At 44.1% G+C, this 60,948-nt stretch overlaps 7 protein-coding genes across 7 annotated transcripts; 1 reads left to right on the forward strand and 6 right to left on the reverse strand.

Annotated features, from left to right (window-relative positions):
- Nucleotides 1–13,644: 13,644 nt before the first annotated feature.
- On the reverse strand, nucleotides 13,645–17,577 carry rrp36 (ribosomal RNA processing 36). The gene is made up of 8 exons (XM_079278872.1): nucleotides 17,501–17,577; nucleotides 16,126–16,520; nucleotides 15,177–15,309; nucleotides 15,013–15,079; nucleotides 14,811–14,915; nucleotides 14,606–14,677; nucleotides 14,340–14,457; nucleotides 13,645–14,224 (listed from the first exon to the last, which is right to left on the reverse strand). The coding sequence occupies exons 2-8, from the start codon at nucleotides 16,502–16,504 to the stop codon at nucleotides 14,073–14,075; spliced, it is 1,026 nt and encodes a 341-aa protein (XP_079134998.1). The 5' UTR covers nucleotides 16,505–16,520; nucleotides 17,501–17,577; the 3' UTR covers nucleotides 13,645–14,072.
- Nucleotides 17,578–19,286: 1,709 nt separating this feature from the next.
- Nucleotides 19,287–36,894, forward strand: LOC306784007 (apoptosis-stimulating of p53 protein 2-like). Its single transcript, XM_079277811.1, has 18 exons — nucleotides 19,287–19,413; nucleotides 26,032–26,179; nucleotides 26,300–26,413; nucleotides 28,458–28,534; nucleotides 28,873–28,974; nucleotides 29,681–29,876; nucleotides 29,956–30,161; nucleotides 30,488–30,652; nucleotides 31,118–31,340; nucleotides 31,482–31,604; nucleotides 31,860–31,966; nucleotides 32,197–32,566; nucleotides 32,729–33,444; nucleotides 33,569–33,706; nucleotides 34,181–34,314; nucleotides 34,552–34,718; nucleotides 35,094–35,293; nucleotides 35,497–36,894. Exons 1-18 carry the CDS (start codon nucleotides 19,405–19,407, stop codon nucleotides 35,536–35,538), a joined length of 3,237 nt encoding a protein of 1,078 aa, XP_079133937.1. The 5' UTR covers nucleotides 19,287–19,404; the 3' UTR covers nucleotides 35,539–36,894.
- Nucleotides 36,895–38,563: 1,669 nt separating this feature from the next.
- gtpbp2b (GTP binding protein 2b) lies at nucleotides 38,564–47,237 on the reverse strand. The gene is made up of 12 exons (XM_079277824.1): nucleotides 47,015–47,237; nucleotides 46,026–46,052; nucleotides 45,019–45,203; nucleotides 44,488–44,599; nucleotides 43,862–44,059; nucleotides 43,536–43,710; nucleotides 41,972–42,191; nucleotides 40,240–40,375; nucleotides 39,940–39,998; nucleotides 39,633–39,804; nucleotides 38,893–39,057; nucleotides 38,564–38,793 (listed from the first exon to the last, which is right to left on the reverse strand). The coding sequence occupies exons 1-12, from the start codon at nucleotides 47,207–47,209 to the stop codon at nucleotides 38,599–38,601; spliced, it is 1,839 nt and encodes a 612-aa protein (XP_079133950.1). The 5' UTR covers nucleotides 47,210–47,237; the 3' UTR covers nucleotides 38,564–38,598.
- A 1,871-nt stretch (nucleotides 47,238–49,108) lies between these two features.
- LOC306784837 (E3 ubiquitin-protein ligase TRIM21-like) lies at nucleotides 49,109–50,746 on the reverse strand (the record flags this gene model as incomplete). Its single annotated transcript, XM_079278980.1, has 1 exon — nucleotides 49,109–50,746. One exon carries the CDS (start codon nucleotides 50,744–50,746, stop codon nucleotides 49,109–49,111), a length of 1,638 nt encoding a protein of 545 aa, XP_079135106.1.
- A 552-nt stretch (nucleotides 50,747–51,298) lies between these two features.
- Nucleotides 51,299–53,756, reverse strand: LOC306784834 (E3 ubiquitin-protein ligase TRIM21-like; the record flags this gene model as incomplete). The annotated part of the gene is made up of 1 exon (XM_079278977.1): nucleotides 51,299–53,756. The coding sequence occupies one exon, from the start codon at nucleotides 53,754–53,756 to the stop codon at nucleotides 52,113–52,115; it is 1,644 nt and encodes a 547-aa protein (XP_079135103.1). The 3' UTR covers nucleotides 51,299–52,112.
- A 1,613-nt stretch (nucleotides 53,757–55,369) lies between these two features.
- Nucleotides 55,370–57,110, reverse strand: LOC306784835 (E3 ubiquitin-protein ligase TRIM21-like; the record flags this gene model as incomplete). The annotated part of the gene is made up of 1 exon (XM_079278978.1): nucleotides 55,370–57,110. The coding sequence occupies one exon, from the start codon at nucleotides 57,108–57,110 to the stop codon at nucleotides 55,467–55,469; it is 1,644 nt and encodes a 547-aa protein (XP_079135104.1). The 3' UTR covers nucleotides 55,370–55,466.
- A 1,366-nt stretch (nucleotides 57,111–58,476) lies between these two features.
- On the reverse strand, nucleotides 58,477–60,114 carry LOC306784842 (E3 ubiquitin-protein ligase TRIM21-like; the record flags this gene model as incomplete). The annotated part of the gene is made up of 1 exon (XM_079278985.1): nucleotides 58,477–60,114. The coding sequence occupies one exon, from the start codon at nucleotides 60,112–60,114 to the stop codon at nucleotides 58,477–58,479; it is 1,638 nt and encodes a 545-aa protein (XP_079135111.1).
- Between the last annotated feature and the right edge of the window lie 834 nt (nucleotides 60,115–60,948).

A 60,948-nucleotide genomic window follows, 5' to 3' on the forward strand; every position in this document is an offset into this window, starting at 1 on the left:
TGGGCAAAAGAAAACACTCGGATCACATTCAGGCCAACTGTATCTGTGTCAGCACGCAGCAGGAGGCAGAGCAACTCTTCCTCTTGCTTCTCACCTCTTTATTGATGAAACAGACACTTCAAGTGTGTCCATGTCAACTTAACATAACAACCTAGTCTTAATTGAACATTTTTGCCATTGTTTTTTAATCAATATGACAACAATTGGCTCACGAAGGTAAAGGCAAGTGTATCGTTCTCCCTCTCGCTGCTTCTTCAACTGTAACTGGCATTAAACCGACGGATTTCTATCTGACATCTGAAAACAAAACAGCACACAACGAACCAAAAGAACTGGCCAAACTGTACGTGATGCACTCATGACACCGCGGGCTATTCCTCTGCATTGTTCTGGTGTCCCTGAGCTTTGCTTTGGCAGCGACCAAGATTACCATTTTGCAATTTCACTGAAAAGACAAAGCCACAATCCCTTGAGGGGCTGTGGTTAAATGAATGTGCTGAACTGAATGTAACAGCTGGAAGAACACCAGACTGGCCGGCTCATCGCTGCCAAGCGCTGGAACCAGTTCTGGATCTGTCGGTCCAATGCGGATGAACACAGTTCAAACTTAATGTACAAACCTTGTTTCAGCAGGATCCATGTAGCCACTAAGGGAGGGGTGCAGGGACGGGGAACGGGTTATGTGTTGTCAGTTATGGTCCACACAAGAAAGTGACACAGGAGGAATATTCTCTCCTGTTCCTGTTTAAAAATGACTTCACCATTTCAGACCTTCTCCCCAAAGAAACTGGAAGGTTGTACCAAACATCTTGTTCTTTATGAATCCCTTAAGATGGCGTTTGGAATCCGCTGTCATACTGATGCTTTTCTTCTTCCTTCAATTGCCGTTTTTGCCTCTTTCTGGCCTTTCAGTTGGCGGCCCGGTTGAACCATTTTAAGGCGTTTTGTTCTAAATGTACAAAACAAATCCTTCATAAAAAGATAACCTCCGTTTGTAAAGAGGACTTACAACCTGAAAGCATGAAACACCATTGCATCACACAAACACAGACATGCTGGAGATTAACAACCGGTCATTTTTTCTACCTGAATGAGAACTAAAACTGTCTTTGAGGCAACGCACACACTCAAACACACACACACACACACACACACACACACACACACACACACACACACCTTCCTGACTCCTCTAGCATGTTGAAGATGAGTGGAGGGATACAAATGTTGACTTAATAAAATGGTAGAATCGACCTTCTGTCCTCCCTAAGGATGCGTATCCTTCCCAGAATGCACTGTGGCTGCAGACACAAACCCTCTCTGTGTCGGCGTTCCCACCGTCAGGACTCACATGATGGATGACTGCGTGGGACCTGAGAGCTGCAGACACACGAACACAGGAATAACCTGGAAACAACACAGACAGGCTCAGTGTGTTATGGTCTACAGCTGCTGCCGAGGTGCCCTTCGGCAAGGCACCTCTACGACAACCTTAAGAAAAACTTCTCTGTCATCAAATTCACATGTTTTTTTTTTGAGGTTAGGAAGAATATATGATTCCCAGTAATGCACCATCTTGTCTTATCTACTTCTATTGCACTTAGCGAGTTCCTACAGTTCCCAGAATGCCTTTCGAAAACCATCAGAGAAGACACACAAATTGGCTCTTACGGAGGTTTAAAAACACAAGGCTCCAGTTTGCATGTTTCCTGACAGAGTGGAGACAAAGCTAAACTATTTCACTGTGTGAGAGAGAGAGTGTGCAGGAATGTGCTGTAATTATGCAGCACAGTGCTTTAGTCATCTGTGGAGATCTGCGGTGGCTTTTTATTTGTTTTTCTGACTCATTGTTTCTTTCTTCTCTTATTTTCTCAGTTTTTTAAATGCAGAATCAGCTCCGTTTTAGTTGACATTGTCAGTGAATCAGTAAGACGTGGAACTAGCTTTTTGGGTCGTGGTGGTTTATTTTTTGGGTGGGTTGATTTTGCGCTCACTCGTTTGATTATTTGCCTTCATTTATTGCATCAGCTGGCAGTTACTTTGACTTTTCTTCCAGTCAGAGCTGTCCACTCAATATCCATTTTTATGCAGCCGATTGGCGCATCATTACTTCAGCGGCTAATCCCTGTCTGTCACAGTGAATTAAACTCTATCACTGATGACTCATGTCATATTTCTTACTGACAAGAAGAAATAACGTCATATTTATCTATAAATCTCTAGTGTTAAAGCGGTCAAACTACTTCAGATCTCTTCTCTTAATTAAACTTTGTAACCACACAATCCAATAACTATTTAACCCAACATGTTCCATGTGTACTGTTAATCTTTTATCTTTCCCCGTGGCAATTTCAAGCTTTAATATTTGCTGTTTTTCTTATGATTCTTGTCTTGTTCTTGTTTGCTGGTTGTCGGACTTCGTTTATTGTTCTCAGGTCTCTCTTGAAACAGTCAAGCCAACTCACATTTATTAAATGTTGACCAAAGAGAAATTGAGATTGAAAAGAGAGTGTCGGATCAAATAAAGTTGAAATAAAAAAGAGCCACCTTTGTGCCAAAGTCTATATGAGACTTGGGGAAGTTTTTATGAGTTGATTTCAATTTGACTTTTATTCTGAGTAATTATCTCAGTCAATGCCAGCCTTTTACAATTTACAACCCACTTAAAACCTCCGAGCGCATAACCATTTCAAACCACCAGATCCCTCCACGCTGCCTCACTCCTGATGCCGTTAGAAACATTACACCAAGAAAAAAACAACATTTCTGTTCCTGTTTTCCCACAGAGACTGAACAGGATCGTCTGCAGCGAGTTCAGCTAATTACCACCAGATGTTTAGCTTCTGCACAACTCACACACACACACTCACTAATGTCTGTCACAGACAATCACGTAACAGGCATCTGTGGAGACATCCAGAAGAAAAGAAAACTCAAGAGTGGAAGACATCCGGTTTGTAAATGTCAGAGTTAGAAGAGGAGAAGAGGAGAACGAGGTCTGCTCACTGACTGACGTTTTTATTTGGGTTTATGACTTGGATCCACCTTGTATGGGTTCAAAATCCACACCATTCATGCCGACTACGTCCGCTTCTTATATCTCATGAGTCCAGGGGCAAACGCTGACCCAGAGATGTGTTCAATTGTTTTAGTTCATGAGGTCATGACTTGTAAATGTAAATGTGCTGATCTTATTCAGTGTCTTTATAAAACGAGTTATGTTAGAACATGAAGAACGAGTTAAAATGAGTTCCGAGCTGTTTAGCCAACACCCTACAAACTCGAGGAACACACGCAGCTGTTTCCTGGCTGGCCTGGCTCAGTAACAGTTCTACAACATTACACATCACACTGTGTACATTTACACTTAAAGCTCAGACGGAGTTTTAGGGCCTTCGACTTCAGAGAGAAGAAAAAGCAGAGGAGACAAAAGACCGCTCGCCTCTTCGTCCTGAAAAACCCCCGACTCACAATGCGGCCACATTAGGAACCAAAAATCATCTTTGGGTATAATTTTCTCATTTTGGAAAGACTGCTCCAGAGAAAGGTTTTACGTGCGATGATTCAGAAGATTTACGAAAATATTCTTCTGCGGCAGATGTTTTACAAGGTCGATCGGTAAGGACTGGAACAATAAGGCACGCACAGCGGAAAGAAGAACGACGATCTGTGAATCGACAGCATAACCACAGCCTTCAAACGTTCCCGACCTCATGACGTCTTGCAGACTGTGTTTCATGGCTTAACAAAAAGCACCGCATAAAACATAAAACATATTTATCTCACCTGACAGACGTTATCGTCACCTTATGCTGATGAGTTTTCACTTCACATCTTGATCAAATTGTTCTTCTTCTGAACAGGAGAGGGGGATCCCCGGCTTGCCAATCGCTAAGTCTGATTGGAGGAGGTTTCTGGGGGACTAGCTGCAGCATTCCTGCATGATAGAAATGTATTACAGGGCTGGGACAGGGCCATGGAATAGAGCCAAAGATACTGGGTGGGGTTGGGGGGGGGGGGCTGGCAGTGATCCCCAAAACAACATTCTAGTTCGAACGTGTTCAATCTCCTCAAACAGAGCCCAGAGCGATGGCCTGACATCACTTTATACAGCTGCATTACATAGACAATTACCAAACACGCTGCCAGACACACATATCCAGTATGTTCACAGGATCCGCAAAGAATGAAGATGATACTAATTTTCTCATTGACTTTCATGCATTTTTGAAATCATCCTGCAGTAGTCCTTCTAAGGGCCCGATAAGTGTCGTGCAACTCAGTCAACACATCAATGATCATGTCAGCTTTTATTTTGCGGAGGGAAAAAGTGAAACCGCAAAATATTGCCGTTGGGTCGTTTTTCCACGACAACAGCAAACAGGGTAATGACAGCGGGTTTGGCCTGGCATCACAACACCGGTCCCCGGAGAGGAGAATAGAGACGTTATTGTCTGAAGAGACTTTAAATTATTCATCAGGCTGATCTATGAGGCTGCAAAGACCCCCCCCCCCCCCTCCCGCCCCATTCCTCAACATCTAGCAGTTTGTTCCTCTTCTTTTTGTGCTTTTTATTTGACTTTTTTGAATTGTTTGCTTTGGATGCTCTTCAGTCGGACATTTACAGTCCAGAACAAGATTCTACATGAAGACAAACTAGTGTCTCAATGTACGTCACTTTTCATGTGAATATTCATGGTTCCAAGAGGATGAATCTTGGAAGGAAAGGGGATTGGGAGATGACCAGGTGCTGGTGGGTGAATTTTGTTACCTATGGACTACATGTCCACAAATCTTTTAAAAGTGCAAACTCTACATTTCCGCAGCTCTCATTTGAGGGAATGGGTTGGCGTTATTTCTTCATGGCATTAATGTCAAGCAGTTCTATTCAAACCTTCACATTTAGAGTCTTTGCAGCAGCATAAAGTTGCATTCTGAAAAGGTCACAGATCCTCAGGGGACGTCTCGTCAACAGACAGGAAGATGACTCACTTTGACCCACTTAGATCACAGTTTACCCAGGAGAGCTCTGGGATTTTATCCTCAGTATTTTACAGTGGGAATTCTGGTTTTTAATCAGGCTCAGGCAGAAAATTGCTTCTCAGGTTCGGGCTTGGGTCGGGTTTGGACAGAAACAGAGTCCTGAGTTCACTTCCTGGATGAGTCCTTGATATGTGTTGTGGTTCAAATGCAACATGCAACTCTTAAAATAAATATTTGTTTCACAGTAATAACAGAGTCTAGAAAAGCTACAAAACCTGAGGACTTGAAAGATCTGGTCTAGAGGTTCGAGTCTAGCTTTAGCTGTGAGAGGTCACGGGTTCATATCCCGGGTGAACCTTTGAAAGCAGACCACGAACGAGACCCTCTGCTCAGGATAAATAGCATTTGTGAATCCACAGCAATTGTTCTTCATCTGAACCAAAATATAAATATCTGCTAACATGGTAATAGCTAAAACAACAAAACAAGAAAAACTCCAAAAGACCAAATGTTCCACATAATATTAAATAATCAATCTCAGGTAACAGTCTTCTTCTCACCTGTAACTCACACAGTCTGCTTCGCCTCCTCTCCCGGATCACTGTGTCATTTCTGAGCAAACAGCCATAAAGCTGTGCAGCTGAGGTTCACAGTCCTCCCGTGATGCCCCGGGGAGAACAATGAGGAGCAGAACGGACCTTGGGCTTCAAAGAGCTCCCAGCACAACCAGCGATGTAATTACAAAGCTCCGCCGCTTTTAAAAGCCGTTTGATCGCTGCAGATACCGCGCGGGTAACTGAACGGAAAGTTCTCCTCCTCCTCCACATGATGCCACAAGAAACTAACAGCCAACAGCTTTGAGCTAAATGCTAACGTCAACATAGCATTACAAATGAAATGTTTCAAACCTGCCCGATGCGAAGACACGTGTCTGGACCTGGGTGCGTGGAGAAGTCTGAAGAGGTCAAAGGTCCAGCAAGCGTAAAGAACAACTTTCTCGTGAAACCAAAGCATCCTGGCTTGTTGCCTTCATCAGAGTCATCTCGATGAAGACTCACAGCACATTTCCCGTAAATGTAGCCAGTAATTAATTGATGAAACTGTCTCTGGAGTTCAGGATCTGCTGCTATCAGGGCAAAGAAGAGATTCACTCGCTCTGTGTTTGAGTTTTTCTGTCCTCCCGTCAGAGGAAGCTCAACAAATCTGTGAGCCATCATGGGATTTAACCAAAGCTCGCTCACCTCGGGGCCTTCAGACTGAGAGCATCAGTGTTGGTGAACCAGGGAGGTCGAGGAAGGAGCACTGAGGTTTACCAGAGTGAAGTTTACACAGCTCAGACGGGTGAGTTCATGAGTGTGAACCTCGCTCCACAGAGAGGAGGACGAGGTCGAGGGTATCGATTATATTGCATGACACTGTGCATGTGCATGGGAGAGTATCCGATGTTGTATACATGGAAACCTCTTTAAAGAGCTGGAGAGGTGATGATGTCAGAGCTGGAAGCCAGATCCTTTTTCTTTTTTTGCTGAAGAGGAAATTAAAATTTTGGATTATTTTTAAGTTGTTCCTCTCGTCTGAGCTGTTGACAGGAAAGCCCCGACGGTGAGACACTTAGTCTGCTCGGTAACCACAGAGGCACAGGTTAGAGGTGTGTGTGTCTCTAAAAGAGAAAAAAAGAAGAAATATAACTAAATACATATCCAAACACTAAATAACCAAAGAAAAGTACAATCAAAGATATACAGAATTGCCCGGAGAAGGTGTGAAGCTCAATTGATTTATCAACAGCCACAGACACCACAGATAGTGAAGCAGGCAGCTGCCACCACTGGATCTTAATGAAGAGCCACGGAGCAGCGCTCCCACTGGGGACGAGCTGGTTATTGATTACTCAACGTTAAAGGACAGCTGTGATGTGATAGAAGTCCATCAGAGGACGCTGTCAATTATTAATAAGCTCTGGTCAGCCCACAGGCCGGTAACCTGATCGCTTCATTCGGTTTGTTTAATGAGTGGAAAGATGTTCCAACCAAGCCGATGATTCCTTCAATTCTCCAGCATTCTTTCACTCCATTCAGTGAATAACACTAATCATTAGACAAATCGAGGGTTACTACCGAATATAAAGTTGCAATAAATGGCTCAAATGTTATTGTGAGTGTAACAAATATATTCCTAAATCATATTCATGCATTGGATCCGTCTGACCTGAACCATTAAGACTGATCCTGTGATTTGTAGGTGAGTTTTAGATGAAATGTGGAGCGGAACAAACATTGAATGAACCTAACGCACTTAGGAACGAACAGGTAGACTTGTGATAGGACTCTGTGCAGGCTGCTGGTTGCAAACAGACTGTAACATGGTGTCCTGAGAGGAAACCTGCAGACTGTATCAAACAGTAACGGCTGCAGATAAGAAGAAGAGGGTTGAACACAGCAGCAGACGACTGCGTCGGGAGGATAAAAACCTTCTCCTGGACTCATGAAGGCCGTTAATGCGTCTGTAGACCACCGCTCTGTCTTATCAGGCCGCTCAGCTCGGCCTTCTACGTCGTGTTGGCCTGCTTGGTATTCTATAGGTCCTTTGTTTTTGCCTGGACTATCGCGGTTTGCATACTTTGGTGTTTCAGGTCCAGAAGTTTCTATAATAAGTGTTTCCTTTGGAGGATTTATGTGGTTCATGCTTTATATTGACCTGAACGTCAGAGAGGGCTGCAGGGATGACGTACTTTTCTAGGCCAACCCGGAAGTTAGCGTCACCCTGGTTCCCTCGACAGAAAGCCGATGAAATATTGGATCATTGCAGAAAATAAGCTTTGTGACAAACAAATGTTCATGATACTTTTTGTTCACCAAGAAAATCACCACTTTCATGATTTTTTTTAAGCGTAAATACAATCACCATAAGTAAAAAAACGATGGCTATAAACAAACTACACCACGGACACATGAACGTGTGTAAACACACCAAAGCTGTAGAGGCGGACGTGTTCGCTGTGATCACGTTTAATTTCCCCGACAACCTCTTTAGTCTTCTTAGCCATCGTGTTAACGTGTTTTTTAAAATGCCTAAAAGCTTCATAAATTACCAGAGGGATATTTAGTGACGTATTTGATGTCGTAGATGTAAACATTCCTGAAGCTTGTGTTAACCACATACCTTCCCAGAACTCCTTCCTGCAGCACGCGCACGTTTCCCCTGTCCATAGAGACATGCTTTGTCGCCTGTATGGGAGCGTCAGACACATACGTTACTCACACTGTACTGTACAGGTCCTTTGTTGCGGGTTGACCTTCTTCACATCACTTTAAAAACAAGCTGCCCGCTCGCTTACTGAGACTCTGTGAGTATTTGGTTCTTTTAACCGTTCCTTTGTGACCTTCAACAGACAGACTGGCTGCTGCATCACAGTTCATCAGTTACATCTGAGACTCTCGCTGTAAATGTCAACCCGGGAACCTGAGGCGGATTAGGAAAACACTTTTATTCTTCAGAGTAGTATTAGAGACTTTCCAAAGAATATCAAGAGGAATTTAAGAGACTTGATTCAGCTTGAGTCAGTCTGCCCTCAGGAGGACGTATTTTGCTGCTGACTCAACAGTTTTAACAGCCGCACTCCTCAGAGGGAGGAAGTCAGATTTGGTTGGATGATTTCGCTTGTCAAGGAGCATCATGTCTTTTTGAACAGAGGAGGGAAATGAGCCGCAGAACTCAACGTGCTGCTGGTTTGAATGCACTTTCAGTCCTGACCAGTCAGAGAGTGGCACAGCAAAGTGAATCTGCACAAACCTCTGAAATCCGTGATGTTTGGGCCAGTAGGTAGCGATTGATTGCTTTTTGTTTTGAGTCTTTCTGTGAAACAGAGAAGAGGTGTCTAGAGATCCTGGGTTCACACATAAACTACATCAGCAGAATAAATTGAAGCAGACATCACAGTCCCTGTGAGTTCTGAAAAAAACTGCTTCTCTGTCAGCGGCACGTGTTTTTTATTTCAAGACTTTTCTCAGTGAAGTCTTCAACAGATTCTCTCCCTGTTTTACACGTGGCGTTGCGAGCGAGACGCTCAAACAAGGTTTCCAGCGCTCGAATGAACCATCTGGAACACGTCTCTCTCGTTTATGGAGTCGTGAACAATTATGGCTACAAGAAGCAATCCATAAAAACAATTCTAGCGCTTTAATACGACGTGTTAGAGTGTTTTCCCAAGGCTCAGTGTGTGTGTGTCTCATTTGAGACATGAAGCTGTCCTTATCATCATGACACAAAACGCCAGCACATCGAGTATATCTATCTACAGAAGTACTTTTTGCATTATTATGTAAACGTATTGCTAAAATACATTCAGCCTGACAGAGATGGAACCAAACCTCCAGGGAGTGGCATTAAACCAGTACTGGTTATTCCCGGAAGTCCCCCGAGTACAATTTGAGACAATTTTGATGTAAATCCAAATATGCTCCCTCTTTTAGCTCTGGGGAAATATCCGTCTCTTTAGCTGCTAAATGCTCCACTATGTCCACCAGCTAGCCTGCTGTTTGCTGCTGAGCACGTAGTGTACAGTTGTGTACAGCGTGAACCAGAACGCTAAACAATGAATGAAATATTATCATGTGAATATGTTCTGCTGTGCATCAGTGCTGAGCCTCCGATTAGACCTGTTAGATTCGTGTCAGTCGTGGCTCACGCGGCACTAATGGGGATTAAACCAGCAGCTTTTCATCACCAGCGACGGGGTCGACACCGTCGGCATTTAGTCCTTTTTTCACAGTTCCTCTGCACACAGACCTCCTCCGGCCTGCATGTGCCCGACTGACTGCCTCTCTATTCAGCCCTCCTCCAATTCATTGTTGCATTGAAAAGGCAGCTCATGATCTGGTGAACAATGGCCGACAAATAGAGCAGGGAGCTCGTTCACGCTGCCAGCGGCCGCCTGCTGCGGCGGCACTCGGCTTTTCAACCATCAACTCTTCTTATGAAGTGTTGAAGGACTCACACTGCCGTCAGCCTGCATTGTTTCCCCTTCTCCCCAAAGAAAACAGTCACTAAAGTCTCATTTGTTGCCACTCCTCCATGGCGGGCGTGGCGTTCGATGGAGCCCTTGTGTGTCGCTAAAAGGATTATGAGGGCTTAATTGAGTGTGCTAATTGATTGGACAGTGAATGAGACTGAATGCGGCTGAGGGGCAGATGTGGTGGGAAACCCCTGGCTCTTTCTAAAGAATACAAATCAGTAGCAGAGGGGTCTATTCTCCGCTCTCTATAACACTCAATTGTCCCTTTCACACGGCGAGCAAGGGGGCCGAGCGAACAGATGGTTTCCACGCTGAGAGCTGTATGGAGGCCATCGCGGCTTCTCCGAGCACCTTTTCTTCCGGAGCGATGGGCTTTTTATTGGCTGTTCATGACGCGCAGGATCTCAGTGGGAACAATGGACGACTAGAGCGGCCACGGATTGGAAAGAGAGCGGAGGTTTGGGTCCGGTCCCGGCGAGGCATCCGTTACGCTTGAAACTGAAGAGAAAGGAGGATGAAAACCACGGAGGGCGTGTTCACCTGGTGGGGGAGGGGCAGAGTCAAGGACAATGATAACGGTCATCCCAAAACTCCGCCCAGTGATAACATCCATCCGACGTGGGCAGAAGAACAGCTTCACCTGAGAGACAGTTTGTGTCCAAAGATGTTTTCTTGTTTCAGGGAACTTGAGTCATGAGTCTGGGAAAACATTTTCACAGCAGTATTTTAAAAGGTTCATCATTGAACAACACTTCCCACAATTCCCTCCTGCAGCCTCATAATTACACCATGATATAAATCTTAGGCCATACTGCCCAGCCCTGGTTACATTTATGGAAGCCCAGAGTTTATAAAATTGAAATTAAATTGTGGAATCAAATTTGAAATCTCATTTTGAAGTTGTTTATGCCAATTTGAAAATACATCGTCAATATTCAATTTCATTGTCTTTTGTGTGATTCTTCATTTTACTTTTACATTATGCACATGCATATTTAAGATGAAATGTCCTATGTTCATACGCTGTAGAGTTTGTAAATAGAATTGATTTGACTTGAACTCATTACAAAGTTTGTACCTTTTAACTGTTTCTCCTTTCTGTTTATTTCAGTTGAAATGAAGAATTGCAGTCTTCACGTCATGATCAACAGTAATTGTATTTTTATAAATAAAACACTCGCGAGCTAACTAAATGGATCAAACGTTTTAAAGTGTGGGATAAGTTAAATAAGACATTTTGTGTTGTTTTATTGTTTTTAATTGTATTTTTGTCTGTATGTATGAAAATGTAATATTGTTCGCTTTAATGATGTTTGATTTTATAACTATTGTTGGGGGGGGGGGGTTGGAGTTGAATGGGTTGTATTAGCTCATGAATATAAGGCCCTGTATTATTGCCCCCCCCCCCCTCCACCTTGTCCCGTATTGTTAGGGGATTGCGAGGCGAGCCGATGGGATGAATGCCTCCTGTCAGAGAGCAGAGAAAAGGGGATTCAGTCAGCGTGGAGAAGTTTAAAGCTCTGTGTTCTCGTCACACACCGCTAATTGACTTTTAAAGACACCAGGGGCCTCAGGGTGAGAGAGAGAAAGAAATACTGCACACTCTCTATTTACAACTAACAACCACAGCAGAGCTGAAGGACCCTGTTGCAGGTCAAATCAGCCACCGTGCGTGGATTTGAACAGTTTGATGCGTTTGAAGTGTTGAACGGAGCTGAGGTGTCAGCCTCTTCTTACCAAATGACAATTTCTGAAATCAGTTTTCCTGTCGCCTGTGTGTACTTGCTTTGAGTTGGTGACGTAGAATAACGAGTGACGCTCGTAGCAATTGAGGAAGAGCAAGTGACATAATATATAGAAAGAGAGAGCGAGCGACTACTCGTGTGGATGGCTCAAACAGACACAGGACTTTCACCCAGCAGACCTGTGTTTGTGTCCTGTGTGTAACCAGAGGTCTTATGTTCTTAAACACGGTTCCCACTCATTTCATTCTGCAGGACAGTCCCAGGACATTTTCAGTGATGCTCTATCTGGTAAGACAGACAGCGACAGACTAACATGTTCCTCTTTGTGGAAGTCAGCTTTAAACGACATGTTGATGGCTTTAACTTACCGATAAATCCTCTCTCACGTGCTTAGAAATTATGACAAATTCATCATAGAATGATATGATAATAAAATCGGCTGCCTAAAAACTCCCAAATCATAGCACAACCGATCAGTAGTAGTTGAATGAAGGTTAAAGTGGGATAAAGTGAAGAATAAGAGGCTTTAGTACAGAGAGGTCACGCGAGGTCGTCATTTTCGAACCAGCTGTTGCAGCTCTTACATTGTACTTTTATACACTATATAACTATATATTTCACTTTTTTTATCACTCATATTATTCAATACATCTAAATACAGCCGTTAGGAATGATTTTGAGAGCAGGGTCCTCTCAGAGCCTGTCTCTGGCTGTCATCCATAGGATTTTCTCAGTTCCTGTGTGTGTATGGGGCTGTAGCTCAGCCTATCATCGGTCGATTTCAGTCAATGAGCCCGCCTTCGACGCGTCAGAGTCTCAGAAAGTTACATAATTACACAATTACGGTTTTGCTTGTATTTTCACAGTTGTGTGTTGGTACTTTAACTTCAAACTGAATACTTCTTCCACCACCGGTAGTTTATCTTGAAATTAAAATGATTTATTCACGAATAAAAGCGGGTTTGGAGTCACACTGTCACAGCAGGTTGAACAAAGCTGCAGCAGATAAAGTTAATTAATTGTTCAGCTAACAAGTCGCTCGTTAGCTCAATCACTTTAATTAGCTGCAGCTGTGAGTACATGCGAGGAAGACTCAGCTCAGAGGCCTTTACTGTGAGTCACGTGACACGTGACAGGAACCTGTTCCCATTCAAATCTGCACATGTTGGTTCTGGCTTGGGACGGGGCAAACCAGACGTACATATCTGAATGTGCACCAACAGCTAGTTTACTATCTATAAGCTGATGGGAGACGCGATATGAAGTTGGTGTTGAGCAGTGCTCCGTCCTGTAGCGCCCCCTGCTGTCCACCATGTGTCACTACAGAGCCTCAGAGACTCACTGACCACAGTTCAGATCGAACAAAGTTCCTCAGAACTCATTTGCTGTGCATTACTGGTGCGAGTGTCTCAAAGTGACGTTTACACACGTTACACTGAAAGCACGAGTGATTCCTCTGGACCTCTTCTATCCAAAGAGCCATTTTGCTCTATTTTCCACCAAATACAATTTGTCTGGAGCCGCAAAAGCTATTTGACGTCACAGCTTATAAAGTTGTATATATAGTTATGTTACATGTACAAAAACTATAGTTTGTTGTATTTGTGAAAATATAGTACAAGAATAAAGACAATTCTTGACATTGTATTGCAATTTTACCTGATATAACAATATCAAACTCCTATGAAGAGGAGAGTTTGCTGCAGCAGCTGAGAATTCGCTCTTTGTCATCTCCAGCGTGACACTTCTCAGCACATGCTGTGTGCTTGTTCTGGAAGCATAAGTCAGCATCGTTTGGGCTGTTTCAGGCTTTTAGGGGCAACACAGTTATCAATATTATCCTGTCTTTCAAAGTGAACTATAATGATAAAATGGTAAAAAAAAAACACAAAAACGCAAACATACAATTATAGTTTCATTTTATTTTTTTAAAGAAAAAGGGTGAGTTAAACATAAGTCAGGGTTTCTGAGGAGAAGCAGATGTTTCCAGTCGCGACTCACTGATGGTGCGTTCGTGGACTCTCAACAGCCCAGATTGTGACCGCGAGATGCGCCGGAAAGTCCCACAAAAAGTGTCCGTCCTCAACGTCGAAGGGACTTACGATGCTTTTAAAAATGCGAATGTTCGGATGGCCGAGCATTGTTGAATGCACCAGAAATATTTTACAATAAAAGATCTTTAACTTTACAGTGAAATAAATGTGACGCCAGAGATGAACTCAGTCCTTCATGCGACACCGTGAACAAACAGAGCACAGCTCCACCAGCAGGCTGAGATGGTTCGTTACGGTGTTTTTTATTTCCGTTCTTCTTCTTCAGGTGTTTTTGTGTCACTGAACGTTCTTGTTCTCCAGCTGTCTGGGCAGCTTCCTGCGGTCCTTTCCAGCGTTCCTCTTCCTCTTCTTGCCCAGGAAGCTCTCCAGTTTGCCGCTCTTCTTCAGCTCCTGGTATTTCTCGGCCAGCTGCAGCTTCTTCTTGTCAGCTAGAAAAGAACAAAGAGAGTTCAACTAAATTCAGCATCTCCACCCTATTCACTCTGTTAGTGGTGAAAATGAAGCGAGCGGACGTGCAGACAGAAACATTCAGCGAGAACTCACAGTTCTTGAGGAAGAACGGTCGTGCGCCCTGATTGGCTCGCTCTCTCTGCTGCCTCTTGAACTGCAGCTCTCTCTCTCTCTGCTGCTCTCGGTTCTTCCTCGCTCGCTCCTGGTTGTCCTGCAGAGGGAGAAGTCACGGTTCAGACATTTAAAACAGACTCACTGCATCGCGGAGCTTTTATTGTGAAACACCAAGCTTAACCGAAGGTCGGTTTTGGACAATTTGTACTTCAGAGGTTTGTATTTGAGGCAACACCCAGACTCACCATCCTCTTCAGGAGGAACTCGAGTTCCTGCTTCTTCTGGACGTTGCTCTTCTTCAGCTGCTTCTGGACGATCTGCAGACGAACAACACCATTGCGTTCATTTTCAGTCCAGCTCGCTGACATTAAAACCGCGCCTGCGGCAGAACACAGATGTTCTCTATTCCTGGGTCAGGTTTAAACCAGCGGCGATCCGGAGCTCTCTCACCTCTCTCTCTCTCTGTTTGATGTCATTGATGAATTTAAACGTCTCCTCAAAAATCTCAGGTTTGTATTCTCCAGACAGGTCGTCAAATCGAGGATCTCTCGACGTCTTGAGTTTGAAAAAGAGAAAACAAGACGGGAGCAGAATAATGAAAGCATGTATCAGAACACAGACTGTGTGGAGTCTGCAGGTCTCCTTCACTCACCGGCTTCCTGACGGAGACGACCTGACGGAGGAACGGAGCTCGTCTCTTGGCTGAAATCTCCATCGGCCTGAAAACACAAACACACAAACACGTCTAGAACACACACACGAGGGGTAAATACTGAAGGACGGCGCGGCCGCATGCAGCTGCTGAGACGTGCTCACCTGTTCTTGTTCAGTCGCTTCTTTCTGCTGGTGCCCCGACTCTTGTTGCTGCCGTACGCCACCTCGTTGTAAACTTTGGTTCCCACTTGCTTCTGCAGCTTCATGATTTCCTCGAAGGACATGTTGGAGAGTTCTGGGCGGGTCAGAGAACAGAGAGAGTCACGGTTTACCAACAAGCCCGTCGTCGTCACTGTACGCCAAGTAAACGTCAGCGCCGGTTTGATAGAAAGCGTAGATTCTGCGTTGCTAGAGGACATCTCCACGTTGCTAGAGGACATCTCCACGTTGCTCTCTTTATCGCACAAAGTGTGAGAAGATATGAGAGAAGACGCACCGTCAACAGGTTTTACAAACTCACGCTGTGCGGCCAAACTTTGTTCAATCACGTCAGACTTCGGTTTATATTCTAGCGGAGATCTCAACGTTTCCAACGACACCAAATATAAATAGGTTGGATTTTTGTGAAGTATTTCCTGTTTGATGGAACGATTTACGAGAATTGACCTCCTCGTGGTCGTTATTCCCGTCAAGTTGCCGATTACATTCATGTCTAAAATGTCATCACTCCTGTTGCATAATGACAAACGATCCTTGAACCTGGAGTCAAAGTGGACGTTTGTGCCAAATTTAAAGAAATCCCCTCAAGGCGTTACCGAGAATGTCCGAATGCTCACGATTATGATCGGTTCTAAGGAATCCCAGTGGGATTATCCTGACTTAATAAAGGTTATATAATAAATGATATACTTCAGCGACTCGGGGCTCGACAGCAATGATTCATTGGCAATCTCAGCAGTAAAAACAGAGCATCTTTGCTCACTGATGTCAGACGTTGAGGAGAACCCTCAACACTTAAATTAAATAAATCAAAAGTCCTCTCAGTGGGCGGGTGTTGACTGAACGAGGTTGTTTCAGTTCTCCGTGTTTGATATTCTGCTGATAAACTCACCTTTCTTAATGCCGTCTCTCGTCTGGACCTCGCCGCTACCGCCGGCCTCCTCTGGACCTTCATCGACATCTTCCTCGGAGGCTTCACTGTCTTGGTCCTCCTCTTCTTCCTCACCACCATCTGATCCCTCCTCGCCTCCCTCCTCCTCCTCCTCCTCAGCGCCTCCATCGGACCCCTCTTCCTCTTCGTCCTCCTCACTGACTTCTTCTTCTTCTTCTCCGTGGTGCGGCTCCCCCTCCTCAGCTACTCCTCTTTCAGTGAGCAGAGCAAAGTTCCTCTCCACGTCCGAGTCTTCTTCATCACCGCTGCTGCTGCTGGCCGCCATATTCTTCTTTTCTGAGACTTTCACGTCCCGCCCCTGCTTCTCTTTCCCCTTCATCGCGGTTTCTGTGGTTCTGGGAGATGAAGATGGTGGAAAACCAGAGAAGTATTAGAATTGATGGCAGTTTGGGACAAAAGGTGTTTCCATTGAATGCTACTTTATACTTCTCCTCCACTACATCTCAGAGGTAAATATTGTACTTTTTACATTTGTCTGACAGCTTTAGTTAGTTCTTCATCTCCTTCCTGTCCAGAGAAAACCTCGTATCTCCAGATGTGTTGATGTTGAATGTTTGTGATGAAATGTTCCTTTATGTGTTGATAGAGGTCAGTAAGAGGATAAGATTCATTCCTCCATCTGTTCTGTTTTGTGAGTGCTCTAAAAACAAATGATGGAAAGATGTTTTGCAATTTCTTATTGACAAGATTTGGCATTATTTTCTGAAACTTTGAACTGTACATGATCTTGTACCAATAAACAGGCCTTAAAACTGTCGGGACATATGTTGCCTGAAAAGTATGTAAACATAAACTCTGCCTTAAATATTTATTTTTATTATTGATTATTATTTTAATTTTGAAAATTATTTTCTATGTATTACATTTTTGCTATTTTTCCCAATTTGTTTGAATGAATGATTTTGCACGTGCAATTTGCTAAAAAAAATTATATATTAAAAAAAAAGGAAGATTACGCGCCATCTTGGATTTTTACATTCGTTGTAACAAGGACTCCTTACAAAATACAGCATTTTGTGACTTCCTGTCGGGTTTACGGATATAGAAACAGGGCAGCATACGATTTAAGATATGTTAGTGTATAGATTAAGAGTTACACTTGGATTCGGGATCATTTCTGCCCAGTTGTGATGCAGATTTCTTAGAAATATTAATGTAATGTTTTATTTTGTTAAGTTGGTCTCACTTAACGTTGTTTACGGCATCAACTCGAAACGGGAAGTAGTCCGGAGCGACGTAAACATGCCGTCCACATTACGGACAAGCGGCTCAAACTCACTCTATAGTGGTTCAGATGACAATAATGTGTATTTACCTGCTTATCAAGTTATTTAAATCCTCTTATGCTGAGCTCTGTTATCCACGTGTGTTCGTGTTGGCTGCAAGTTTCACTCCAGGAAGAAAAACGGTGCATTTCCGGTTTCAAAATAAATGTTTCACTGTATTGTTCGACGGGTTTGGACAACATTAAGGAACAAATGTGTTGCCATTTCATCCAGGACAATTTATTTTGAACACAGATGCCTTCTCTGTTGTATTATTGTTCTGCTTCCAGTTAGGTATTATTTTCTTACACTGTTATTTTGTAGGGAAAATACTAACTTCCTGCGCAGTGCTGCCATCTGGTGGTCAGACTTAGCTATTACCGCATTAATTAACAATTTGTTTTCAAATTAAACGCTTCTTACATTTTTCTCTAAAATCATCTACAATAAACGTATATGCATTACCTTCATCAACTCTGAATGTGTTTGTATTCTTTTTAAATGAGTCCATTCTCACATTTGATGGTTTTATTTATGCACTGTGACTTGTGTCCTTGCAGGTAAAACAAAATACATAAGAAATGAAAATATACACGTATTGATTTTGTTTAATTTGCACCTGGATCCATGTTATTTCTGCTTAGTTATTGTGTTGTCCAATCCCATTGTCCACACCTATGGTCCACATGTCCATGACGTGCTGATGGCTCTTCGTCCAGAACCAAAGTGCTGACATATTATGAGGTTATTTCTGTCTTTATTATGTAATCAAACGACTTTCCACACTGCAATAAAAAAATAGTTATTAGCAAAAATAATAATTTTATGTTTCACACACCAACGAGAGAAACGAGGAGGAGTTTATTCTCGTTGCCAGGAGATCCTGGTGACGAGCTCCATCAAGTTCTACTATTATAACCGGAATATTGGCAAAAAGCTCTTCAAAATAAAAATGCGTAAAAGTTGACATTTTAAACGACAGTGTTAAAAAAAGAAGAAGAAAAAAACACTTGTTTTCACATAAGACATTGTGTATATTTGAATTAAATGCCTTTTTAAACAAATTACAGTGTCTGTCAATGAGTTTGAGTCCACATTAGGGGAAATAAAGCAGACTTTCACCTCAGTACAATGTTGAGCTATAACACAATATTAACACTTTTAATGCAGGACTTTTGCGAGTAACAGTATTTTTATATCTATATGTTGTGGTATTAGGCTAGTACTTTTACTTAAGTTTGACTTTAAGTTAAATATCTTCAATACTTCCACTACTGCCTTTTAGTAATTATTAATTTCAATTAATCATCATTGATCTATTCATCATTTATATATTATGTATCTATTCATTACATTTTCTTTATCATTGTCTATGTTTTTATTATTTGTATGTACTATTATTGATTCAAGGATCTGGAACCAGGATACTGTAGTCTAACAAATCCGGGCTTTTATTGTGAAAACTCGTCCCGGAAGTGTTGTTCTGCTCTCCAGCGGAGCGCCGGCTGGTGACCGGTCTGCGTTGATTGAATGGTTTTGCTCCAAACACGCTCACAAGTCAGACGGATCCTGGATGTTGAGCAGGATTACCGCTCAGCGGGAGACCTGCTGCAGCTTTGTCATCAAAACTACTCACGTTTTATTTTGTAGGCGGGGTGTGTTTGTTATCTCCTGCAGCCTCATGCACAGCTTCTGCGAAACCATCCTCTTTCTTCTTCTTCTTCTTCTTCTTCTCTCCAGAGGGATCGGACCGCAGACACAGGGAATTAAAGGCCCGCTGGTTCACTGCAACAGGTCTAGGAGCAGCTGATATTATATATTTATATCATAATGATAATAAAGATGAATGTGATGTGAATGAAGCGGACAGAGGAGACACACGGACCGCAGAGGAGGAGGATGCTTTAATGGTTTCGGCTGCAGTCTGGGTGCGACAGAGCGGAAAACTGCCAACATGATGCCGGTGAGTGTAAAACACTTCATTCTGTTTTATTTATGTGGTGTTTCACCTGTTACTGTCTCCATATAAACTGGCACCACCCTCATTACTACTCCTGCAGTTAATTTCAAAACAGAATCCCTTAATTTAACATGTTACAAACCTTTAGCCTTACATGTTAATGTTAAGGTGAAATGATAAGGAAAGCAGTATCTGAAATGGGTCAGATATCTTAGGATAGTGCTGCTCTTCAGATGTTGATTTTAGGGGTTTTATCCCTGACTGAACGAGAGCTTTAGGGATAATTGTGTATAATCATTAACATTGTCTTCACATGATTGTAAAGTGTTGAGGGTCCAGGTCTGTAGCTGCCCTTCACAGCACTGAGGCCATGTCCTCTGACTTTTGTTTTTTTAAATGTGAAGAACGTAGTCGACAATCTACACTGTTGGTAGAATGGGTTACATGGTGGTGATTTTATAGGTATACACTGGACTTTTAGGACAAATAAACAAAGGTAGAAATGATCGGTTACCAGTCGTTGAAACAGCATGAACACCCTCTTTTTGTTGAATCAAATTGACAGAATATATAATAATAATATAATAATCAGGCCAACTGAAGAAATAGATCATGAAATATCAAAGTAACGCCACAACGAGTTAAGCATGGTGGACTCCAACATGACCTCGGTATTATTGGCCCTGTGTGGTTCATTCAACTTATACATATTTATATTCTGTCAAACCCCCAAAAAACAGACTGTGACTCTGATATTATCAACACAATCACCCTCCTGTTCATATTATTGTATGTAATACTCCTTCCACCAACAATGCTGTTGTAGCATGTTTTAATACTAATAATGATCTTAAAAATCAGCCACAACTACTACATGCGCTGCATTTGCATTGTTTTCATTTTTCCCCAAAGAGGACTGAAGGTCACAAAATCATGCAGCAAAAAATCCACGATTTCAACACATTTCAACACAAGACGCAGGAGAAAATGAAATGACAACAAGAGAGTATAATCATCTTTCCAGAGTCCCAAGCAGATTGTGAACATGTCTTATTTATTTCTATTTACAATGTGACACAACAAACAAAACAGATTTACGGAACAAATACAACCGAATGAAAGAAAATAAACTAATCATCTGTCATCCAGGAGGAACCATCGGCGTCAACATGTTGCCAACTTTACCTGCTTTTAAATAACAAGAGAAAACATATAAAAACAACAGCGGTATGGCCCTTTAAATTGAAGATAATCAATGTCTTTTACAGACTCTTTGCACAGACCTGCATGAAAGATGAAGATGAGATCCAGTGTTTAGGAGAACACGTGTGCAGATTCGTAGCTGAAACTCATTACAGGTGATGACGTTCTCTGTATTTGGAAGTTTTTTCCAGCAGACTAGTGTTGTTGTTTGGGTGATTGTTGTAAGGCACAACTCCGGCATACTGATAAATACAGAACGCTGTCCCTGCCGGCGATGTGCTTCATCAGCATTGTGTGAACTTGTTTGTAACGGGCTTGAATATAACAGCCGTTGATTTGTATGTAAAAGCATTTATCAAACCACAACTTTACTCTAAAGTGGGTTCATTTGAACAGAATTATTGGGATTCAGCAACATCTGATGTGTCCAAATGTCTTGTTTTTAAAATCTAAAACATTTGAATGAAAGTGAGATGGTTTTCAGATGTGATCGGGTATCTTCCCCCTCGCGTGTTAATGGATAATTGAGGAACACGATGAGATGGAGGAGGAAGGTCTGTTTGAGGAAATAAAGAGCTGAACTTCTCTTCCCAGAAACCCTGTTGTTATTCAGACAGCAGTGTGTAACATCCACACAGTGGCTGACATTCAGAGAGCTGCAGCTCTGACAACACACGAAAAACAAAGGATTCAGACCTCAGATCTGTCTAAAAGTGACTGTGAATTTGGTGCAAATCTCTCAGTCTGGGTTTAGTGTTTAGTACGTGACTCCAACAGCAAAATCATCCCGAAAGCTTTCATACGTGCTTCCTCTGCGACGCAGCGCACCCTGATCATTACGATACGTCCTCATCTTGCAGGCAAGGGCTCAGCCGAGCTCGCCTTGCTGCTTGGTAACTGTTGCCACAGTGACCAGAAACACACACACACACGCTCACACTCACACGCTGTTCAAGGTCATGTGGGAAGAGTTTTATTTCAGTATTCCTCATACGATAATGAACTATAATAGGGAACCGTCATGGTTTACAATATCAGCCTGATGCTGATGTTCATTGTCTAAAAGCTGATATTTTGTTCCGTTTTTTTGTCGAGCTTTGTCGTGTCGTGTGCTCTCATTGGCTGTAGCTCCAGATATCTTTGGTGCGTCTTCGATGCGCGGGTGTGTCTCTCGGCTCTTTGAACACTTCACACGTGGCACTCGAGTACCGATTTGCGAGCGCCGAGCCAACGACAACGTGCCTCCGATTTGGGGCTTTTGTCGGGCAGCTCCAAAAACCCGGCGAGTGTAAAATCAGGGCTAAAGTCGTGTCGTGTGAACTAGCCATTGACCGAGAGCAGATTGTCCGGAAGCTGACAAGCTAACAACACTCATCGGGGGCCGTTCGCCTAAACGTAGCGTCTAAAAACACGTGGAAAACGTACTCGGTAACCAAAACCTGCAATGATGATGAGCAGCGAGCCTCACTGACTGAACTTAACAAAGTCAAAGACGAATATATTCCAGCGTCCTTTTCCGCGTCAATTTGGCTGACCTTTCGAAAAGTGAAGCAAGGAAACAGGGATAGTTATTAATAGTTAATGAATAAGATTCACGTTGTTACTCATTTTAAAGAACAAACTACTGGCTATGTGTAACAAGAGCTACCAGACTGTCATCAAATTGGATTAATGTGTAAAAGCTCCCAAGTCAGAATGATGGGGGGGGGGGGGGGGGGGGGGTCAGTGTAATTTGGTAATGATGACGGGACTTTGGTGGGTTTAGAGGTTTATCATCAGACAAAGGCAGCAGGGCCGCTGACTGTCGGCCGATTGGTTAATTGATTTAATCAGTGATTAATCCAATATCGGTGCGTCACGTGATGCTGTCGGCCATATGGCTCCAGCCGTCCGCGCCGCCTACAGAACATTTGGGATGCGCCAGCTGCCGCCAAATTTTCCTCGAGCAGGAAACGGAACCAGACACAGCAGGACTGACTGAAAACGTCAATCATTCATTTCAATAACAATGCAGGTTATATATATTTCTTTGCAACTTTCGTTGACTTGTTGCCTGTTTACGCCCCAAAAACAAAACTTCTTTTCACATTCAGTTATATTGTTTTATCTTAAGTCTGAAACAAGATGATTTAGTTCAAATATGATGAACCTTTAAGGACAGAAGTAGTGCGGATACATAGAGCAAGTAAAATAAATAAAAGATACGTGGTATATGAAAAGTAAAATGAAATAAGAAGAGAACAATAATAAAAAGAGCAAACATTAGTCGGTAAAGTGACAGTTATGTGATCAATAACTGTACAATGTCATCGTTACAGATCTTAATAACATTTTCCTGATGCGTCTTATTTTCTCAAGAGAAGTCAGAATCACTGATCGGTCTGCAGCTTTGCTGTTGTCAATTCAAAGTTAAATTGCTGCTGTGATTCTTTGTTAGTAGGGCTGGATATTGTTCGACATGATTCAATACTAGTGTTGGTACAAAACCACAGTTTCAGTTTCAACAACGACACCATTGAACAGCATCTCCCCCCGTGTTCCATTCCGGCCTCCAGCCCTTTTGTTGCGCGTCATCTGGAAGAAGCTGTTGACGAGTTGCAGACAGAAGGCGGTTCGTTCATTTCCTCCGTCGCAGCAGAGGGTTGTTGTGGGCCGGTTGGTGGGATTGAGCTGCGTGATGCTGCGCTAATTCCTGGCTGGATTAAGAGCCGCATCCTCAGGAGTTTAACGAGGCCTCGGACTGACTGACAGACGGGTGTGCTTCCTGTTCTAAGCCGTCACTGTCGCCTGTTCTGGGTGTTCATGGAAATGAATCAGCCTTTTACACTGAATATATTTTAGATAAGAGAGACTTGAAGCAAGAGTTAAAGGGTCACTCTGCAGGCCGGATTAGAGAGCCCGGTAGCTCCATCCATGAGAAGTTGTGTCAGAAAAATGGCAGCAAGCAGCATTCCACCACTCTTAATATGCCAACTATGTCTGTAGGATTATGGTGCTAAGAACATTTACTCAAATACTCTTATAAATCGACATCTCAGAGGTTAATATCGTACTTTTCACTCCCCTCAATTTGTCTCAGAGCTTTAGATACTTGTCAGATTACTGTTTTTCATCTCCGGATGTGCTGATGTTGAATGTTTGTGATGAACTGAAGGATGAAATGTTCCTTTGTGTGTTGATAAAATCCTTCTTCTTCAGATGAATAAACTCTTTAAAGAGACTCTTGGATCAGCTGGAAGATGCTTCAGAACAAAGCTGGAAACAGGTTGTTTGTTCTTTCTAGAGATACGAGGTTCTCACAGGACAGAGACGCTACGAACACATAAAGATCTTATAGAATATGAAGCACTGATGAAGATTAAACTAGACAACAGGATATAAAGGAGTTAAAACATATACAGCAGTACAATGTAACAAACACATTAATGCAGCAGTGATATTAATCCAATGACATCATGTATAATAGTAACTGACGGGGAACATTTTACTGCACTATGAGTACTTTACCTTTCACACTACATTTTACTGATAATACTGACATCATTTTACTTGAGTAAGATTTTGAATGCAGGACTTTTACTTGCTGACGTCAGCAGCTTTACATGTCGATGTACAGCACGGCAGCAGTGACGTCGTGAGCAGCACACTGTACCAGTGCCCAGGACGTACTGAGCTTCTGTAACCAGCCTCACTGGCGACAGGAGGTCTCCCTCCCTGTGGTCGTCCTGAGGGACAGACTCCCCTCCCTGCTCTGATTGGCTGCGGCGCTTTCTGGTCGACCTCAGTTTGGGTGACTGACGGCAGTGACCCACTTCATCCGCAGGAACCTGAAGGAAGACAGCGGCGCTCCAGTTTTCCACCAGAGCTCCATGTAGGACAGCGAATTCATCTCTGTCACGGAGTCTGTTGACTTTATCGTTGTTCATGAAGGAGGGACTAAAAAGATGTCTTGATCACTGAGATTCTCTGTTGACGATGACACCGGTTAACTGATGCTTAAGCAGTAGAAATCTCCCATGAGCCACCTCTGCAGACCACCGAATGGACCACAGTGTTACATGATGGCCTCTTTGAATGTGGCACCTCATTTCCATTTGCTGCAGCTCAGAGTCCACTGTGTGTGTCTGGGAACCTTTTAGTTTGAGTAACAGCCGACAAAGTGAAGTATTACCCGAAAATAAATCCTCTCCCTCAGTAATTAGGATTTAAAAAGCCCAAAATTTAGCGTTTTTAGCTGGAAACAGCGAGCTGTTTAAGCTCTTTGATGGCGACTCTGTGTACTCGATCCCAATTTCTCTCTGCCAGGTTCACACTTTATCTGCTGCCTCCAAGTGAGAGAATACATCCTCAGAAATACAAATCGGCTCCAATTCATCCTGCTTTCAGACAGTCGTCATGCATCCAACTAATCTCACCAACACGTATTGGATGGACCGCCGTGACATCTCGTACAGATGTTCATGTTCCCCAGATGATGAATCCGAACTCACTTCAGTGATCCTCTGACTTTTCCTCCATTTTAATGTGTCCGATACTTGTATGTGCTTGTGACCATATACAGCACTTAGAGCTACATGGTCTGTATTAAACGTGCTCTGCAAATAAAGATTATTATTATTATTTGCATCAGGAGTACCTGATCATGTGTTTTGACTGCGGTTGGAGCTTTTATGCATGAGCTTCATTCCAACCTCGGTAACAGCCGACAACATCTGCATGTAAATGATGCCGCAGTCAGTTTCAGAAAGGTCAAAGGTTCCTCATTTTTCCCGTCAGACCAAGTGGAACGACGTGAAGACGGAGACGAGGGATGAAGCCAGCTCAGCTCTGGCAGGTTGAATGTTCAAAATGTACATGCGGCTCAAAGTCCTCCAACGAGCCGTTGAGCGAGCCGTTCCTCAGCACCACCCACCCGGCATCAATAAAAACTTGAAACGCTGCCTCCGTGCCGGTTGGCGGGCCGTGGGAGCCGATCTGGCTCTGGGCCCGACAGCAGATACCCTGCTGGAGTAACAGATGGCCCAGTGCATCATGGGAGTTATGTCCACACACATCTATTATAGTCCTAAACAGCACAGGAAGCTGCCGTAAAGGTGAAGAAGGCAGGTTGAGTGTGACGCATCACATCCCGGTTTAACGATCAACACAATCTGTTAAAGGACATGCCAATGTGTTGAAGGCACAGGAAACTGGTGTTTCATTCGTATGTCGCCGTCGCCAGTTTCTTTCTGTTTCCTACATTTTATTTCCTTTATTTCCTGGTTCAGATGCTCTGTTTGGTTACAGAGAAACCAGTTCCGAAGAGAGGACACTGCTCCATCTGGGCGTCTGCTTTGATGTGAGATTGACAGTCATTCATAATTAGTGTTGGCAGGAAGTGACTTCATTTTTCCTGGTGTGTCTGCTGTGTGTCTGTAGATGTTCCTCACCGTGTACCTCAGCAACAACGACCAGCACTTCAGCGAGGTTCCCATCACGCCGGAGACGCTGTGCAGAGATGTGGTGGAGCTCTGCAAGGAGCCCGGCGAGGCCGACTGCTACCTGGCCGAGACGTGGAGAGGCTCGGGTGAGTTTCCACTTAAAAACATCAATAAATATATCTTATCTTATTAAAGCTAACACGCTGGTTTCTTATCTGACTTTCCTGAAATAAGCAGTCTTATGTTTTTGATTTGTATCCCCTCAGAACATGTCGTTGGAGAAGGGGAGCGGATGTTGGAGGTGTTGCAGCGATGGGGGCAGCAGAGGGGGGAGGTTCGCTACCTCCTGCGTCACCAGAGAGCTCCAGGGAGAGAGTCGGGTGAGGAAACGCCTGTCTCGCCACCGCACAGCGGGATGCCACGTGTTTCTATGTGGGAAGCCAGTGAGGGATCGTGTTCTTGTAGCTGCTCCCTCCCTCTGGTTGGTCTGTGTGAAAGGAAGGGGGGGGGGGTGTGATTCTCCAGAAAGCAGCTGGTGACTCCATGTGTGTCCATGAGGTGATACATGGCTGTCTACATCCTCCACAGGACAACAGTGGATGGTTCACAGAGATGAAGACCTCAGTGCAGAGGACCGGGCCGTCCAGAAACGGGGAGAAACACAATACAGATGTAAAGTTTGCAGTCTCCTGCACAAAGCTTGATTGGCTCCTTGTGAAGTCCTTTCCCACCTCAATGGTGGTTTGCCATTTTTCACCCAGAGGAAGACTGAGAAATCTGAGTGCCCTTTAAATTTGATTATGATTTTGTGTGACGACTTAACAGAATTATCTGAACAGCCTCCAGTTATGCAGAGTTCAGATTACACGATATCAGTCTGACAACACTCCGACCTGGCAGCTTCTGGTTTCACCCGGCGACGCGAGAGAGGAATGATGTCGCTGTTGCTGTCAGGTGGAGCAGGGACCTGGCAGCTCCTTCCCCAACACATCGAGTCACAGACCACGTGATAAACGACCAGCTGTGATTGGTCGAGGTCAAACACGCAGTCCGCCAAGTCACAGCGAGACTTCCTGACTGTGACTCAGTGGTGTGCAGATGTAGATTACTGCATCTGTGTATCCTGCTGACACTGTCATTTTGAGTCTGATTTCTCTTTTATAGTTTCTCGTTTTACTCTCTTTTTATTCGTGCATGCTTCTAATCATTTATTTATTTCTGTCCTTTATTCATCTCATCTTATGTTCAATGTGATTTTTTTTTTCTATGGATTGTGATTTGTTGTTTATTTCTGTCCCAAAAACAAAGAAATCCCCTCCGAGGTTTTCCTGTGCTGATTAACAGTCGGACAGTTTCCTCCATCGGGTCATTGTAAGACCTGATCTCTTAAACCCTGTGCATTACCTCAGAGGATACGGCTGCTGCTCTTTTATATTGTTCTTATAGCCAACAAATCCCATGTGCAGCCTCAAACCAACCGCATGTTAGTCCGTCTCCCAATATTTTCTGACTTCCTGTCTGTAGCTCTCAGCTCAAAGCCCATTGGTTCTTACTGAAAATGTAAATATATTAAACCACAAATATATAGTTTCGTTTAAAGGCTCAGTAATGTCCTAAAACAGCTGTTCACTGTAGTTTTTATCAAACAAACAGGAGGAAATAGGACGTTTGTTGGGGACTATTTTCAGCAGCGGATTGATCCACATTTGGTGCTCTGGAGATGAATGTCAGACTCGAGCACAACACCAAGATTTCTGACCTGTGGGGTTAAATCCCCAGATTTTTTAGCACCAATGACAAACAATTCGTTTTGTTCTTGTTGCGCTTCAGAAAGTTGTGGGATGTCGATGTCTGTGGGGATTTACGAGGAGCGGTAGAATAGTGTGTCATAAGCCTAATTATGATAACAGAAGTTGTTTTCAACACAAGTTGATGGGGATGTCATTAGTTCTGCAGGTATTTGGTCATAAATCAGAAGCATTGGACAAATGTTGACCTGTTGGTGGCGCTAGATTCAAAGTCAGAGGGTCGGCTGTTAATCCTTGGGGGACCATTGATGTCTGTGCCAAATGTCACCGCAATCGATCCAAACGTTTATAAGAAATTTCATTCCAAACAATCCTGAGAGCCACTGCTGGCAGGGCTGCAAATGCTAAATTTGCATTAACAGAGGCAGAGGCCTTGGCTACTTCAATTATTGTTTCAATGTATGTTTTAAATCTCCTCTACTTTTTATGACTGAATTTGATTTCTTACACTGTTTCTTTAATTGTTTTTAAATCTCCTTTTCTTTTGCCTTATGTTTTGATGCTTTTAATGGTTTTATGTGAAGCACTTTGAATTACCTTGTTGTTGAAATGTGCTATACAAATAAACTTGCCTTGCCTTGCCTTGCCTTAACACTCATTTTATTTTTACATCCAGGTGGATCCAGAGCTGCAGATGAGCTGATGAAGAGGGACCAGGTGAAAGCGTCTGTGGAGAGATGTCTGGAGAACGGGGTGAGACACTTTCACAGTTTCCGTGTCGTCCAGTACAGGGACGTGTTTAGCTTAGCTCAGCACAAAGACTGGAAGCAGGGGGAAACTGTTAGCCTCGCTCCACCAACAGAGAAACTAAATCCAGCAGTTAGCGTTGGAGCTATTGTTGGCTCTCGGCACGCTCGAGCCTCCGCCACCTGTGCCGTCATTTGAATGCACAGAAAGTTGTGTCTTGCTGTGCTTCGGTGTGAAACCTGCACTGTTTGCGTCTCTGAAAGTTCATGTCCATTTGAAGGTGAACTCTGTGTGTGTGTGTGTGTGTGTGTGTGTGTGTGTGTGTGTGTGTGTGTGTGATGCAGGTCTCGGCTCCTCGTCTGGACGTGACACTGAGCGACCTGCAGGATCTGGCAACCAGACAGCAGCAGCAGATTAATGCACAGCAGCAGCTGCTGGCCTCCAAGGTGCGAAACACCCAACACTCTACTGCTAATGCTAGTACTGATACTGCTATTGTCACTATCTTTACAGGAGTACACTCGTACAAATACTCAAATTCAGCTGCTACTGATTTCTGGGAACATTGGTCTCCACCTGATGATGTGTGGTGATAATCAAACCTAACTGGTCATTGAAATGATGCTTTGTTTGAATGTTTTTCATTTGTGTGACTTCTTGAGCACATTTAGATTAAAATAAATAACTATAAAACTACACTGTAAAAATATACAATCAATATATTTAAATTGATCCTGAGATTATTTGGTCACGTGGCCATGTGAGGAACTGCAGTTTCTGGGACATCCCATTGTCATCATTTTTCAGCACTGGAGGCTGACCCTTGCTCTAAACACAACACCTAATGAAGAGTAAAACATTCAGAGGTAACGTCGCAATGCGAATACGACATCATACATACGTGGCCAGAGCAGGAACAGACAGCGTTGTGTTTATTAGACACAAGTTATTGGGAAATGGTAACGCTCGCTTAAAGAAGCAGGTTGACAGTTGCTTTACTATTATCCTATTATTGATCTCAGGAATCTAAATAAACAGGGAAATAAACATTTATACAGAAAAAAAAAGCAGTGCCACCAAAAAAGACATAATAAGCACATGCATTCAGCTCAAACAGAGCTATTAACTCAATGTGGTTGCCGGGTGTTGCAGGAGCAGCGGCTGCGCTACCTGAAGCTGCAGGATCAGCGGCAGCAGCAGCCGGAGACGTCTGACCAGGAGCGACTGCAGCAGCTCAGAGAGAACGCACACAACCAGGAGGCCAAGCTGCGACGGGTCCGGGCCCTCAGGGGCCAGGTGGAGCAGAAACGCCTCAGCAACAGCAAGCTAGGTCAGTGTGACGACGGAGGTCTGGGTTGGCTAATTAACCATTTGTATTATTATCTTGTGTGATATATATATATATATGTGTGTGTTCGTTGTTCCAGTGGAGGAGATCGAGCAGATGACCGGGATGTTCCAGCAGAAGCAGAGAGAGATGCTTGTCGCCGTGTCGAGGGTGGAGGAGCTGAGCGACCAGCTGGAGGCGCTGAGGAGCAACAGACTGGAGGCTCTTCTTCCTCCTCCTCCTCTCCATCATCACCACAACACCTCCTCCACAGCTGAGCTGGAGCGCCTCTATAAGGAGCTGCAGGTGAGACCTATAATAATGTATCAGGCCTTCATAGAGCAAACGATTAACCTTTCATAGATTAATCGCTTGGTCTATGAAACGTCGTAAAGTAGGACAGAAATTACTCAACACGATTCCTCAGAGCCGCGGTGACGTCTTCAAAAGATATTTTCAAAACATACCTTCACTGTCAGAGTGTTCATGATGCTAACCAGCTCGCTAGACAGCGACAAGCTAGTGCAGCTAGCTTGAGCTTAGCGGGAAGGCTACGCTAGCTAATGTAGACGTTGTAATGTTAGCTTCCTTCGTACCAGTTTTTTGACCACGCTCCGTCCCTCACACGGCAGTCGAGGAACAAGTTGAACCAGGACCAGAGCGGCAGGCTGCAGCAGCAGAGGGACAGCCTGAACAAGAGGAACCTGGAGGTGGTGTCGATGGACCGACGGCTGGCCGAGCTCCGCCAGCGACTCTGGAAGAAGAAGGCTGCCCTGCAGCAGAAAGAGAACCTGCCGGTGAGTGCACACAGCCAAAAAAGTATATGATAATAATATTTACAAAATATTTACTTTTATTTTCTAGAGAGATTCTATTGGTCCTTTATACTGGGGCAACTTGTCGTGAGCTTAGAATCAGGATAAGCCTTTGTTTGCTAAATTAGCGACTTTCAAGTCGCTATTGTATTGAGCTACGTATTCAGATATTTTACTTAAAATTGCTAAATTCCAAATTCAGAGCATATATATATATATATATATAAAGCTGTCATTTAAATGTAGTGAAGAAGAAAGTGGAATGAGGAAAAAATATTCAGGGAAAGTACAAGTACCTCAAATTTGTACTTAAGTAACGAGTAATATCTTAGTAAATATACTCATTTACATTACACCACAGCTTTCATTTGATAACCGCTTTTCATTGGACAAAAACTCTGCAGACGTTCATTAACATCTGTCAAATATCAAATCGTTCTCTTTCAGGCGGCTTCAGACGGAGTGGCCCCTCAGCACGCCGTGGGCTCCAGAGTGGCGGCGGTGGGGCCGTACATCCAGTCGTCCTCGTCCACGACAAGCTCTCAGGGGCCTCCTGTCCTGGCTCGCCACGAGGTTCTGGTGAAGCCGGCGTACCCGGACGGCACCGCCACGCTGCCCATGCCCGACTCGTCCCTGAAGCCGCCTCCCAGACCTGTCAAACCCGGCTCAGGTACCGTACCGGAAGTTTCGATACACAGAAAAAGGAGGATATTTACTGTAAGAAGTTGTTTATTTGATCTCAAACTGAAGGTCCAAGCTGTTTTGGACAGATGTCACAGTGTTTGAACACCAGTTTCTCTCCTCTTCATAGGTTTTGCCACATCAAAAATAGGCAAACTCTCTGACTGGCCCAGCTCGTTTCCTGAGTCCAGTGGAGGTTACAGCCACGCCTCCACCCTCCCTCGCATGTCCAGCCTCAGCGGCCACAACTTCGGTCAGTTGGAGCACGATTTCTATGTGAAGGTTTTTTTTGGCAACAGCAAATGATTTGATTCTCAGACGCTGGCTACGCAATCGCAAATATCGACTGTTTTGAAAAGTCTCACTGGTGCGTTCGAGGAGGCTCTAGATTTGAGGATTGACTTCCTGTCTGGGAGGTTTAAAACTGCTGACCTTGTTTAAAAATGCCACACGGTAGAAGACCACGGTGTTGATGATGATGATGGTGCCCCTCTCATCCCTCTCGTAGACGGTAAGACCCTCACAGATAGGAAGGCCCTCTCTGGATCTGACATCCCGCCCCCTGTCCCCTCACGGACCAATCACATCACTGAGAAGCTGCTCAGGGACAATCAGGTATCAAGGGACTCTCACTTCTATTTCCTATTACATGTTCATTTATGTGGCGAAATTAAAATAATTAGTGTCATTGTGTTGGACTATAGTGAGCCGGCAGCTACAGGTAATGAGGAGTGCAACTGTGAATCCCGTAGTTTTTCAAAATAAAAGCTTTTTATGTCTGGAATCAACCTCTGGAAATCAGATCCCCAAGTCAGCAGAATTGCTTTGCTGTATTTCACCTTTAGGCTGCTGGTAAAGGTCCGCCTCCAGTTCCCAGTAAGCCCAAACCGTTCTCCTCATCCGGCCCGCCGACCTTCTCCAAGCCCCCCTACAGCACCGGGACCTTCCCCGGTAAGGTGCGACCGGTCGGGGGCCACCTCAGGGCCGCGGGAGTCCTCTCCAGCCGCAGCCACACCCTCCCTCTGCCCAGCAAGCAGGAGAGTCCGCCGGCCGCCGCCGTGCGGCCGTACACCCCCGAGCTCTCGGAGGCCACCCCCCCTGTTCTGCAGAAGCCTCAGACTCTGGCGGCTTCGTCCATCTACTCCATGTACACCCAGCAGGGGAAGGGCTACCTGCCGAGCGGCCAGGGCACGCTGCCCCGCAGCCAGCCCAGAGGTGATGCACCAACACAGCCAATGGGTTTTAATCAGGATACGGTTTCTTCTTCTGCACTTAAAGGGATAGTTTGGGTGTTTTTTAAGTTATTATTCCAGCTGTTCAACAGATGTTTGGTTTGTCATCGCTGCCTCTGACTTCCATGTCTCTCCCTCCTCACAGTGTACGGGAAACCAGCTCGCGGGGGTCAGCAGACCGTCGCCTCAGACGTCATGAACTCTGGGCCTTGTGCGTCCGACGGGAGCGAGGCTGACAACGGCGTCGGGGCCGAGGCGGCAGAGCGCAGCACCCCGCGGCCGCTGAGCCCCACCAAGCTCCTCCCCTTCCTGTCCAACAACCCTCACAGGAACCCCAGCGACGCCGACCTGGAGGCGCTGCGCCGCCGGCTGCACCACGCCCCGCGGCCCCTGAAGAAACGCAGCTCCATCACGGAGCCCGAGGGCCCGGCGGGTCCCAACATCCAGAAGCTGCTCTACCAGAAAACCACTCTGGCTGCAATGGAAACCATCCCGATGGAGACGGTCAGTCCGGCGGGGACGTACGTCCGGCCTCACGAGGACGGGACGGGCGGTGCCGATGTGATGTTCAGAGTCGATGACAACCAGCCGCCCGCTGAGAGCCCGGAGGACGGTCTGACTCCGCCCCCTCTGCCCCCCCGTGCACCCATCCCTGACCCCGCCGCCTGCCGCTCCCTGCCCCCCCCTCTGGAGGACAAGGAAAAGGTTTGTCCGTCCGCCTCGGTCCGCCTGGGCTTTTTTGCCGATGACTTCCCCCCCTACCCGCCTCCACCTTACCCCACCTGTGAGGAGGGGGATCAGGGAGATGACTCCTTCAACCTGCAGCCGCCGGAGGTCACGGGACAGGTGACGGTGCCCCCGGTGAGTGTTCCCAGAGTAACGGTTAACGGGGTACTAGAACACAAAACTTCTGGTTATTGCTTTGCTAATTAAAGGGTCACGTCACCTAAATGATGAAAAACGATCTCCTCTCTCTGATCTCCAGGGTAAGAAGTCGATCCTCCGTAAAGCCGACTCGGAGCGGATCGACCACAGCATGCGGGTCAAGTTCAACCCTCTGGCCCTGCTGCTGGACTCGTCTCTGGAGGGCGAGTACGACCTCGTCCAGAGGGTCATCTACGACGTGAGTCACTCCACCGCCTGCTCTTAATCTGCTGGTCCACCACGAGACACTTTGACGGAGCTCAGGGACACTCGCAGATCTCCTCAAATTTTCACAAGCGCAGACAATTTGATGATTTTTATAGAATAATTGAACTCTATGAAGTGCTTATAACGGCACAAAACATGTGATATGTTCCTTAAATCTTAGATTTGATCACTTATCATTATATATTTATATAAACAGCAGCTAAACAAAGTGGATGTAGATATGAAGTGTTGTGGTTTGGTGCATATAATTCTGTGTTTAAGTGTGCTGTTAATTTAGTCACCGGTTTCAATTTCGATTAATGTGACTTCACGGAAAATTTTGAATGTTTTGAGCTTGAAAAACAATCATTTTAAAATCTATTGAATATTGGAATGACATGCTTGAAACCAGCGTCTTTGCTCCGGATTACGTGAATAATAAGGTAATCGCGCGTGCGTCCTGCAGGTGGACGACCCCAGCTCGCCGAACGACGAGGGCATCACGGCGCTGCACAACGCCGTCTGCGCCGGCCACACGGAGATCGTCAAGTTTCTGGTTCAGTTCGGGGTCAACGCCAACGCTGCCGACAGTGACGGCTGGTGAGTTTGACCCAGAACGACATTTCGGGGCTTCACAGTCCCGCCTCGCCGATGATTTAAGAGTTATTGTTGTAAGAAGATGACGTCCTCAGTGTTTATTCCTCCTACAAAGCTGTGATTGGCCGGCTTGTTTTTCCAACCAAGAAAATGGCTTCAAATCGGAGATGTGTGAGATGATTCAGACGTCTGGGTTCGAACCTCTCAAACCTTCCTCCCTCTCTCTCTCCTCGTCTCCAGGACGCCCCTCCACTGCGCCGCCTCCTGTAACAATGTTCAGGTCTGCAAGTTCCTGGTGGAGTCGGGGGCCGCGGTGTTCGCCACCACGTACAGCGACATGCAGACGGCCGCCGACAAGTGTGAGGAGATGGAAGACGGCTACGCCCAGTGCTCCCAGTTCCTCTACGGTGAGACTAAACACACCGCGTGGAAGAACCAGAAGGGCCTCCAGGGACCATCCATGAGGTCCCAGTGATCCCGGTGACCTTACAGGGGGGCCACACACAATTTGAGGGGTCTCTGAGGGTGTTTCCTCGTCCTGAGATAGTTTGAGGAGTTTTCAGGGTTCCTTAAGGAGCTCTCGTAAGTTCTACGGAAAGATTTCAGGGTTCATTGAGGAAACATTGAGGGTGCGTATACAGAGGTCCCTGGGGTCCCTGCTCGTGTTTCAGAGTCATTACGGAGGTTTCCTGAGCCGTTCTGATTCTGGTCCGACAGAAATCGTACACTTCATTACAGTCGTTAGTTTGTAAATGTCTCTGTGTGTGTTTGCGTGGCGGCAGGCGTTCAGGAGAAGATGGGCGTGATGAACCGCGGCGTGGTGTACGCCCTGTGGGACTACGAGCCTCAGAGCGACGACGAGCTGGGCTTCGGCGAGGGCGACTGCATGACGGTGCTGCGGCGCGACGACGAGGTGGAGACGGACTGGTGGTGGGCGAGATGTGCTGACCGGGAGGGCTACATCCCCCGCAACCTGCTGGGGGTGAGACAGAGACAGAGGCACTGACAGCTCATAGGAAAAAAAAGTGTGATGTCGGCTGTTTCCTCCTAACTCTGTTTTAATCAGGTTTAAAAGCGGCTCTGAGAATTCTGTTACTCAACAGTCTTACGTAACAAGTTTCAGAATTTAAATGTTGTCTCGATCTTCTTTTTAATGACACATTCTTTCCCCTTTTTATTTCCCAGCTCTATCTGAGGATCAAGCTGCGGCAGAGGAGCCTGGCTTAACCGCCGACTGACAAAAGACCGAAATGTTACGAGAAGGAGTTTAAACCTCTGGACTCGAGGTTCTGAACTGCTGTTGGACCTCGGCACAAAGAATGTCTCATCGTGAGCTCATTGTCATTGCTGGAGGGACAGAAGAAGAAACAGCAGTTCATCAGCATCCTGTGCTAAAATGAACAGATTATCACTTTACCAGAATTCATCGGCAGATATTTGACTTTTGCCAGTGACTCATTAAATCTGCTGCCCTGAAGCATGGGGGGGGGGGCCTAAAAACAAAATGTGAAAATGATTTTGGGTTCATGTTGTAAGTTTTTTAAGATTTAATTTTATTTGAATGAATAGCATGAGAGTGTCGACGACATGCGACTAATGTCCCAACGGTTGGTTGGTTTTGTATTTAAAGGTACAGTCCCGTTTTGTTACAGCATCCACTAGCTTTCAGAATCGTAACACATCTAGGAAGTGTTTCATCCAATATGGAGTTCATTTTTATGTTCTTCATCAAGTCAGGATGTTGTACGGAGCCCAAAGTCCCAAAATCCTGGGTTGTTTTTTTCCTCTCACAAGTTTGTGACTTGAGGGAACAAAACAACAAGTTCGTGGTTTGTGGGAATTAAATATGAACTTGTGCAAAGAACCTCATGACGTTTGTAAAGTGGACGATAAATTGTACAAGCAAGATATAAAAGCAGACCTTTTGTTTCTTTGGAGCTCTGTAGTGCAGATGATTTTTTCACCAGGTAATTTAAAAAATATTTTGTAGCCGTTTTTTGTTGTGCACTTTTGCAGATTTGATCAAATCCAGCCGAGAGCCTCAGAAGGGCTCGACTGTCAACAGGCGGCCATTAGTTAAGGTTAGTTTGACATTGATGTCGTTAATGAACACGTGCAGGATCTATGTGAGACGGGAAAGCACTCGTTTAAGAGTAGACAACGGTTTGGATTTATTTTTGTTTTTTTTTAAATTGTTATAAAAGTTTATTTACAAGAGTCCCTGTTCTGCTACAGGGCAGAGTTTGTGTCATTTTTTAAACGATAAAGTCAGAAGCAGATTTTTTTTTTTAAATGTTATAAAAGACAATCTACATCAGCTGATATCATATAGTGAAAATCTATCATTTTTAATCATTTATCTGTCTTTTTTGTGTCGAAATGAGGACTTAAATTACAAACTAAACATGTAATCTCAGTATTGTTGTAATATACTGGACCAGTAGATCAGCTCAAATCAATTTCAAATAAGAGGATGCAAGTGGTGTTTTTTATTAATTTTATTATTTAGCCAGGCTAAGCTTCCTGTCTTTGTGCTAAGCTAAGCTAAAGACCTGCTGGACCGCTCTGTGTTCTGGACACACGGATATGAAACTGACTTCTTCATCTCTGACTCTGGCGAAGACGGAGAATGAGAAGATTGTTTTTGAAATAAAAAAGTAAAATAAATCACACCTTCTGTCCTCAATGCTCCATTTTCACTTCCTGCAAGAAACATGAATGATATAAAGTAAGCGTTTCACTCATGTTGTTTCAACAGTTTATTTATTAGTTCGAGGGACGGTCGGGAGCAGCCACTCTTTAACGTTTAAACGTCCAGCTGGTGGCCTCTCAGCTCGGCGCTCTGCAGGATCACATGCTGACTCAGCAGACAAAGTGCAAAGAACTCCATTTGAACAGGAAGCAGGTTCAAACGCTACAGGATCCATGGAAAGTACATTCGATATTAAGGTTTACAATTGCACAGAACCTCAGAAAAAAAAATCAAATAAAAAACGGTTTAAAACACTTCATATATTACTTCATACTTTAAATGAGCATGCAGGTTATGTTTAGCAACAAGCTGCCCAGTACATCAAACCTTCTACACATGAACGCGTGATCGCAACAAACTGGAAACCCCCAGATGCAAACATGAAGTCTGCAGATGCAGATGTTAAACGTAGAAGCTTCAACAGTTCAGAAGCAGCTCGAGCTCACGAGTCTCAACAAAGTGAACAAAGTAAGGCTGTAAAGTAACGTTCTCCTACAACATCGTTCTGTTCCCCAGAAACACAGTCAATGATTCATCTGAAAAAGAAAACGGATTGTGGTTTATTATCTATTGTGGTAATTAATATCGGGCTGAATTGGGGAAAAGTCAACAGGTTTCTGCTCCGGAGCCCCGTCGGCTGGACAGAAGGGATTCATCGTGGTGATTAAAAGTGAATAAAGTGCAAAAGAACGGAGCGTAATGGAACCAGCCGGCGGGTTCAGTCTGAACTCTGGAGGAATGTTCGGAGCCCTGCGGGCGTCGGGAGTCCTTTTGTTTGCACACGAGTTCGTCATCTAAGCGCTCTAATGATTAAAGTAATCTGGAAACATCCTCCATTCTGGTCTCTAGGTTTCAGTTTGTCGGTTCGAACTCAACTTAAGTTCAACTCCTGAGGGAAAATTACAAAAAATTGGACAAACCAGTCTCTCGTTAACATTTCTCCAATGTGAGGAAATGCTGCTTTCCTGTTTTAGACGATTCTAAAGGGAACAGTTTTGGGTTTGAAGACGTCACCGCGGACAGTTTTCACAATTTTCTGAAATTCTGTTAATTAATCTATCAATTAATCAGCTCTATTAATGAATCTACAGCAAACTGACCCCCGACGCCCACCGCTGACATATAAAACATTCACCTTTTACAGTTTACGGGCTGACATGCGACATGTTTGCTGAGACGACGCCTCACGCTGTTGGAAAACTCCTGCTGGAAATAATCCCCCTCGTCACATGTCACATGAGGAGGTGTTGAGTTGTGTTCCAGTGTTCCATCTCTTTAAAACCATTCCTTCTCAAATCCGCACCCGAAAAATAATCCACGAGGTCAACCGGCTTAAACTCAAGACTGCTGGGAGGAAGATGAAGATGATGATGATGAGGAGGATGAGGGAGTCTCTGACAGAAGTATAGATCCCGGACGGGAGAATTAAAACCGCTGGCATGTGGTGGGAGAGCGAAGCAGATGCTTTGATGACGTCCGACCAGTCGAGAGTTCTCACGGAGCTCAGCATCTGTCGCTCGGGGGGGGGGGGGTCTCTAATGCTCCTGCAGGTTCTGGTCGTGGTTCTGGTTCTGGTCGTGGTTCTGGGAGGCGGGCAGCAGGCGGGTGACGTGGCCGATGCCTTTGGTGACGCCCTCCCTGAAGAGCAGCTTGGCGCCCAGTCGCAGGTACTCGGGGTGTTTGATGAAGCAGAAGCGAACCACGGCTCTCTCGCCCGTACGCAGCTCGTCCTGCAGCAGAGAGAGAGAGAGAGGGGGGGGTCACATGTTGGAACACAAAGCCACCACAAGATGGCGATCACACGCGCTCGACATCATCCACACACCGACCTTCCCGTGAAGGCACTCCACAGTGGCCGTCTGCCTGACGTTGCCCACGTGCACGGTGACCTGTGACCCCCGGCGGAAGGTCTTGGCGTGGAAGAGCAGCACGATGGCGGCTTCAAACTGACAGCAGATGGTCGGGTTCATCTTGGGACTGACCATCACCATCCCCTGCAAACGCACATCGCCGTCATCGCTCGCTGACATCAGCTGTACATTCTACTTTTGTTTTTGCAGAGTTGTTTGTTTGGCGAGGACAAAGTGAGCCAGCAGTTTTAAAGAGAGCTTTTATATCTTTCCTGCCACGACAACAAAACCAAAAGGTGGCCCTTTCAGGACATCTCTGACTCGGCTGTTGCTCTGAGCTTAAGTTTAGCATGTTAGCGTTAGCTTGTTAGAAAGCTAATTGTATGGTAAGTCAATGGAGCGGAACATGCTAACGCTATGATTACTGCTGGCGTGAGTGTGACTATTGGATGGATTGTCATGAACTTTGGGGATCCTCTGACTTCTAATCATCAGGTCAACATTTTAATTTGGTTTATGACCAAATACCTGCAGAACTAATGACGCTAACAAAACTAAATAATTGAACAGAGCCAAAGAACCTCTTTACACAAGAAGACAAAGGATTCATTGTGTAAAACGTACACAACTTTTTGGCTGAGGGATCAGGGATCCTGCTGGATCAGGACCAGGACAACATCAAATCAAACAGACAGTCTCTAGGTCACGTGACCTCTGACCTTGCGCAGCAGCGAGCGGTCAAAGTTGCCCAGAGCCAGCGTGGCCGCCTGGCCGGCCCTCAGCACCCTGCAGGCCGAGCGGTTCCTCTGGATGCTGCCCACCTTCAGACGCAGGAAGCGGCCCTCGTCGGTGGGACCGACCACCAGCCGCTCGCCCTCCCGACACACGCCACTGAAACACACACACACACACACACACACACACACACATACACGGTCGGTCCAATTACTGCAACACACTCGGCGCAGTTACACTGCTTTTCAGACTTTTCCAAATCCTGCATGAGCTGCGTCGTGTTCCTCTCACCTGTACAGAGTTCCTCCCACCACAGTCCCAACGTCAGGAACAGAGTAGATCTCATCCACCTGCACACACACACACACACACACACACACACACAATGGAAATCTCAAGTCAGCTAGATCTTTCTGTTAATGCTTTCTAAATGTTGCATTAGGATCCTCAAAACGTTGTTTACAGGGCTGAAAACCTCCAATGGTTGGCAGACGGTGAGTTACACCACTACATCTGTCTGTGTGTGTGTGTGTGTGTGTGTGTAGGTGTGTGTGTGTGTGTGTGTGTGTGTGTGTGTGTGTGTGCGTGTACCTGGAACTCTGTGAGCTGCTGCATCAGCTCCTCCTGCTCCTTGCTGTTGCTCAGTGGAGGGAGGATGTTCAAGAAAACCTTCAGGAGGTCCAGATTCTCTCCCGACACACTGGACAGGGTGAAGATAGGCGTGATGCTGCACACACACACACACACACACAATGGAAACTTACATCATCATCACACTGACAGGTGTTTCTAATATTTTGTCCACTGTGGTGACACAGTTTCACCCAGGTCTAAAAAAAAACAACGTGAAGAAAAACGACGGTGGTGTTAATGTATCCGCTCTGACAACGTCAATCTCCAGATAACATGGAAACCAGCTGATGTGTTACACCGGTGTTCTGCCTTTTGCTTCCACCTGCAGCAGCTGACCTGTATTTTCGCCGATGCTGACTCAGCACTGCAGCAGGAGGTGGTGCACTAACGTGTCAAGTCTGTCACAGTCATGTTCTGTGGAGTTAAATCCACTGACCATCAGATGCATTTCATGTTCCCAGGTAGTTTGCATCTTTTAACATGATAGCTGTTTACGTCGCTCCTCCGGCTGCTGCCCAGCTTTCAACCCACAGCCTGGACTCAGAGGAGTCCGACCCAGACTGTATCTTGAGAGGACTTACAAGTTAGGAGAAAATCTTATCTGACACCAGAAGCAGTGGTGGAATGGAAGTACATTTACTTAAGTACTATACGCAAGTACAATTCTGACATGCTTGACGTAATTTACTTGAGTATTTTCATTTTATGCTACTTTATACCTCTACTCCACTACATCTCAGAGGGAAATATTGTACTACACTACATTTATTAGACAATATTATTTGCTGGTTACTTTTTACATACAAGCATATATGTATTAGTAGTATTTGTGAAGTACTGCAGTAGCAGTAGAATTGGTAGTATTAGTACCCGCCATGCAGACTGAGTGAACTGCTTCAGTAGTAGTAGTAGTAGTAGTAGTAGTGGTAGTAGTGGTAGTATTAGTACCCACCATGCAGACTGAGTGAACTGCTGTAGTAGTAGTATTTGTTCCCACCATAGAGACTGAGTGAACTGCTGTAGTAGTAGTAGTAGGAGTAGTAGTAGTAGTAGTAGGAGCAGTAGTAGTAGTACTAGTACCCACCATGCAGACTGAGTGAACTGCTTCAGTAGCAGCAGTAGTAGTAGTAGGAGTAGTATTAGTACCCACCATGCAGACTGAGGGAACTGCTGTAGTAGTAGTAGTAGTAGTAGTAGTAGTAGTAGTAGTAGTAGTAGTAGTAGTAGCAGTAGTATTAGTACCCACCATGCAGACTGAGGGAACTGCTGTAGTAGTAGTAGTAGTAGTAGTAGTAGTAGTAGTAGTAGTAGTAGTAGCAGTAGTATTAGTACCCACCATGCAGACTGAGTGAACTGCTGTAGTAGTAGTAGTAGTAGTAGTAGTAGTAGTAGTAGTAGTAGTAGTAGTAGTAGTAGCAGTAGTATTAGCACCCACCATGCAGACTGAGTGAACTGCTGTAGTAGTAGTAGTAGTAGCAGTAGTAGTAGTAGTAGTACTAGTACCCACCATGCAGACTGAGTGAACTGCTGTAGTAGTAGTAGTAGTAGTAGTAGTAGTAGTAGCAGTAGTATTAGCACCCACCATGCAGACTGAGTGAACTGCTGTAGTAGTAGTAGTAGTAGCAGTAGTAGTAGTAGTAGTAGCAGTAGTAGTAGTAGCAGTAGCAGTGGTAGTAGTACTAGTACCCACCATGCAGACTGAGTGAACTGCTGTGCGGCCGTCACGGCGTCGTCTGGGTTGGACACCACCATCGGCACCTTGTTGCAGCCCGGCTGCTTGAGGAGTCGCTCCAGCTGTCGGACGGTTCTCTCCACGGTGCCGCGGGAGCACAGGTCCACTTTACTGACCACGATGAAGATGGGAACTTTCAGTGCCATGGCCAGGCCCAGGTGCTCCCGGGTCGTGCCGGCTGGACGGAGGAGAGCGGGAACACTGTGAGCATGCTGACATCAAAATAAAATACTTCATTACCCAGAAACCATCTGGCAGGTACCAGGAGAGAATCACACACTAACAGCGTTTCTACTACTTTTTCTTCTTCTTTTCTAGAAAAATGTGTGTGCTTGTATTCTAATTGCCTTTTCACTTGTAAATATAAAATAACCATCTATCTAAATCTAAATACAACTAGTAAGTTCAATTTAAGACTTTTGAGACCTTTTTAATACCACTTAGAATGCAGTTTAATACCTGTTTCATGATCATACTGGTAAAGCATCAGAGTATGATGGAAAACCAGTAAGGACGACATGACCTAGAAATACAGTATTTATTATGATACCACATTTTATCAGTACTTCCCAGCAGGTTATAACATTAATTTCTACTTTTATCAAACATTAACTTAATGTGACCCTGATAAGCGGCATAAAATGGACGGATGGACTAACTATTTAAAAAGTTTTTACTAAAATCTTCACTTGTTTGTTCTCAGTCTTATTAGCTGCTGGAGCTGACAGTTGTGTGCAATCACTCCAAACTTTCTGAAACCTCGAGACTCTCTGAGTCTTGTTAACGTTGATCACTTCTGACCTCTAGTGGTGACTTTACGGTGTTGTTGTTAATTATTCCTCCAGCACTGAAAGCAGAGGACAACTTACCGGTAGTCATTTAGCGTCAAGAAAATAATGTAGAAAAATACTCTAATACCAGAAACAGACACTTTAAAATCCCATACTTGGAAAAAGGTGATAAAAGACGTCAAACATCGACAAACACTGATGTTCTTCTGTATTAGACGTTTGTGGGAGATCGAATCAGATCAATCAGCAGGACTCCTCTATTGTAATAATGGATGAACAGGAAAGATTAGGGCTGAAACAACTCGTCCACTAACTGATTAGGTGATTGACAACTATTACAATCATCCCCTTGAGCTCAGGTAGAAATGTGATGAGCGTTTTCCAACGACCAAACTATAATTAATCAAGAAATAATTGGATGATTAATTGATATTGAGATAATTGTTACTTACGTGTCCTAACGGGATTGTTGCATAAATGTGACACCTTGACTTTCAGATGAAAATGAACCGTGTCACGAGGTCTACTGCATACTAACATACCGGGACAGACGATTTCATATCGCCCCATCATCACACACACACACACACGCGCACACACACACACACACACACACACACACACACACACACACACACACACACACACACACACACACACACACGCACACACAGAGTTCTAAGTGTTCTGATGTTGCTGCTTCCTGTATGAAAGGCGTGGCTGCAGCTCACCGATGCCGGTGTTGGCGCTCACCACCAGCATGGCGAAGTCGGGGCAGTAGCTGGTGAGGCCGAAGATGGTCGTCTTCAGGTACTTGTGGTGTCCGGCCAGATCGATGAAGGTGATCATCTTGGAGGAGCTCTCACAGATCTCCTCAGCTGTCCGCGACTCGCTGTAGTTCACCACCTGCACCGGCCCACGTATTGTTATCAGACTTTTATAAAACCCTCAAATATTTGTAATCTGATACTCAACATTAAATGGACTCACAAAGATATATATATCTATATATAACTGAAGCTGACATCCTCTCTCTCTCTGCCGTCAGTGTGCTCACCTCTCCTTTGCTGTTGAAGCCGAGGATCTCGAAACTGATGCTGGAGGTGCGTCCGGTCTGGATCTCGTGCAGATGTCTGAAGAGGTTGAGCCTCGCTCGCCCTCGCCCGTTGTCCAGCTCGCCCTGCGTCAGGACGCCCAGCAGGGTCGACTTCCCCGAGTCCACGTTCCCCAGAACCGCCACCCGCAGGTCCAGGAACTGTCCCAGTCCAAAAACAAAAAACATGACGGAGGAGAGGGATCATAGTCTCTACTTTAAGCCTGTTTAAAAAAAACTGCTTCCTGCAGTTGACGTACATTTGTTGTGGTCCTGTTTTAAGTCAGTAGGTGCGCTTTGCATGCTGGGATGTGGATGACAGACATAAATAGTTGCAAGCAGCTGTCTGGAGAATGATATGACGTCTGACCTGGACTTGCTTTTTTTATACATTTAGGCCGATCGGAGTTCCTTTGTTTACATTCTCACTCTGGTCCCTGACACATCCAACCAATCAGAGGAGAGAACGCTCTCACCTGGAGTTTAGTTCAACTCACCCACTGATTCAAACAAACTAAAGGTTTTAAAAAAACATCCTTAAGCACACACACACACACACATCAGGGACTGCAGCACCTGGAGACTCTCACCTGCTGATCATCGGGGACTTTTCGAACCAGGACTTCTGCGATTTTGCGCGTGTTTCTGTCCAAGTCGTAGTCCACCTCCCTCTCTCGGAGGAGAGTGATGTCGGCACCGACTCTGATGAGACAGAGAAGAAAAAGCTGATCGGACAAATTACAACTCACGCCACATTGCTGCATTCAGTTCACAGCGCTGTCCACCATCTTCCAAAGCAGACCATGAATTTTAGATCAGAGCATTATAAAAAATATACAACGAAAACAAATTCTACGTCAAATGTATATTCTGTTCGCCAACATAACATTCCCTGTTCATGTCTGTCCCAGTGCAGCTCTGCTACGAGGACACATCGTCAACAGGTGTATTAATGTCGCTCTTGTGAATGAAACTTCCCAGAAGCACAGCGTAGGAGACAACCTTTTATGGCACTTTTAGAGACGTAGATTACGCTAATGATCAAATCTCACCAAGATAGAAAGGTTTAGGATACGGATATACAAATGTGGTGATACAGAGTCTCAAATCCGGCAACCTACTTCTCTGCCATCCTCTTTAAGGTCTTGAGCGAGGCCTTCATGTCGGCCTCGGTCAGGCCGACCAGCAGGCCGTTGTCCTCCACTCCGATCTGGTAGACGGCCTCCCCGCGGCCCTCCTGCAGACGCCACTTTAGCTGCGTGGCCAGATGCTCGAAGCGATACTGCGTGGGATTAACCAGCTTCAACTACGGCAACAGCAGAGAGACAAACATGATGACACAGCAGGTAAACACCCGCAGAGCGCACAGTTCAAACGGAGCATGACCCCAAACTGGCTTTAAATTTTAACCTAAATGTAAAGTAACAATATATTTGGGACAGTACACTTCACAGCCTGACTGATATATTCCCCTGTTTTTAGGTCCAGAAAGTGTTGGACAGACACTTCAGCAGTATAACCCTTTAAATGCGGGAACAGGACCAGTACTGTGTTTGATGTTTGTACTCTAAACTCTGTTACAGTCTTGTTAAGATCATAAAGTCTATAAACACTGATGACTGAGGTACAAAGTCTGTTTTAATGGAGGCTAACAGTACTGGGTGAGAGACAAGAGTCTCACCATGAGCTTTAATCAAATTAAAGTAGCAACATTAAAACTAATGGAATATTAATATTGTCTTTAAAGTGAAATCAGGCTGGTGGTGGCCTCTGCAGGGTTCACAAAGTTAAATTCAAAGATATTTTAATACCAAATATGAATTCAATGAAAACCAGTACGGATGATAAGTCCTAGAATTATTCACAACGTGCATTCATTTATTGACATTTATACAATATTTTACCCAGCAGGACATGCCAATCAGGGCTTTAACAACAAACAATAACTTTCATTACTGCTCATTATTTTCCAGATAAATATATTGTTTTTTTTGGTCTGTATAATGTCAGAAAACAGTGAAAAGTGCTTCTTATAGTTTACCAAAGCCGAGGGTGACGTCTGCAGATGTCTTGTCTGACCAACATTCCAAAACCCCAAAATATTCAACATACTATCAGAGTTAGTTACCTTGTACTCAATGTTTCCTTCTTCAGCCTGGAAATAGAGAGAGAGGAGACACATGAGGACACTTAAGGACAGATTCATGTCACAACGACTGAACTAACCACGGTGCACACTGTACGGCCAACATGTCCACATACTTTAATCTACTTTCTGCCCCTCAGTTCTAATGAAGAGAAATATTAATGCTGCAGCACACAATGATATATTTTAGTTTTAGACAATGTTCTCTCCAGCTCTCCGTTTGTGTTTGTCTCTTTGAAAATGAAAGTGAGGCCTGCTGTGGATCCAGGAACTGTTTAACTGTGATATTATTTTATTGTCTTAATAAACAACATTTCTATTTAAAGAAAACATTGTATTATTAAATGTTGAGACATTTATGTCAGACCAACCGTAACTGCAATAATATAATAGTAGTAATGACTACACTATGATAGCATAGCAGTAATGATATGAGTTTATAGCACTGGGTTAAGTGACAGATATATGAATAGATTTCTTTATTACCACCCCTAGTGTGAGCAGTAAAATGCACTTTTGAGAAGGAGAAAATTACCTAAATGAATTCACCATTCCAACAATTTAAAGTTTGTTACAATGCAGGAACAATTCATGAAAATATAATGCTCGACTCTGACATGTTCCGACACCGAGATGACGTCTTGTCTATTCGGCACACAGTAGAATTGGCTGAATATGTTGTTTATCATATTGTCATATTATCACAGTTATATAGAAGATAACTTAGTCAGTAGCTTCAAGTGTTGTGGAAGTTGGAAGCTAACAAGTACAGCAAACACTGCCTCTTGGTGTTGAACCATTTGCCGAATTATTAATGGGTCTTTCTGAATATATATTGAGTTAGCTTCTTTGACCGTTGACCCTTAACCTACAGACGGGTGTCACTAGTTAGCCTGAAGCTAACGTTAGCTAGCTAGGTTTGCTGCAGGATGTCCCGTTAATCCCCCGGCTAAAGGACGGTAGCTATATACCTCCGGTGGGAAATACGGCGGTGGTGTTTTGTTGTTCCTGCTGTTCTTTTTACTCCTTCTTTTCCTGCCTCGTTTGCCTCTTCTCGTTCGCGACTTTTTCGATGTTTTCTTCCCGTTATTGCCGGAGCCGGAGACCTGTCCGTGTCTGATGTTGTGTCCGGGCGACACTGCACCACTCTCGGACAAATCCACCATCGCTGCAGCTCAGAAACTAGAGATCCCCGGGAGCCGTGTGAAGTCTAAAATATAATAATAATGATGATAAAGCTGCTCTTTCTAACATCACATCTACCAGAACGCACGGCCTGCCTGCGTGAAGACCTGCGACGGAGGATGCTCTCTCCTCAGCATCATCGACGCCATCAAGTCTCCTCTCCTTCACGAGACGCGATACAGCTTCCGGTTTCAACTTTCAAAATAACTTTATCAGCAGTTTACATTTCAAAGTAAAAGTACAATAGTGGTCACAGTGAGTTAGTTGGACCTGAATTAGGAATAACACCATAAACATTGTTGGTCTCAACAAACATTGACTTTATTTCTGTTATTGTGCCACAATGATTATGACTTTTTCTCCAGTAGCAAACATCAGGATAAATGATCTTGAATATCGTGAATCTTATAAATTATTTAGTTTTTTTACCTTGATAAAAAAAATGAAAAAAGACCCATCGATCTAGAGGCAATACAAAATCGAATAATGAAATGAATAACTACATGAATGCATCTTAGACATTAAAACTCAAGACGCGGATGACATAGTAACTCGTAAATACACTGACTTTTGTGAGGCTGTTTCCTCCTTCAGGGTGTGACATGAGTTTAGTTACAGACATTTGGCAGAAGACGAGTTTATTATCACGGGAAACTATTAAGTCTTGTTTTATCTTCCTTTTCCTGCAGCCACCAGAACCCTTTTCACAAGAAGAAGTCAGTCCCACATGTAAAGATATATTTTGGGTCGGCAGGAAACAGAAGTCTCCTTACAGTCCTCTTCAGCTCTGCAGCAATCTTACTGTCAGTCCACAGTTCAGCTCACTGTTTGTCCTGTAATGTTGTAACCTTCTCTTATTGACATTAGTCACTAAATCAGACCAGGAAGTTGAGTCGCGTGCAGTCTGTTCATGCCTTTAACAAACGCTCCTCCCTGTGATGTGCGCTGTGCTGACATCTACTGGTCACAGGAGGGAACCACACCACACCTGTGAACACTTTGGTGATTTCATAGACAAGACTGCAGTTTCAAAATAAAAACTTCAACGGCTTCTTCTTCTGCACAGGATTTTACTGCAGTGATACTTTACAGCAGAGTCATTTTATTCATTACAAAACATGTTTCATTCACTTTACAGCATCTGTTGTAGTCGGTGACATATATCAACCTTTTCTGTCTTTTAGGAACGAGGTTGAGGACTCAGTGCTGGACTAGGTCACTGGTATGAAATAACCTGTCATGGAAACCTTTTAAAACCAACGTAATCTGGTAATTATAGTACTCACACACAGGCTGAACAGCCGTCCAACGTGCTTTATGAAAAACATTCAACAGAAAATAATGAAAGAACAGAAAAGCCAACGAAATGCTAATTAAAATCAATGTATATCAGTACCATTATATCCAAAGCCCAGGAATTTACATACAAAAATCAATATTATTCATCACTACATTGTTGATTATACCAGGAAACAAATCTATAAATGTGTCTTTAAGAAGCAACACCATAAACAAATAATCCACATTTTAACAGTGAACTCTTCCAGTTCATGTTCTCACTTCTTATGACACACTGAGTGACAGAATAACACAAAAGAGAAAGTAATGACCAATCACATCCAGATGAAACAAGTTTACAGAAACATTACCACTCAATATGTACATTTGTTACCATAAATGATAATACATCTTCATCCACCTGTCATTGTTTGTTTAGTTCTTATGTCTTTAATTGAATCACATCCTCGTGATGACTGTATGAAAACTTTGTCTGCAATATATGTACTTTGTGGACATGATATATGGAAAGATTAATTCAATATGTGGATGTTTCACTGGCAACGCTTCATTGCTCGATTAGTTGCCGATCATAAAAAAGATCAGACAGTTTGATTGACAGGACAGATGATCAGAGGGGCGGTGTTTTTACCACCATAACTAACACCAGGACAGAAGAATGGGAATAGTTTATCTTTGAAGGAGCAGCCAGTGAAGGAGTAGATGAGAGCTGCAGCATCTACGTCATAGAAGGAGACCAGACCCTCCTCATAATCCACAAACACCCCCACCTTCTGAGGCTGAGACTCCAGAGAGAGTAGGACATGGTCGTCCTCAACGGCTTTGTACTCATTTCCTTTTCTCAAACATATAGTCCAGTAACCATCCTGAGGGCTCAGTGAGAATCCCTTCCTGTTGATCGACTCTCTGACCACTCCTAAATTCCACTCAGTCTTTCCTTTAACTTGAACCTCAAAGTAAAATCTGCCAGAAGAGAAACTCTGCTTTCCTAAAACACAGTTGAAAAAAGAAAATCTCTCTGGGTTGTTTGGGAGATTCTTCTTCACATTACCATCTTTCACTTGTTTCCCATGAGCAGACAGGATGAGTTCAGGATGAGCTGTATCAGGATCAAGAGTCACACCCACTGAAAACTTCTGGATCCTCTTCAGCTCAGCTCCAAGCAGCTTCTTTATCTCTTTACTGAGCGTCTCCTCCAGCTGAACCACAGCTCTCCTCACAGTCCCCTCATATGATGGAGGAACACTGACCTTTGTCCAGTCCTTGGTGGGTGGTGGATGGTGGATGTTTGAGGACTGAACACTCTGGAGAAGATGGAGGTGGTCTTCAGAGAGTGAGAGCTGAACCACCTCAGTGCTTCTCTTCTTCAGCGCAGAGATTTCCTGTTCCAGCTCTTTGATGAAAGCTTCGGCCTGTTTCTCTGTTGTTTTCTTCTTCTCTTCTATTGTTTTGATGAGCTCATTCAGTCTTCTCTCAACAGACTCCTTCAGATCAGTGAAGACCTGAACACCTTCTGCTTTCTCTCTGTCTGCATCTTCCTCACTGAGGTCGACTGAGTGTTTGATCTCCTGAATCTTCAGTCGTCTCTTCTGGATCATCTGCTGAATTTCAGCCTCTGTCTTCTTCAGCTCCACCTTCTTTCCTTCATATTCTTCTTTCAGAGGAACAAACTCGTGCGTCTTATGATCTAAAACGGGACAAAGCGTGCAGACACATGTCTGGTCGGTCTTACAGAACAGCTCCAGAGGTTTATCGTGCTTCGTACACATCCTGTCTTCCAGGTTCTCCACAGGGTCGATCAGCTGATGTCTTTTCAGGCGTGAAGCTGTCAGATGAGGCTCCAGGTGAGTCTCACAGTAGGAGGCCAGACACACCAGGCAGGACTTCAGGGCCTTCAGTTTGGTTCCAGTGCAGACGTCACAGGGAACTTCTCCTGGTTTGGACTCTTGTTGCTCTGAGCTGCTGGTTTTCTGTTGAGCTGACTGTCTGAACTGAGCAACCATCTCAGAGATGAAGGTGTTGATCCTCAAATCTGGTCTTGTGTTGAAACCCTCTTTACACAAGGGACACTGGCATCTGTCACTAGTATTCCAGTGTTCAGCGATGCAGTTTTTGCAGAAGTTGTGTCCACATGGTGTGCTGACTGGATCAGTGAACACATCCAGACAGATGGAGCACAGGAACTGATCTTCAGATGACAGATAGCTGGCAGCAGACATATCTACACACTGAGAACAAGAGAGAAAGCGTGACTAAAAACGACTTTCGTACATCATTAATAATTAGAGTTTTAGTTTCATTTGACTTAACTTCTTGTCAGTCTTCACTTGAGGCCATCTGACCAGTGTCATAATAGAATTAAAAGAGTGTAACTTCCTGTTTGATGAGAGCTGTGAGTTTTGTGTTAAAGCTATTGAAACACAGTGAATATTATCAGCTGCACTCACCAGTGTTTGTGTCAGTTGTTGAGAAAGTCCCGACGAACAAAGTGTAATATTTCTTTCGACAGAAACACAGAGACTTGTCTCGACTGCAGCTCTGCCTTCACTCTGACAAACACTAAGTTTCACTTCAGGAACGTGACGTTGAAGCTCCGCCTCTTACAGCAGCTCTGTTTGTGAGGCTGTTTCCTCCTTCAGGGTGTGACATGAGTTTAGTTACAGACATTAGGCACACCTGTGGGCTGTGGCACACCTGTGAACACTTTGGTGATTTCACAGACGAGACTGCAGTTTCAAAATAAAAACTTCAACGGCTTCTTCTTCACAGGATTTTACTGCAGTGATACTTTACAGCAGAGTCATTTCATTCATTACAAAACATGTTTTCATTCACGTTACAGCATCTGTTGTAGTCGCTGACATATATCAACCTTTTCTGTCTTTTAGGAACGAGGTTGAGGACTCAGTGCTGGACTAGGTCACTGGTATACAATAACCTGTCATGGAAACCTTTTAAAACCAACGTAATCTGGTAATTATAGTACTCACACACAGGCTGAACAGCCGTCCAACGTGCTTTATGAAAAACATTCAACAGAAAATAATGAAAGAACAGAAAAGCCAACGAAATGCTAATTAAAATAAATGTATATCAGTACCATTATATCCAAAGCCCAGGAATTTACATACAAAAATCAATATTATTCATCACTACATTGTTGAGTATACCAGGAAACAAATCTATAAATGTGTCTTTAAGAAGCAACACCATAAACAAATAATCCACATTTTAACAGTGAACTCTTCCAGTTCATGTTCTCACTTCTTATGACACACTGAGTGACAGAATAACACAAAAGAGAAAGTAATGACCAATCACATCCAGATGAAACAAGTTTACAGAAACATTACCACTCAATATGTACATTTGTTACCATAAATGATAATACATCTTCATCCACCTGTTATTGTTTGTTTAGTTCTTATGTCTTTAATTGAATCACATCCTCGTGATGACTGTATGAAAACTTTGTCTGCAATATATTTACTTTGTGGACATGATATATGGAAAGATTAATTCAATATGTGGATGTTTCACTGGCAACGCTTCATTGTTCGATTAGTTGTCGATCATAAAAAAAGATCAGACAGTTTGATTGACAGGACAGATGATCAGAGGGGCGGAGTTTTTACCACCATCATTACTACAAGGACAGAAGAATGGGAAGAGTTTCTCAGTGAAGGAGCAGCCAGTGAAGGAGTAGATAAGAGCTTCAGCATCTACGTCATAGAAGGAGACCAGACCCTCCTCATAATCCACAAACACCCCCACCTTCTGAGGCTGAGACTTCAGAGAGAGATGGACTGAAGGGTCAGCAGCAGCTATGTACTTATTTCCATTTCTCAACCATATGGCCCAGTAACTATTCTGAGGACTCATTGTGATGTGTCCCTTCCTGTTGATCGACTCTCTGGCCACTCCTAAATTCCACGCAGTCTTTCCTTTAACTTGAACCTCAAAGTAAAATCTGCCAGAAAAGAAGCTCTGCTTTCCTAAAACAAAGTTGAAAAAAGAAAATCTCTCTGGGTTGTTTGGGAGATTCTTCTTCACGTCACCATGTTTCACTTGTTTCCCATCAGCAGACAAGATGAGTTGAGGATGAGCTGTATCAGGATCAAGAGTCACATCCACTGCAACCTTCTGGATCCTCTTCAGCTCAGCTTCAGTAATCAGCTTCTTCATCTCTTTACTGAGCGTCTCCTCCAGCTGAACCACAGCTCTCCTCACAGTCCCCTCATATGATGGAGGAACACTGACCTTTGTCCAGTCCTTGGTGGGTGGTGGATGGTGGATGTTTGAGGACTGAACACTCTGGAGGAGATGGAGGTGGTCTTCAGAGAGTGAGAGCTGAACCACCTCAGTGCTTCTCTTCTTCAGCTCAGAGATTTCCTGTTCCAGCTCTTTGATGAAAGCTTCGGCCTGTTTCTCTGTGGTTTTCTGCTTCTCTTCTATTGTTTTGATGAGCTCGTTCAGTCTTCTCTCAACAGACTCCTTCAGATCAGTGAAGACCTGAACACCTTCTGCTTTCTCTCTGTCTGCATCTTCCTCACTGAGGTCGACTGAGTGTTTGATCTCCTGAATCTTCAGTCGTCTCTTCTGGATCATCTGCTGAATTTCAGCCTCTGTCTTCTTCAGCTCCACCTTCTTTCCTTCATATTCTTCTTTCAGAGGAACAACATCATGCGTCTTGTGGTCTAGAACAGTGCAGAGCATGCAGACACATGTCTGGTCGGTCTTACAGAACAGCTCCAGAGGTTTATCGTGCTTCGTACACATCCTGTCTTCCAGGTTCTCCACAGGGTCGATCAGCTGATGTCTTTTCAGGCGTGAAGCTGTCAGATGAGGCTCCAGGTGAGTCTCACAGTAGGAGACCAGACACACCAGGCAGGACTTCAGGGCCTTCAGTTTGGTTCCAGTGCAGACGTCACAGGGAACTTCTCCTGGTTTGGACTCTTGTTGCTCTGAGCTGCTGGTTTTCTGTTGAGCTGACTGTCTGAACTGAACAACCATCTCAGAGATGAAGGTGTTGATCCTCAAATCTGGTCTTGTGTTGAAAACCTCTGTACACATGGGACACTGGCATCTGTCACTAGTATTCCAGTGTTCAGCGATGCAGTTTTTGCAGAAGTTGTGTCCACATGGTGTGCTGACTGGATCAGTGAACACATCCAGACAGATGGAGCACAGGAACTGATCTTCAGATGACAGATTGCTGGCAGCAGACATATCTACACACTGAGAACAAGAGAGAAAGCGTGACTAAAAACGACTTTAGTACATCATTAATAATTAGAGTTTTAGTTTCATTTGACTTAACTTCTTGTCAGTCTTCACTTAAGGCCATCTGACCAGTGTCATAATAGAATTAAAAGAGTGTAACTTCCTGTTTGATGAGAGCTGTGAGTTTTGTGTTAAAGCGATTGAAACACAGTAAATATTATCAGCTGCACTCACCAGTGTTTGTGTCAGTTGTTGAGAAAGTCCCGACGAACAAAGTGTAATATTTCTTTCGACAGAAACACAGAGACTTGTCTCGACTGCAGCTCTGCCTTCACTCTGACAAACACTAAGTTTCACTTCAGGAACGTGACGTTGAAGCTCCGCCTCTTACAGCAGCTCTGTTTGTGAGGCTGTTTCCTCCTTCAGGGTCAGACATGAGTTTAGTTACAGACATTTGGCAGAAGACGAGTTTATTATCACGGGAAACTATTAAGTCTTGTTTTATCTTCCTTTTCCTGCAGCCACCAGAACCCTTTTCACAAGAAGAAGTCAGTCCCACATGTAAAGATATATTTTGGGTCGGCAGGAAACAGAAGTCTCCTTACAGTCCTCTTCAGCTCTGCAGCAATCTTACTGTCAGTCCACAGTTCAGCTCACTGTTTGTCCTGTAATGTTGTAACCTTCTCTTATTGACATTAGTCACTAAATCAGACCAGGAAGTTGAGTCGCGTGCAGTCTGTTCATGCCTTTAACAAACGCTCCTCCCTGTGATGTGCGCTGTGCTGACATCTACTGGTCACAGGAGGGAACCACACCACACCTGTGAACACTTTGGTGATTTCATAGACAAGACTGCAGTTTCAAAATAAAAACTTCAACGGCTTCTTCTTCTTCTGCACAGGATTTTACTGCAGTGATACTTTACAGCAGAGTCATTTCATTCATTACAAAACATGTTTTCATTCACTTTACAGCATCTGTTGTAGTCGCTGACATATATCAACCTTTTCTGTCTTTTAGGAACGAGGTTGAGGATTCAGTGCTGGACTAGGTCACTGGTATACAATAACCTGTCACGGAAACCTTTTAAAACCAACGTAATCTGGTAATTATAGTCCTCACACACAGGCTGAACAGCCGTCCAACGTGCTTCATGAAAAACATTCAACAGAAAATAATGAAAGAACAGAAAAGCCAACGAAATGCTAATTAAAATCAATGTATATCAGTACCATTATATCCAAAGCCCAGGAATTTACATACAAAATCAATATTATTCATCACTACATTGTTGATTATACCAGGAAACAAATCTATAAATGTGTCTTTAAGAAGCAACACCATAAACAAATAATCCACATTTTAACAGTGAACTCTTCCAGTTCATGTTCTCACTTCTTATGACACACTGAGTGACAGAATAACACAAAAGAGAAAGTAATGACCAATCACATCCAGATGAAAGAAGTTTACACCAAACATTACCACTCAATATGTACATTTGTTACCATAATGATAATACATCTTCATCCACCTGTCATTGTTTGTTTAGTTCTTATGTCTTAAATTGAATCACATCCTCGTGATGACTGTATGAAAACTTTGTCTGCAATATATTTACTTTGTGGACATGATATATGGAAAGATTAATTCAATATGTGGATGTTTCACTGGCAACGCTTCATTGTTCGATTAGTTGCCGATCATAAAAAAAGATCAGACAGTTTGATTGACAGGACAGATGATCAGAGGGGCGGAGTTTTTACCACCATCATTATTACAAGGACAGAAGTATGGGAAGAGTTTCTCTTTGAAGGAGCAGCCAGTGAAGGAGTAGATAAGAGCTGCAGCATCTACATCATAGAAGGAGACCAGACCCTCCTCATAATCCACAAACACCCCCACCTTCTGAGGCCGGGACTTCAGAGAGAGATGGACTGACGGGTCAGCAGCAGCTTTGTACTCATTTCCATTCCTCAACCATATGGCCCAGTAACCATTCTGAGGACTCATTGTGATGTTTCCCTTCCTGTTGATCGACTCTCTGGCCACTCCTAAATTCCACTCAGTCTTTCCTTTAACTTGAACCTCAAAGTAAAATCTGCCAGAAAAGAAACTCTGCTTTCCTAAGACAAAAACACAGTGAGAAAATCTCTCTGGGTTGTTTGGGAGATTCTTCTTCACGTCACCATCTTTCACTTGTTTCCCATCAGCAGACAAGATGAGTTTAGGATTTGCTGTATCAGGATCAAAAGTCACATCCACTGCAAACTTCTGGATCCTCTTCAGCTCAGCTTCAAGCAGCTTCTTCATCTCTTTACTGAGCGTCTCCTCCAGCTGAACCACAGCTCTCACCACAGTTGGCTCATATGATGATGGACGAACACTGACCTTTGTCCAGTCCTTGGTGGGTGGTGGATGGTGGATGTTTGAGGACTGAACACTCTGGAGGAGATGGAGGTGGTCTTCAGAGAGTGAGAGCTGAACCACCTCAGTGCTTCTCTTCTTCAGCTCAGAGATTTCCTGTTCCAGCTCTTTGATGAAAGCTTCGGCCTGTTTCTCTGTTGTTTTCTTCTTCTCTTCTATTGTTTTGATGAGCTCATTCAGGCCTCTCTCAACAGACTCCTTCAGATCAGTGAAGACCTGAACACCTTCTGCTTTCTCTCTGTCTGCATCTTCCTCACTGAGGTCAACTGAGTGTTTGATCTCCTGAATCTTCAGTCGTCTCTTCTGGATCATCTGCTGAATTTCAGCCTCTGTCTTCTTCAGCTCCACCTTCTTTCCTTCATATTCTTCTTTCAGAGGAACAAACTCGTGCATCTTATGATCTAAAACGGGACAAAGAGTGCAGACACATGTCTGGTCGGTCTTACAGAACAGCTCCAGAGGTTTATCGTGCTTCGTACACATCCTGTCTTCCAGGTTCTCCACAGGGTCGATCAGCTGATGTCTTTTCAGGCCTGACATTGTCAGATGAGGCTCCAGGTGAGTCTCACAGTAGGAGGCCAGACACACCAGGCAGGACTTCAGGGCCTTCAGTTTGGTTCCAGTGCAGACGTCACAGGGAACTTCTCCTGGTTTGGACTCTTGTTGCTCTGAGCTGCTGGTTTTCTGTTGAGCTGACTGTCTGAACTGAACAACCATCTCAGAGATGAAAGTGTTGATCCTCAAATCTGGTCTTGTGTTGAAACCCTCTTTACACAAGGGACACCGGCATCTGTCACTAGTATTCCAGTGTTCATTGATGCAGTTTTTGCAGAAGTTGTGTCCACATGGTGTGCTGACTGGATCAGTGAACACATCCAGACAGATGGAGCACAGGAACTGATCTTCAGATGACAGATTGCTGGCAGCAGACATATCTACACACTGAGAACAAAAGAGAAAGCGTGACTAAAAACGACTAGAGTACATCATTAATAATTAGAGTTTTAGTTTCATTTGACTTAACTTCTTGTCAGTCTTCACTTAAGGTCATCTGACCAGTGTCATAAAGGAATTAAAAGAGTGTAACTTCCTGTTTGATGAGAGCTGTGAGTTTTGTGTTAAAGCTGTTGAAACACAGTAAATATTATCAGCTGCACTCACCAGTGTTTGTGTCAGTTGTTGAGAAAGTCCCGACGAACAAAGTGTAATATTTCTTTCGACAGAAACACAGAGACTTGTCTCGACTGCAGCTCTGCCTTCACTCTGACAAACACTAAGTTTCACTTCAGGAACGTGACGTTGAAGCTCCGCCTCTTACAGCAGCTCTGTTTGTGAGGCTGTTTCCTCCTTCAGGGTGTGACATGAGTTTAGTTACAGACATTAGGCACACCTGTGGGCTGTGGCACACCTGTGAACACTTTGGTGATTTCACAGACAAGACTGCAGTTTCAAAATAAAAACTTCAACGGCTTCTTCTTCACAGGATTTTACTGCAGTGATACTTTACAGCAGAGTCATTTCATTCATTACAAAACATGTTTTCATTCACGTTACAGCATCTGTTGTAGTCGCTGACATATATCAACCTTTTCTGTCTTTTAGGAACGAGGTTGAGGACTCAGTGCTGGACTAGGTCACTGGTATACAATAACCTGTCATGGAAACCTTTTAAAACCAACGTAATCTGGTAATTATAGTACTCACACACAGGCTGAACAGCCGTCCAACGTGCTTTATGAAAAACATTCAACAGAAAATAATGAAAGAACAGAAAAGCCAACGAAATGCTAATTAAAATAAATGTATATCAGTACCATTATATCCAAAGCCCAGGAATTTACATACAAAAATCAATATTATTCATCACTACATTGTTGAGTATACCAGGAAACAAATCTATAAATGTGTCTTTAAGAAGCAACACCATAAACAAATAATCCACATTTTAACAGTGAACTCTTCCAGTTCATGTTCTCACTTCTTATGACACACTGAGTGACAGAATAACACAAAAGAGAAAGTAATGACCAATCACATCCAGATGAAACAAGTTTACAGAAACATTACCACTCAATATGTACATTTGTTACCATAAATGATAATACATCTTCATCCACCTGTCATTGTTTGTTTAGTTCTTATGTCTTTAATTGAATCACATCCTCGTGATGACTGTATGAAAACTTTGTCTGCTTTATATTTACTTTGTGGACATGATATATGGAAAGATTAATTCAATATGTGGATGTTTCACTGGCAACGCTTCATTCCTCGATTAGTTGCCGATCATAAAAAAAGATCAGACAGTTTGATTGACAGGACAGATGATCAGAGGGGTGGTGTTTTTACCACCATCATTACTACAGGGACTGAAGTATGGGAAGAGTTTCTCTTTGAAGGAGCAGCCAGTGAAGGAGTAGATGAGAGCTGCAGCATCTACGTCATAGAAGGAGACCAGACCCTCCTCATAATCCACAAACACCCCCACCTTCTGAGGCCGGGACTTCAGAGAGAGATGGACTAATGGGTCAGCAAGAGCTTTGTACTTATTTCCATTTCTCAACCCTATGGTCCAGTAACCATCCTCAGGACTCAGTGTGATGTGTCCCTTCCTGTTGATCGACTCTCTGGCCACTCCTAAATTCCACGCAGTCTTTCCTTTAACTTGAACCTCAAAGTAAAATCTGCCAGAAAAGAAACTCTTCTTTCCGAGGACAAAAACACAGTGAGAAAATCTCTCTAGGTTGTTTGGGAGATTCTTCTTCACGTCACCATGTTTCACTTGTTTCCCATCAGCAGACAGGAGGAGTTCAGGATGAGCTGTATCAGGATCAAGAGTCACATCCACTGCAAACTTCTGGATCCTCTTCAGCTCAGCTTCAATCAGCTTCTTTATCTTTTTACTGAACGTCTCCTCCAGCAGAGCAACAGCTCTCACCACAGTTGGCTCATATGATGATGGACGAACACTGACCTTTGTCCAGTCCTTCAAGGATGGAGCAGCTTTCAGGGATGGGACACTCTGGAGAAGATGGAGGTGGTCTTCAGAGAGTGAGAGCTGAACCACCTCAGAGCTTCTCTTCTTCAGCTCAGAGATTTCCTGTTCCAGCTCTTTGATGAAAGCTTCGGCCTGTTTTTCTTTTCTTTTCTGCTTCTCTTCTATTGTTTTGATGAGCTCATTCAGTCTTCTCTTAACATACTCTTTCAGATCAGTGAAGACCTGAACACCTTCTGCTTTCTCTCTGTCTGCATCTTCCTCACTGAGGTTGACTGAGTGTTTGATCTCCTGAATCTTCAGTCGTCTCTTCTGGATCATCTGCTGAATTTCAGCCTCTGTCTTCTTCAGCTCCACCTTCTTTCCTTCATATTCTTCTTTCAGAGGAACAACATCGTGCATCTTATGATCTAAAACAGTGCAGAGCGTGCAGACACATGTCTGGTCGGTCTTACAGAACAGCTCCAGAGGTTTATCGTGCTTCGTACACATTCTGTCTTCCAGGTTCTCCACAGGGTCGATCAGCTGATGTCTTTTCAGGCCTGACATTGTCAGATGAGGCTCCAGGTGAGTCTCACAGTAGGAGACCAGACACACCAGGCAGGACTTCAGGGCCTTCAGTTTGGTTCCAGTGCAGACGTCACAGGGAACTTCTCCTGGTTTGGACTCTTGTTGCTCTGAGCTGCTGATTTTCTGTTGAGGTGACTGTCTGAACTGAACAACCATCTCAGAGATGAAAGTGTTGATCCTCAAATCTGGTCTTGTGTTGAAAACCTCTTTACACAAGGGACACTGGCATCTGTCACTAGTATTCCAGTGTTCATTGATGCAGTTTTTGCAGAAGTTGTGTCCACATGATGTGCTGACTGGATCAGTGAACACATCCAGACAGATGGAGCACAGGAACTGATCTTCAGATGACAGATTGCTGGCAGCAGACATATCTACACACTGAGAACAAAAGAGAAAGCGTGACTAAAAACGACTTTAGTACATCATTAATAATTAGAGTTTTAGTTTCATTTGACTTAACTTCTTGTCAGTCTTCACTTGAGGCCATCTGACCAGTGTCATATGTAAGAAATTTGAGCAAAAACCGGGGTGGTTAGTAGATATAATAGTGTTTAATAATTCATAATTAAGATTCATAATTAGTCATAATCATAAGGGTTTTGGGGATGCATAATTAAGATAAACATAAAGTGCTGTAGGATTATAGAAGGGAGTAAGTCATAACTGACAGGATTTGAATGTGTTTGTTGCAGGTAGAGCGAGATGTGAAGACAGGCGTTTACTGAGGTGTGAGCGTAGGTAGCCAATAAAAATTGAGATAGACGAAAGGGGAGGAGTCGCGAACGAATATGAGGGAGGGATATAGCAAAGCGTTTTTCTCTTCTGTTAGGTAGCGGTCCTGGGTAAGACGTGTTCTCCTGGGACTGGGAAGAGTTTTTTCCAAAGTGGGTTAATTGTGTAATATTTCATGAGATTAATGTACACCATTGCATAACTGTAATTGCAACAGCAGGATTAAAATCCTTTCTGACGGTAAACCAGTTTCGGTAACGTTTTTAGCGCCGTGTGTCTGAATAGCTATCAGACCACGTGTGCTGGCCTGCTACACGCTCCTCGTGAGGAGTTTTTCCTCAACAAATTTGGACGACAGCGGCAGGACTTCTTGCGGGACGAGACACGCATGCGGGACGGCATCGGTCACCTACATCTCCAAGGCGCCAATAAAAGGTAAGAACAGCACCTAACGAAGTCTGTCTAGGTAGT

The sequence above is a fragment of the Melanostigma gelatinosum genome (assembly GCF_949748355.1).
Source record: "Melanostigma gelatinosum genome assembly, chromosome: 11".
Classification (NCBI taxonomy): Eukaryota; Metazoa; Chordata; class Actinopteri; order Perciformes; family Zoarcidae; genus Melanostigma; species Melanostigma gelatinosum.

Excerpts from the sequence above, each read along its gene's own strand:
- rrp36 (XM_079278872.1), bottom strand. The coding sequence starts at position 16,504 with ATGAAGGGGAAAGAGAAGCAGGGGCGGGACGTGAAAGTCTCAGAAAAG. Across the intron at positions 14,916-15,012 it reads TCGTCTCCGTCAGGAAGCCG|ACGTCGAGAGATCCTCGATT; the intron begins GTGAGTGAAGGA and ends TTCAAACTCAAG. Across the intron at positions 14,678-14,810 it reads TCAAACAGAGAGAGAGAGAG|ATCGTCCAGAAGCAGCTGAA; the intron begins GTGAGAGAGCTC and ends GTTCGTCTGCAG.
- LOC306784007 (XM_079277811.1), top strand. Across the intron at positions 30,653-31,117 it reads AGCAGAAAGAGAACCTGCCG|GCGGCTTCAGACGGAGTGGC; the intron begins GTGAGTGCACAC and ends GTTCTCTTTCAG. Across the intron at positions 33,445-33,568 it reads GACAGGTGACGGTGCCCCCG|GGTAAGAAGTCGATCCTCCG; the intron begins GTGAGTGTTCCC and ends TCTGATCTCCAG.
- gtpbp2b (XM_079277824.1), bottom strand. The coding sequence starts at position 47,209 with ATGGTGGATTTGTCCGAGAGTGGTGCAGTGTCGCCCGGACACAACATC. Across the intron at positions 40,376-41,971 it reads CAGTTCACTCAGTCTGCATG|CATCACGCCTATCTTCACCC; the intron begins GTGGGTACTAGT and ends GTGTGTGTGCAG. Across the intron at positions 39,805-39,939 it reads GTGGGAGGAACTCTGTACAG|TGGCGTGTGTCGGGAGGGCG; the intron begins GTGAGAGGAACA and ends TGTGTGTTTCAG.